The sequence below is a fragment of the Clarias gariepinus genome, chromosome 20 (genome assembly GCF_024256425.1).
Source record: "Clarias gariepinus isolate MV-2021 ecotype Netherlands chromosome 20, CGAR_prim_01v2, whole genome shotgun sequence".
Lineage (NCBI taxonomy): Eukaryota > Metazoa > Chordata > Actinopteri > Siluriformes > Clariidae > Clarias > Clarias gariepinus.
This window is the reverse complement of record NC_071119.1, coordinates 27,607,049-27,668,941: the sequence shown is the minus strand read 5'-3', so window position 1 is coordinate 27,668,941 and position 61,893 is coordinate 27,607,049. Positions and strand designations below refer to the sequence as shown.

General features: G+C 36.1%; 4 protein-coding genes across 4 annotated transcripts; 2 read left to right on the top strand and 2 right to left on the bottom strand.

Annotated features, from left to right (window-relative positions):
* The first annotated feature begins 14,751 nt into the window (after positions 1–14,751).
* Positions 14,752–18,689, top strand: LOC128508455 (asialoglycoprotein receptor 1-like). Its single transcript, XM_053479800.1, has 5 exons — positions 14,752–14,878; positions 17,175–17,543; positions 17,636–17,775; positions 17,847–17,947; positions 18,506–18,689. Exons 1-5 carry the CDS (start codon positions 14,752–14,754, stop codon positions 18,687–18,689), a joined length of 921 nt encoding a protein of 306 aa, XP_053335775.1.
* A 3,408-nt stretch (positions 18,690–22,097) lies between these two features.
* LOC128508523 (CD209 antigen-like protein A) lies at positions 22,098–24,745 on the top strand. The gene is made up of 5 exons (XM_053479863.1): positions 22,098–22,224; positions 23,470–23,754; positions 23,841–23,980; positions 24,053–24,153; positions 24,580–24,745. Exons 1-5 carry the CDS (start codon positions 22,098–22,100, stop codon positions 24,743–24,745), a joined length of 819 nt encoding a protein of 272 aa, XP_053335838.1.
* A 2,763-nt stretch (positions 24,746–27,508) lies between these two features.
* LOC128508454 (SLAM family member 7-like) lies at positions 27,509–29,847 on the bottom strand. The gene is made up of 5 exons (XM_053479799.1): positions 29,761–29,847; positions 28,832–29,137; positions 28,462–28,752; positions 27,886–28,024; positions 27,509–27,527 (listed from the first exon to the last, which is right to left on the bottom strand). Exons 1-5 carry the CDS (start codon positions 29,831–29,833, stop codon positions 27,509–27,511), a joined length of 828 nt encoding a protein of 275 aa, XP_053335774.1. The 5' UTR covers positions 29,834–29,847.
* An 18,341-nt stretch (positions 29,848–48,188) lies between these two features.
* LOC128508453 (SLAM family member 7-like) lies at positions 48,189–53,935 on the bottom strand. The gene is made up of 4 exons (XM_053479798.1): positions 53,809–53,935; positions 48,678–48,983; positions 48,304–48,588; positions 48,189–48,193 (listed from the first exon to the last, which is right to left on the bottom strand). The coding sequence occupies exons 1-4, from the start codon at positions 53,870–53,872 to the stop codon at positions 48,189–48,191; spliced, it is 660 nt and encodes a 219-aa protein (XP_053335773.1). The 5' UTR covers positions 53,873–53,935.
* Between the last annotated feature and the right edge of the window lie 7,958 nt (positions 53,936–61,893).

Sequence of the window (61,893 nt, the reverse complement as noted above, 5' to 3'; positions counted from 1 at the left end):
ATTTAATGAACTTAGGAAATAAGTAAGATGAGATAAGATATACCTTTATTTGTCCCTACAGCAGCAGAAAAACTATAAAAAATTGTGCAAATAAAAATAGGTACAGTATTTGTGCGCAATAGCACCATTGCTATTGCGCACAAATTTAAGATATTATAACAGTTTTGTAATATAATATTATTATATTTAAGATATTATATATATATAATTATTGTAAAAAAAAGTAGCTTTTTTTAATATTATGAAACAGTATACAACAGTGTGTAATATGGAGACTGGTTTAACTGGGAGCAGCTCTGATTGTACAGTCCAATAGCAGCAGGGAGAAAAGACCCTCGATATCGGTGCTTCAGACACTGAGGATGTAACAGTCTGTCACTGAAGGAGCTGCTCAGAGATGTAACTGTTTCATACAAAGGTGAGAGTCATTCTCCAGTAAGGATGCTACCATCCTCCTTTCTCCCTCCTCCTGTACTGGGAATCCCCAGGACTGATTGGCCTTCCTCACCAGCTTGTCCAGTCTTTTCCTGTCTGCAGTAGAGACACTGTTGCACCAGCAAATGACTCCATAAAAGATGAGTGAGGTCACCACACAGTCAAAAAACGTCTTCAGTAGTTCTTCCTGCACTCCAGAAGACCTTAGTCTCCTCAGCAGAAAGAGACTACTCTGTTTTTTTCTATATTTGTGTTGTCTGTCCAGTCCAGTTTGCTGTTCAGATGAACACTCAGGTATTTATCAGTGTCCACTCTCTCAATGTCCTTTCCCTGAATGTCCCCTGGTAATAGAGAAATGTGTTTGTGCCTGCGGACGTCCCACTAATGCATTTGTCTTCCTGCATTTAGCTGGAGACAGTTCCATTAGCACTAATCCACAAAGTTCTGAGTTGGTCCTCTGTACTCCCTGTCATTATCCTCCGTGATCGGGCCGACGATGGCAGAGACGCCAGAAAACTCAAATTAAATGTTGAAATCATTGTCTAATGACCTAAATTTTATTTAAATACGTAGACAAACACTGTAGCAACAGCTCCCTCTTCTGTTCTAATAGAGTATTTCTCATACATTATATTATCATTTGTAGATTTGAAGAATATATCGCATGTTTTTTACGTGTTTGTTGTATATCAAGTTTCTTCTCATGTCTGTCGAATTTGCAATTCTGCAATTACAGTTGTAGGTGTACTGTAGGCAGCGTCCCCCACCTTCCTGGGATTTAAACTTTTCACCAGCACTGTATTACCTGGGGTGAAAGAGTGAGTAGGCTTGTCTATGGGCAGAGGGAGAGAAGACATTACCGTGAACACTGTTTATTTTTTTAATGAGCGCTTGCATATAATCGCCGTCGATCACATCCAGATCACCTGTAAGGGAAACACCAGGGTTACCTTTTACCCAGGGGGGTATAATGGTGAAAGTTTGGTTGTAGAATTGGGTGTCATTCTAATTTCACAAAGTACAGATGGTAACAGGTCTTACTGTATCCATCATGGCTTTGGTCAACCTATCTTTGATTGTTCTGTTCATCCTGTCTACCACATCAGAACTTTGGGGATGGTAAAGGATGACAAATTTCAATGCTTAAAAATTTACACAATTTTTGTGTCACTTTGGAGACGAAGGGCGTGCCATTATCACTGTCAATAGATGTTGGAATACCATATCTAGGAATGATTTCTTTAGCCAGAATTTTAACTACTACAGTGGTTACTCACACGGAATGTCTATGACTGCCATGCACTCTGTCGCGGCAAACGGCAAAAGCCAAAATAAATCAGTCGCAATTCAAAGTAATTTGTGAAATGACCACCAGGTGGCGCAAGGGGCCATTTTGCAAACGGCTGCAATTAATTTTGTTTAGAAAGGCTCTATGTTTCTCTCTGACTACTGTTATTGTTATAATTAATGAAAATAGCACAAACAACAGCTCAAGGGCTTGTAAAAACATTTTATTTTTAATGGTAAAAATGTCAATTTTGGAGTCAGTGGTCCGAGATGAAAAGTGAAAGTGTGTAACAACAACACAGCACAATGCATGTGTGTATAAGCCATTTAGTGAAATATAACAAACACACATTTACAGTATACGTGTTAAAAAAGCACTGTCTTTGTGGCGCTGTGCGAAACACACGCCGATGTGAGCCGCTTTATTTCAGATGGTTGTGTATCGAGCGATTAAAAACAATACAAGGCATGTTATGATGAGGAAACTTTCTATCTCTACCATTCCAGTGATTAAAAAACTTTTTAAACAAATTTAATTCAAACAATTTTGGAATCCACAGATGCTTAGTGGTCTGAGCACAACGTAATAATCTTTGTATGATAAAATGACACGTGGCATGAATCTACACGGAGCGCTTCAGTTTCAAATAATCATTTAATAACATGATAATAATAATCAAAAGTAAAATAATATTGTCCTTTTTGCTGTTTATGTCCACCATTTGATAATTATTTAATTATCAATAATTAAAGCTGTTTACATCGCGCGCGCTTTCACTTTAAATCGTGTCGGCTCATATCGGGAGCATTTTGATCAAAGGGGGGATTAGAAGGGGAAAATACGTGTTAAATAAGCGCTGTTTTTGCGGCGCCGTGCGAAACGGACGCCGATGTGAGCCGCCGTATCTCATAATATACAAATATGTTTTAGCTGTGTAGTGGACCGCAGGCGCACAACCTCTCGCGGGCGAGCCTCTGAATACGCTGTTTTAACGGGGGTGGGGATAAGAAACACCGCACCGGCAGAACTAGACTAATGATTATGAATGCGTCAAGGAAAACAACAAGGAAACTGACTGGCCATTTTAATAATTCATTAATAAGTTGATGTCTTTTCGTTTCGGCTGTGAGTGGATGCGCTGTACTGATCCACGTTTATACGAATTACATAAGCTGATTTTTTCCCCATTAGTTTATATGAAAGCAGACATTTTGCTTTCTGTATGTATATATTTTTCACATCTGTGAGGCGAGTATACACAGAGTTTCGGTTTATTTTCTGACGCGCTCAAGTTCACAGAAACCGATACAGAATAGCACTGTATCTCTGTTTGCTTTCATTATTTTATAACATCATAACATTTTGTCGTCATTCTGCGTGCACTTAAATAAAAGTAAAGTCTTATAAAGGCTATGTAGCTTATATAGGTTTATTATATAGTTTTTGCCTATTAATCTGACAACACCTGTGACTCACCCACTTTTTCTGATACACACACTCAGTTTGAGTGACTGTATCTGAGTTTTCTGGCTACACGAGTGTTACACATGATAAAATATAAAGGCTCACTGTGTTAACATTTACTTTGCTTAAATTCGATGGAACTAAGAAACCCCTATATATATATATATATATATATATATATATAATTTATTTTCATTTATTTTAGTTAATAAATCTACTACAAATTTAAAGAACACAAAATATAAGATGACGAAAAAACATACATGCGTAGCTTTTATAATTACACATGATAAAATCCAAAGGCTCACTGTTTTAACGTTTACTTTGCTTAAATTCGATCCTAATAAGATTTAATTTAATTTAAAATCTACATTTGTACTGTTATTTTTAATACTGTGATTATGAATTTGTTTAACTCATTAATTCTTGAGAGAATGAACTGATGCCCGAGGCGTCAGTCTATAGTTATATAGCGCCACTCAGCGGTAGAAGCCAGCAAACGCACAAACCCAAATGCCGCCACCGTGAGGCGTGACGGTAAAACCAGAATACCGCATGAGTAACATCTGTATGAAGATGGTGTTTTATTAAACCAGATCAGCAGCAGCAGCGACAAATCCAACATCACACTGAATCTTCATTTAGAAATAAAGAAGACGAACAATTACAGAGAGAGAACCTTCAGCTGTGTGGCTTCCAACCCAGTCAGTAACAAGACAACCACAATCATCACACACTCCTGCTCTCTGAACACAGGTACGACACAAGACTGCAAAATATACAAAACTGTCTGTTATGAAGTCATTACATTATGTAAAACGCACACACACAGCTGTAAGATATAGTTTTTTGTTATTATTAATAGATAATAAAGTTAAAGTAACCTCCAAAAACCCAGTATCTGTTAGATCTAACTGATTCAGAACACTAATGCATGGAGAAATAAACTTCTTTCTTTAGTGGAAACTGAGTGGATGATTTGGACATTGTTAAAAATAATGATGCAAAGTTAAAATGTTATTTTAAGTATTTTAAGTATTTTAAATTTTAAGTAAAAGTTATAAAGGCCAATTCACACTGCAGTGTCTAAATAAACATGAACCCACCAGCTCAACTTATGACAAATATTATACATTCTGTTTTTGTGCATGTCAAATACAAAGTGCACATTATACAGTGTGAGGCTGGTTTTAGAAGCAAGAAAATATGTCATTTCACACACACTTGTGGTCACAGTGTTATAATAAATACACTTGTGCACAGATGTAAATTATACCAGTAAGAGACAAGCACTAAGACCCAGCAGGGGAGACGATTACCTACAATTCCGCAGCGCAAGAGATAAAAAAACCGTTGGCTCAGTTGTAATCACTTGGCGCTCGGCATCAAAAAAAGAAGCGCATGCATGATACATGATACTCTGTACTCGTAAACCAAGACTTGTTCGTTTTCCAAGTTAAAATTTATTTAAAAATCTTTGCTCGTCTTGCAGAACACTCGCAAACCGTGTTACTCGTTCCACTGTATTTATCTGATTATGAGCTTTTAGAGAGAAATAAAGCAGTGAAATTTATCTTTTCAGTTCATTTCAGGTTTTTTATTTAAGAATTTATTTATACATTTTATTGGCACTGTTAATTGTTTATTAGTGGAAAGATTAGTTAAAATATTTAGGAAAAATCCACCATGGTCTCAATAGGTGGAAAATCTAATAAATCATTAAAACGGAAGCAGGACAAAGAACAGGAAATGTTTTTCTTGTGTTTTTTGTTTGTACGCAGACCTAAGACCCATCTGAATGTCTACAAAAAATATAAAGTAACTTTTGCATAATTTGCATGAAGTTGCATTTAACTTTACTTGTTATAGGAAGCAGAAGCTGTGACTCACATTCAGTCTGTAGGGGAAAGTTTTGGACCAAAAAAAAAAAAAAAACAGAAATTGTAAAAATTGCTGATATTGTATACATTATGTAAAGATTTAAAAGTAGATTAAAGTCAATTAAAAAGTGTTTTAAATAAGTATTTTTTTTAAAGGAAATTCAAGTAAATTCATACCTTTAAAAGACTAACCTGTCACCCTCAGGTAAGAACCCAAGTTCAGATGCTGCAGTGTCACACGATCAGGACATCGCTTTACATTACTTTTCTTTCTTTTTTTTTCATTCTTTTTTGCTCTACAAAAGGCTACCCTGTCAAAAAAAAAACATATTTAAATAACATCAAAATTTTACCTTTAGCAATTATGGACTCCTTAAAATTATGCAACCACAACAGTAGTAATTATTATCTTATTTTATTTTTCTCCTGAATGGCAACTCAACCAATCAGGGCAAATGGACTTTTAGTTCTACAGTGTATTATAGTGGACTTTATTAAGTTTATTCTTACTCTCAGATAAATAAACTGATCTCTCTCTATGTTTCTCTTTCCAAACAGGAAAGCACATGAGGTTCTGTCTGTGATGACAACAGTGGTTTATCACCAGGTGTGTGTGGCGTGACTGCAGCAGGCGGTGCAAGTCTGTGAGGTTGTGAGGCCCGAGGCGAGATCATGAAAACTGGGCCCACTGGTGTAACTGTGTGTCATTTCAGCGTCTGCAATTAAGAATGTGTATAAAAATCTTTTTTGCTTAAATTAAATGCTAAAAGGAATCCCAGACATGAAAACATTTGTTTTTCTCGACCTATTTACAGTATGTTTCACACACCTATACACACAAACCATCTGTATGAGCAAACTGTACCACAGAAAAAAATCTGTCTGCAGTAACGATGAGAAACAGATTCTGCTCTGTTAAGCCATGGGCTCTCCATCTCTTAATCTGATTTATATTTTTGTAGACATTCTTTTTCATGGTGGACTAGTTGCCATCCTGAGCTGCTCACTGTACAGTTAAATCTCCCGCCGCTGTCAGCTAGCGTCCAGGTAACGTAACAACACCCAATGACAGAGAGCACTCAATCTCATAAGCGCATGCAAAGACACACACATTTAAGTTCACTCTTTAATTCAGCAAGTGAACATACTAGTGATGGGTCGTGAACGATTCGTTCTTTTTAAACGAGTCTTTAATGTGACTCAGAGGAACAAGTAGTCTCGAGAGTGATACGTTCATTTTCTACTTGGTGCGCAAAGCATCGCAGGTTATGTACAGAAAACAGAAATAAGTAGTTACCTTTGAGTCTTTTTTCATGTGACTCCCATAGACGCTATGAAGTGCAGTACACAGGAAACAGAATTAAACATCTCTTCTCAATAAGTCTTTTACTTCTAGTCATTCGTTCTTTTGTCACGTGACTCCCACAGACATTTTGCAGTCCAATAGATTTAAAAGAATAAACGACCAAAAGATATGACGGTGAGCTACTCATTCTGTTTATTATAATACTGTATGTATGTCCTTAGCTGCATTGTAATATTTTCCCTTACTGGAACCATAGCCAAAATTTGTGTAAAATTTAACATTTTATTTTATTTCTGATCAAAAGTAACACTCATGACTCAAAAAAGTTTGTTAATTTTAATGAACAAGATTCCATGAACCGAGTCACTAAAATTATTTAAACTTCTCATCACTAGTACATACAGCTACCATGCACAGACATTTACAACACATTTAGCCTGTACACCTGCACCGTGTAAAATCAGGGCCAAAACAGACCACGCTATAAGGTGCAATACACAAATCAGTTAAAGCCATATTACCATAAAGATTAAAATTTTAGGAACTTTATTTTTGACAGCACCTTTTCTGTCATGCAACTACCTAATAAACCATTAATGATTAATTAATGATGAGGGCAGACCTAAAATAGAATTTTTTTTTATAAAATTTGAGCAATTTAAACAGATATAGTGGAATCTATGTGCACAAATACTATGATCATTATGGCACACCAGTTCTCCCAGTATATTACAGGCGGTGTTATGCAAATTAGTATGTGGTGCTTCTGTGTATGTTTCAAATCTTTTATGCTTTTATTTACACTGCTGTTTTGTAGTTATTATCGTTTTCAGCAATTTGTTATATGCTGATTATACAGAGTTATTATTTTAATTTTATATGGTGTTTTTTTTTTACTCACCATCATTGTGAATTGTATCATACGTATATATGGTAGAGTGGCCAGACGGAAGCCACTCCTTAGTAAAAGGCACATGGCAGCCCGCCTGGAGTTTGCCAAAAGGCACTTGAAGGACTCCCAGACCATTATAAACAAAATTCTCTGATGAGACTCTCTTGCCACTCTACCATATAGGCCTGATTGGTGGATTGCTGCAGAGATGGTCGTCCTCCTGGAAGGTTCTGAACTTTCCACAGGGGACCCCTGGAGTTCTGTCAGAGTGACCATCGGGTTCTTGGTCACCTCCCTGACCAAGGCCCTTCTCCCCCATAGATGGCCGGCCAGCTCTAGGAAGAGTCCCGGTGGTTTGGAACTTCTTCCACTTACGGATGATGGAGGCCACTATGCTCATTGGGACCTTCAAAGCATTAGAAATTTTTCTGTAACTTTCTCCAGATTTGTGTTTCAAGACAATCCTGTCTCGGAGGTCTACAGACAATTCCTTTGACTTCATGCTTGGTGTGTACTCTGACATGAACTGTCAACTGTGGAACCTTATATAGACAGGTGTGTGTCTTTCCAAATCATGTCCAATCAACTGAATTTACCACAAGTGGACATACCACATTTAAGCTGCAGAAACATCTCAAGGATGATCAGGGGAAACAGGATGCACCTAAGCTCAATTTTGCAAATGCTGTGAATGCTTATGTACATGTGCTTAAATTAGCAAAAATCTCAAGTAAACTTTTTTTTCATGTTGTTATGGGGTGTTGTGTGTAGAATTCTGAGGAAAAAACAGAATTTAATGTGATACGCTGTGAATACTTTTCGGATGTCTAAAGTAAGAACATAAGATCATCTGTGTGAAATTACACTTTAAGTACAGTTATAATTTGAAGCACAGGAACGCTTTACCGTATTTTTCTCCATCTGCACATTAATTTGCATAACCAGTAATGTTATTTAGTTATTAATACATGAATAGCGAATAACTGTTAATTTTACTATAGTGGTTTTAAAACCAACACCTGTCCCAGGTATAGAACGAGAGCGTGGTTCATCTGAACAAATCTCAGAACAGCACCAACACATCTTCCAGACGTCGCAGGGGTCGAGCAGCTCGTGACTCTACTGATGTTTTACCATTTTCCTAAATCTGAACTGTAATATCTGTTAACAGTAAAAGTGGACTTGAGCGTTCCTAGCTGTGTGTCTCTGGTCCACTCCACCCTCAGACTGATCAGCAGTCCTGGTTTCCCCTGGGTTTTCACGTTTTTGTGCTCTATGGGACTCTGATGTTGACCTTTGATCCAGACTTCAGGATGCACTTCACCACAGTCACATGTTCTCAGTTTTACTCACCTGCACCTTGTTATGTTTGATCAGTTTGTCTATTTACAGCTTGTGTGTGCGTTAGCTCTCTGCTTTGTGTTGGACCTTTTGGATTTAGTTTCTGGTCTCTGTATGTTTTTTTGGTTTGTTTGATTGTTTGTTTGTTTTAGCTTTAGCATTCATAATATTATTAGCCTTTAGCTTATAGCCTAATGATAGTATGTTGTTGTTTTTAGTTAGTGTTTGTGTCCCTGAATAAAAATGTGATTTAAAGCTATATATATATATATATATATATATATATATATATATATATATATATATATATATATATAAAATATCTTTAATTTAATTTTAACACAAAGATTCATGTTGGAAATGTTAAGGGTTATAATGAGCTGCTTGTATGATGTCAAGTGAAACCGTGTTTTAAAGTGGCAGGTCAAATTTAAACGTTCACACTTCAGCTCTTCCTGTGTATTTCTAAGAAACCCTCAGATCTGTGTGTTTGTCCTCACACCCTTCAGCATGCGTGTGCATGCTTGCTCACATACGTAAACCGTAGTTTTGCAGGTCAGTTCACCACGTTGTAATCATCTGACCTGCATGAACATGCTGTTATTTTGTATATAACTTGTTCCCTAAAATGTCACTCATGCAAAATTATTTAAATATAAAACTGAACTCCAGAATTATTGGCACCTTTAGAAGAATTGGCAAAATATTTCTCGTACAACGTATATGACAAAATTTTAATCAACATTATATATGTATATATATATATATATATATATATATATATATACACAGTACACATACACACACACAGTGGAACCTTGGATTTTAAGCATAATTGGTTCCTGTGAGCATGCTTGTATATTAAAACACTCATATACTGTATATCAAAGCAAATTTCACCCATAAGAAATAATAGAAAATCTAACTATTTTTTCCACAATCCCCCCCCAAAAAAAAAAATTATATAAAAAGTAATTAATACAAAATATAAAGTAAAAATAAAACAAATTAACCTGCACTTTACCTTAAAAGTAAAAATAAATCCCGTCAAATAAGTGTTTCCGCTAGTGTTTGTGCTGTGCTGTGTGTGCGCGTGTGTGTGTAAAGTTAAAGAAAGATAATAGGAGGAATGACTCCCTACTCTCTTATTTGATCTTTAACAAGCAACCTCTCTAATGACACGTGCATTGCATAAAGGGATGTGTGGATGACTTTCACACACACAGAAACAGAATAAAATATGTTTTACACACACACACACGTGGTCACAGTGTTATAGTAAACAGTACACGCGTGCACGGATGTTGATTATTCCAGTGAGATACGAGCACTAAGACCCAGCAGGGATGACGGTTACCCACAATTCCGCAGTGCGAGAAAGAGAAAAACTGTTGGCTCAGTTGTGATCATGTGACGTCAATAAATTAAGGTGTAGTGTTGCGACTTTCAAACTGCAGAGGGCGCGCTCGTGCAGAAACTCAACAGAAGAAGAACAATTAACACAGATTCTCGCAGCTCTATAGGATCTATGTTTATAGGCAGATTTTTTTATCGCTGTCCTTCCAACCATTTCAGATATTTTAATTATTATAGATAATACTTATTATCTTTTACGAGTGTTGATTTTTTAAATAAAAGTTATAAACGACTTAAATAGTGATTTTAGTTTGATAAAGACTTCGTACTGTTTAAAGAGCCGTAATACGTGAAAGAGCTGCGCACACAATCAGTTAACCGTTACACTCTAGTGTTTATAATATTATGAATGAAATGTGCGTTATTTGGAAGAAAGTCAGGTGTCACTTAAAGTTTAGTTCGCTAAATTTGGAAGAGGTAAACTTGTCCTCTGTAGTGTCACCAACTCCTCAGTAATGAAAGTAGGTACTGTCCCAAACGTCTCTAAAAGAATGACGTCATCGCGTACAAAAAGTGGGTATATAAAAACACCATAAAAATACTTTTAGAACTGAACAAATGAACTTTTTTTCTGTCAAATATCCTATATCCTGCTTATAATTTTATTTATTTATAATTTTTTTATTAAATAATAAAAAAAATGATATGCAAGTGCTATAACAAGTCTTAGTTAGCTTAACACAGTGCATTTAACAAGATTATTATTATTATTATTATTATTATTATTATGTAATAAATGAAATGAAACGAGATGGAATAGAAAAAGAATTGAACAAGCTAGTGTTAGAGGCCTGTTTTACTTTTGTTAAGGAAAATAATAAAGGAAAAGAAAATAAATAGATAGAATACAAAGGAAACATAGAAGGTAGTGTTAATCATTTATTGTTAGTTTTTTTTAAGAATTTGTTGTTTTCATTTTTAATGTTACAATTCCAACCCTCCGCCTTTATCCGGGCTCGGGACCGGCTAAAGGGACCCAAAAGAGACACTTGGCGGAGTGATTTATTTATTTATTTTTATTTTTTTGTCTTTGTTTTTATACATATACATATAAAATACTGTATACAGACACATCAAAGTCTCCAAAAGTCTCCATTAACACACAAAAAGTCACTAGATTTGTCGCTAGTCACTTTTTAAAAAAGTGTCGCTAGAGGTGTCTGAATACTCGCTAAATATAGCTACAAAGTCGCTAAGTTGGCAACAGTGTTCCTCTCCGCCCCCTCCCCTGAGCCCTTCCCCTGAGCCCCCTCCCCTCCCCTCCCCTTAACACTTCTCACAGTTTCTGTACACGGCACCTTCAGCAAGCTGGCGCGTCACATGTATGATATACAATAGAAAACCACTTAGTGGGCCATGCAAATTATTATTTTTTTTTTTCTTTTCAAGTGCTTGTGTCACCCCCACGTGTCATAAAAAAATGCCGCTCTGGGTGGCTGCCCTGTTTGCCCATGTCCAAAATCACCTGTTTTCCCTGTGCTTGGTGGGTTTGCTTTGGGTAACTTTACTTAATTTTAAGTGTTGTTTAACACAGTTGTATTAAAGGGGGCCAACTGGAAAACGTATCGAATTGAGATCTGCTTTAGATGGACATTTCTTATTTTGCATTCAAAAAATGCAAATCTTATTTTGCATTCAAAAAATGTATAACTGTTACACATCTTAGGAAATGTGTATGGTTATAACATCTATCCCAAAAGTTTTGAATTCAAAGTGCTCACTGTCACTTTCTCGGATATAAAAATCTTGCTTTTCTCACACACACAGATCTCTGAGCTTCATGTTAGTGTACCGGTGACACCCGCGTGTGTGTGTGTAGGTGTGTGTGAACATGTTTGGTCAACTCATTGTTTATTAATAAAAATACCAAAATTCTTGCTTCTGCTGTGTGATAAATAAAATAAAATATAAAAAAAAAGACTGTTTTTTTTTTGTTTCCAATAATATCAATACATTTTAGAACGTCTTAATTGTACAATATAGGCCTTAATTGCCTTTTTGGTAAATGTTGACATTTTCTCTTTTTATAATTAATATCATGTAAGTATTTAAGGTCATTAACATAATGTAACACTTCCATAATATATCTAAATACATTTAAAACATAATTTTACATGCTTTTTAAACAAAGGTGAGGTCATGGTGCTAACTGCTACACCACTGTGACACCCATGTATTATTTTATACATTTCTGGGGGACAAGAAATGCCTGTCACTCACACATATATAAACACATTTAAAACATAAATGGGGTCAAACTAAAAAAATGCATGTTTTATATGATTAAAAACATCTAGAGATAGATAACAGGAAATAAAAGATAAAATTAATATACAGTGGAACCTTGGATTGCGAGTAACATGGTTTGTGAGCATTTTGCAAGATTTTAGTAAATTTGCATCTTAACCATATATACTGTTTTTACTTTCAGTAAACTTAATGTGTAAATATTTGTATGAACACTTAAAGTGTCAACACCATAAGACATAAACTAAAAATATTTCCCAATGTGTCCCTGAATGAAGGGAGGCTCAAAATCAAAAGTACCAGTCAGTATCTGGTGGCCACCAGCTGCTTGAAGTACTGCAGTGCATCTCCTCCTCATGGACTGCCTATTGCGGACAGTCTGAGCACTGATGGAGGGATTGTGTGTTCCTGGTGTGACTCGGGCAGTTGTTGTGGCCATCCTGTACCTGTCACGCAGGTGTGATATTCGGATGTACCCATCCTGTGCAGGGGTTCCCAAATTGCCCGTAGTGTGTAAGTGTATTTGTGTGTGCCCCGTGATGTGCCCTAAGTCTCCTGTCCCCTGTGACCCTGAATACAGGATAAAGTGGTAAAGAAGATGAGGAAGTGAGTGAGTTCGGCCCATTTAGCGGTTACTACCTGTTACTGCAGGCTTTATTTACTCTTAAGATTAACATGCATACAGAGATTATTCTATTTCATTAAATATATTTTTCACACTAAAAATCTAGCTTTCAATAAATTTAATAGTATTATGTTGTATTACATTGTACATTATGTTTTACAAGCTTGTCAATTTTTGTGTTACAAAAATGTTCATTTGTTCTTATATACAAGCATTTAAGCTTAAGCTGATGGATAAAACTATTCTATTTTAATTTATTATTTTTAACAGGTACAATAACCATGACATTCATAACCATGTCTTTATTGTAAACAAGCAAACAACTGTTATTTCACAGTTTCTTCTTAAGCAAAATATGTACCATATATGCTATTAAAATGCGTGGGTCGCAAATATAATGTCTTGTAAGTAAACAGGTGTGTGCTTGTGTTTTGTCTGTTTATATAAAATTAATTTACTAAGTACTAAATTTACTAAATTAATATACTAAATAAAACGTATAACACATGAAAAATAATAATTATAATATTTATTATAAGTAAAATAATGTAATGATTACATAATATTTTTAATAAATTGAAGTGTTCTAAAACAACAATTTCAAATATTTTAAATGTAAAAAAAATACGTATATACTGATATACTGTACATTACTGTAGTTAGAGTAAATCAAGCTTGCAGTAACAGGTAGTGTCCGCTAGACGGCAGTAAGTGGGAGGATTTTACCATAGATTTCTTCTGTAGACTAGACGGGCCTCGGATCCAGACGCCATATTGAAGATATCTAAAGCCGCAACGCGTCAATATTATTATTATTATTATTTTTTTTTTTTTTACAGAAATTCGTTATGGAACATTAAAGATAAAAGAAATCCGTGACTTATTTTGATCTCTTTTATCCTCCTGCATTCTGTAAGCCTATCCACTATATATTTATATTGCCTGGTGAATAAGTTTGTTACAGCTTTAGATCTCTTCAATATGGCGTCGGGATCTGACAGAAGCGCAGTGAGTCTACTCTACAGAAGATATCTAAGGTAAAATCCTCACGCCTATACTGCCGTCTAGCGGACATTACCTGTTACTGCAAGCTTCACTTGCTCTTACTGTTTTTATATTTAGTTTTAATTTTTCGTAAAGCACTTAAAATGTAGTTGTCAAATCATAAAACTATTATGAAGGTTTTGCGTTATGTTTATTAAACAAAAAAATATTAATTCAATTATAATTCATCTGTTACAAAAATGTTTCAAAATTAACTTCTTGATTCTTATACTTAGTTAATTTCATAGATAAGCATTAAATCATAAGCAGATGTTCCTGTTGGTAAATCTCTGTGGTTTAAGAGGATTTAAACACATGGAGATGTGCTGTTTTCAGTCACTACTAGATGCCCAGGCTTAATGAACAGAACATAGAAACATATTTCTACTTCTAAAAATTACTTTGCCAGCAGTCGGGGTTCATAATGAGAAAAAAAAGCATGTTTCTTTATCACAAATGAAGTTACAATCTCGGATAGGGTCATTAATGTGCTTTAAAACAATCTTAGGGTTTTAAAACCTTCTCAAAGCTGTTAAATTATCAGGGGGATAAGGTATCTATTAACCCATTTGTTGACAAATTTAAAATATGATAAGTGTCACTTCCTGCACTCTTCTGGCCGCAGCGCGAAACTAACGTGTGACTTAAAACCTGATTAGATATGACACTTCACATATTCGCTTTTTGCCTCATTTATACCTGAGAAAGAAAAAAAAACAGATGTGTTTCACATGACATAACCACAGCCAAGGACAGAGCAAAATAAAAGCCAGACAGCGTGATCGTCCATTCAGTGTCACGTTAATCTGAACCATGGATGTGATGGAGAACGATGGAGATTCTGAGAGCATTTACATGAACGTGGAGGATGCTGAGAAGATTTCCTATCAAAGTGAAATCTACAACAACATCCTGCTGAGCACAACCAATGAGAATTTAGGTGGGAAAAAAAACTCATATATATAATATTCTAATTATTTTATATATTAATATTATATATTAATTATTCTAATTTATATAAATATGTAAATCTAAACATAGAAATAGAAATCATGAAATTCTTTAATAAAACTAATACGATTTAAATAAAGAAGAGCAGAAGTCAATCAATATACTGTATAGAAAATTATATTTTATTTAAAAAATGTTGATAACAGAGAATTTATAAGTGCTTAATAGATGTTTATTAAATAGTATAAAGATACGTAATAAGATACAGTATAAATAGCAATAAGATCAGCAATGCTTATAATGCTTTATAATGTAAAAGGTAAACATAATATTTTTGTTTAAATATTTTTATACATATGATTCATTATTTTTAAGAAAAAAAACATTTTGCTAAGTAATTAAAAGTTTATTCTTTCTTGCATCCTCTTTCATGTGGTTTATCAGCTGCAGAAGTGTAATAATACACACTGGTAGACTTTCTAGGTGCAGTAGTCCAGTTTCAAAAGCATCTGAACAAGCACCCGAGTGGCCTGCGTAGAGAGAAGTGCATAAATCTTTCTAATGTTGGAAAGCAGAAATCGTGTCAGGTTAGCAGTGTGAGGGGAGAAGAACAGCTGAGCGTCCATGGTTACACCAAGGTTGTGTGCAGTGACAGAAAGGGAGATCATATAGTTGTCCAGTTAGATAAAAGAGCCTTTTGAAATGAACAGTAGTTCAGCTTTTTCTAGGATTTAGTTTCAGCTAATGAGATGTGATAAATGATGAGATGTCATCCAGAGGTGGAGATCTGAGTGGAAACATGAGCATCTGAGGAAGGGAAGGAGATGAGTAGTGAGTCATCTGCATATCAGTGGTCTGAAAACCCATGTAAGGATATGAATGACTTTAATGACAACAATATGGATATGACCTCATCCCCTTCACATCCCTTTATATGACCTTTTAGATAGGAAGTAAACTATTGCCATGATGTGCCACAGATTCCAAGACACTTGAAAATAAACAAGAGAGATGTGAGGCTGGCTGAGCTCCAGAAACTCTATCCCATGATAGCGTTACTTACAGATGGCTGTGTAAAGAAGAAAACTTTAAGAGGATTCAACACATCGAGAAGTGCTGTTATCGGTCTATAATCATACTAAATGCCCATACATGGGCTAAACTGTTAAGTCATCTGTTGTTACTTCCAGTTTGTCCCGTGACATAAACCTCATGAACAGTACATAGAAACATATTTCTACTGCACATGTAAACTATCACAAAGGTATAAACTCACAATTTGGGTAATTTACATTCTGCATATTGCATAGTTCTGGTTCAGTAAACTTCACTGTAATACTAAGTTTATTACTGTATCAGGTCCAGTTGCTGAGATACAGCCAGTTCAAGTTTGTTTTCAGGGATCGCCTCAAAATATTCTGTTTTTAGAATATTAAACTGAGGATTCAGTGAGATAATAGAAAAGAGGAAAACTTCAGTTCCATTCTGACACCAGGATTTCCCTGCTACCCTTAAAAATAACTTTGCCAGCAGTGAGGATTTATAATGAAAAAAAAAGTATATTTCCCTATCGTGGATACATTGTGCATCACATGACATAACCACAGCAAAGCAGAGAGCAAGTTGAAAGTCAGACAGCGTAAGCATCCATTCAGTGTCAGTGTCTGAACCATGGATATGATGGAGAACGACGAAAATTTTAAGAGCATTTACATGAACGTGGAGCAGAAGAGTTCTAATCAGACTGAAATCTACAGTAAAATCCTCCTGGGCACAATAAATGAGAATACAGGTAAAAAAAGAGAAAAAAAAAAAAAAATCATTTACATACACTTAAAATACACACCACAGGTCCAGCTGTTGTGTAAATCTAAACTTAGGAATAATTTTTATTTTTATTGAAAGTAAATTGATTGAAATAATGAAGGTCAATAAATTCCTTTAGAAAATCATATTTAGAAAATTGATAATATGTATCAGGTCCAATTAATAGATGTATTTAATGTTCTAAATGTTTATTTAGAATAAATCACACAGCAAAAGGCAATGCTTTATACTATCAAAAAAAAAAAACTTTAGCTGGATAATATTTTTCTATAAAATATTTACAAGTACAATTTATCATGCCTTATTTTTGAGAAACGAAAGTGCTGAAAAGTTAATTCTTTCTTCCATCCTCTTTCATGTGGTTTATCTCTGTCTGACTATCAGTCTGTCAAGATCATTAAAATATCACAGAGCTCTAGAGAAGCAGTAGTGAAAGTGTCACCATGTTCCATTTGTAGGTTCTGCAGGTGCTGGTGAGAGGAGAAAGGTGAACCTCAGTAACATGGCTGCAGTGTGTCTGGGGTTCCTGTGTGTTCTCCTGCTGGCTGTAATTACTGTGCTGTGTATAAAACACAACAACGAGATGCTTCAAATGCAGAGCAGCAATGACAACATGACCACAGAAAGAGACAGGTTATTAATTAGTAATAATATCATGACTGTAGAGAGAGACAGGTTACAGAGCAGGTATATTATTATAAACAATGAAAAAGAGCAGTTATGGAATCAAAACACTAAACTAATATCAGAGAGAAACCAGTTACAGATCAGTTACAATGCTCTGAGAGCTGAGAGGGATGCATTACAGAATAAACTTGCTAACCAAGGTGAGTTATACATGCTAAATATAACATTATTCAAAACACCTACAGTATGCACAATAGGTCTATTAATATGCTTGATCGTATTCCTGCTGAAGTTGGTTGTCCAGTTGGATGGATGAGGTTCTCCACAAGCTGTTACCTCGTCTCCTCCAGTACAAACACCTGGGAACAGAGCAGACAGAACTGCAGAAATGCAGGAGCAGATCTGGTGATCATCAACAGCAGAGAAGAACAGGTAAAGTGAGATCTGATATCAATCAGTATCTGCTTACAGATAACTCAACATCACTTATATTTTATCTCCAGGAATATGTTTCCAAACTTGGAAAGAATGTATGGATCGGACTGACTGATGATCTTGTAGAAGGACAGTGGAAGTGGGTGGATAACACACCTGTGGGAACTGGGTATGAAACAATCAAAAATCACTGCTAGTCCTATTCCTACGAATATCTATCAATAGCTTAATCATGAAACAGAGAAACTGTTTAACTGAGAAATGTTTTACATCTTTAAGGTATTCCAAACACAAAACATAGTTGTAATGATTAAATTCATGTAAAAAAAGAGTAATATAGGATAATTAAAAATTTTCATCCAAACACATTTTAATGGTTTAAAAAAAGGATGCTAGAGTAAACAATCCACTTAGTTTAGATTCAATACACCAGGGACTGTATTTGCTGTCCGCTTTCTCAATCACCCCCAATGATGTGTTACAATGAATAATTCAGTCTGAATGGAGATCAAATCTAGGGGTGTGTCACTGTGTGTAATTATATGATGTGATTGTCACTGATCAGTAGAATGAATCTACAGTAGATAAACACCAACTCTTGATGGTGCTGTTGAATTAAATTCTACAAAATAACCCACCTTACCATGTACTGTATGTGGATAGAATCTGGTGTTGTAAAGGTTTTTCTGTAATTTCATAAAGTTTACTGTCTCCTTGTGTGGTTTAGATACTGGGGGATCAACGAGCCAAATAACGGTGGCCATCGCTTTTCTAATGAGGACTGTGCTCAGGTTGTCGTCACCAATCCAGTAACATCCAACTGGAATGATATTCATTGCAACAATTATATCCATTATTTATGTGAAAAAAGAGATTCAGTGCAGCATTCAATACCATCTCCTATACATTAATTTTACTAATGTTTTTATTTCCTCTCATGCTGCTGCATGTTTCTGTGAAGGACTTTAATAATCTTCATATGTATAGCAGAAATATTACCTGTGTATCTATACACATTTGTTTAAAGATCCTATTTGTCAGGAAGATAAAACTAGAATAAGGTTACACTCTACATTTATGACATTTTGTGTGTCAGAGAATAAATCCCATTAAGTGCTGGTTGGAACTGATTGTTAGAGTAGAGAACAGAAATTGTTTGAGGCAGGTGTTTGCCTTTGATCACTTTAAAGAGAAATACATAATTTGCACAGAATAATCGAAATCTTGCACAAAAACAGAGAAAACGAATATTTAGCTGTCACTTTTATTTTTTTCTGGTGTAAATGTAGGGCTAAAAAAACACTTTAAGTATTCCAAAACAACAACGTTTAATGAAGTAATAAAAACAAATGGATTCTGTATTTTTTTCTAATTTTATTTCTTTTATTTTTTTTAAATGACCAATAAAAGCTAACTTTTCTGTTCTGATAATAATCTGATCAGCAGTATTCAGTTCCAGTCTTTTATTTTCTGCTGCTGCTGCACTCACTGCATACAAACCTGATGATAAGCTGTTATAGTAAAGACAGAACCTTGTATATGTTCCTGTTTTAAAAGAGAGAGAGAAAGTGTGATATTAATGCATTTATCTAAAAGTAAGAGTTGTCATTAGCTATCAGACTCCACTACAGTACAGTGTAGGTGTTTATAAAGCTGTGAGAGTCAGACATGGCGTGCATGAGGAAAGTACGGCTTAAATCCACTCAGACCACAGCACTCACAAGAACTTTAACCACATTGACGTCCTCACTGTTGTGAAATCCGAGAGCTTCATAAGAAAAGCTGCTGCACATGGCACTGTACTGTAGGGTTTTATTTTAATTTTAATTTTCAAGGTCATATGTTTTGCTGTTGGTCCATTATTTACTGACTTGGGTGAGGTTTTTATAATCTATCACAGAAATATACTAGATCAAGAAAATCCATCAGAATGCAACAATTATCAGAATTAGGTTTTAATGAGGAATAAAATAAAATAAAATAAAATAAAATAAAGTCACTTCTACATTGGGGGACAAAAGTACTGAGACAAAAGTGAAATTAAATGTTTTAATGACATTTTTAATTATCAAGATAGTAAGAGAAATTTCTTATTTTATGCACTGAAATTGTTTTACAACAATTAATATTTAGTATGAAGTCCTTTATTCTTCAGGACTGGGAATAGTACTCTGGTGTCACTCGCACAATCCATGAGTGTTTCATCCCTTCCTGAAGATCATGTAAAGAAATTTGCCATATAAGTTCACAATTCACTGCAGAATTCGCTTGTGAGGAGATTTGGACTTGATTTGGACACTCAGAGCTTTGAACTGTTCAAACACTCACTCTAACAGAGCGCATCTGGGCAAAAAAGAAACACTTGTCAGTTATGTGTTCCAATATTTGTGATCACTTTTTTCAGTTATGTTTTGTTATTTAAAACATCTGGATGTAAATATCAGGAAATGAAAGCAGAATCTGTTCTGTTATCTTATATTAATTTTTATATCTTAAACCCAAACATCCAGCAACAACTACAACAATGTCCTTAACCTTCCAATACTTTTGGAGGAGACTGTAAATCATGTAGTGAAAGTTAAAACTATGCTTTATTCTTCAGCAAATATGTAAACTCTGTAAAAAAAAGAGTCATAAATATGACATTGTGTGTGTGTGTGTGTGTGTGTGTGTGCTTAACTCATTGTTCATAAATAAAAATGCTGTGAGTTAAATGAAGTAAAATAAGATAATATAAAAGAGACTGTTTTTTTATTCTGCTCAAGACTTAATGTTGTAATGATGTAAATGTCTTACAATAATTGATGAATAAATTTCAGAACTTAATTGTGCAATATATTCATTAATTTCCAAAAATTTTCGAACTATAATAATTTAAGTATTTAAGGTCATAAACATAATGTAAAACGTACCATGTGGTTGTTTTTTTTTTTGCTGCTGAAAGTAAGGGGCTGTTACAGCAAACCATAAGGTCCGCACATACAAGCTTGGCACAGGTTTTACATCGGATGCCCTTCCTGACGCACAATTTTATCCGGGCTCGGATCCGGCACAGCATCCAGTGGATAGGGTTTGGGCACTGGGTGGGAATCGAAAAAGGGCCATCCGCCTGGCAGACAAAACAATATATGTGGGGCCATAGTCCTAACTACGCCACTATGCCTTCCATGTTACTTTATGCTTTTCTGGGTGACAAGAAACACCCGACACTCACATACTTATGAACACTTTTACACATGATTCAGGTCAAACAAAAGACGGCATGTTTTATGTTATTTTAAATGTTTAGATGTACATAACAGATAATGAAACATGAAATTTTAATAGATCTCATATTCCTTCTTTTAAATATTAAACTAAAAAAAACTGAATTGTCCTTGCTGTTCCAGTACTTTTGGAGGGGAGCATAACTCCTGTAGTGAATGTTAAATCAGGTTTTCTGCTTCATTCTTAAGTAAAATAGAAACCCTGTGTAAAATAACATTTACAAATGTGTGTTTACAAATCACGGGAAACATAATCATTTAAAAAGGAAAATGTAATGTAATTAACATAATGTAACATTAATAAATGCTCATAAGTACGTAATTAAATAATAGAATCCATGTATAAATATAGTGAGGTAGTAACCGCTAGTAGTCGAGATCTGACAGAAATGTAGCGAGTTCAGCCCATCTAGACTACAGAAGATATCTATGGTAAAATCCTCTCACCTACTGCCACCTAGCGGTGACAACCTATTGCTGCGAGCTTAATTTACTCTTTCTATTATACATATATTTGTTAAAGAAAACGTTAAATCACTTATTATATTAATTAACAAATATTATGTGTTAGATTATGTTCATAAAATTAAATATTTTAATTATTATGATTCCTGTGTTGCAATTTATTCCTCGTTACATTTAAACCTTGGATTGTGAGCATAATTTGTTCCAGAACCATGCTTTTAATCCAAAGCACTTGTGTATTTACAGTAAGTGAATTTCCTCCATAAGGAATAATGGAAACTCATGTTGTTACATTTAACCTATGTATGTTACAAATTGTGTAACATACTTAGATAGGGTCATTAAACAATGCTTTTAGGATTTACGGTGAGTTAGGGTATTTATCAAGGCATTGTTTGACAAATTTAAACATGTTTGACCTAATACCTGATTTGATACGACACTTCACACATTCTCTTTTTGCCTCATTTATTCCTGAGAAAGAAAAAAAAAACAGATCACATCACGTGACATAACCACAGCCAAGGACAGAGCAAAATAAAAGCCAGACAGCGTGAGTGTCCATTCAGTGTCACGTTAATCTGAACCATGGATGTGATGGAGAACGATGGAGATTCTGAGAGCATTTACATGAACGTGGAGGATGCTGAGAAGATTTCTTGTCAAAGTGAAATCTATAACAACATCCTGCTGAGCACAACCAATGGGAATTTAGGTAAAAAAGACAGAAAAATAAAAATGTATATACATACACTTAAAATAACCAACAGAGGTCCAGCTGTTATGTGAATCTAAATATTGAAATAATTTTATTTCTTATTAAAACTAAATTTATTTAAATAATAAAGGACTGAGAAGTCAATAAATTTCTTTAGAAAAATCTATTTAAAAAACATTGATAAAGGTGAATTGATAGTTCTTTATAAGTGCTTAATAGATTTATTGAAGGTTCTAAATGTTTATTTAAAATATTGCACAGACAAAAACAAGTGATAAGCAATAAAAAAATCATTCTTTCTTACATTTACATTTACATTTAGGCATTTGGCAGACGCTCTTATCCAGAGCGACTTACAAAAAGTGCTTTAATGTTTACAACATTGGATAAATACTTACACTGGGTTAACTAGGTTAATAACTAAGTACCATTAGTCCAACACATCTGAGTTTTTTTTTTTTTTTTTCGGGGGGGGGGGGTTAGTCCAAGTACTGGAGAAACAGATGCGTCTTGAGTCGTCGTTTAAAGATAGTCAAAGTCTCTGATGTACGGACATCTAGAGGAAGTTCATTCCACCACCTAGGTGCCAGAACAGAAAAGAGCCTGGATGAATGCTGCCCTCGATCCCTGAGAGATGGTGGGATGAGGCGAGCAGTGCTGGAGGATCGGAGGGAACGTGGTGCAGTGCGTGGTGTAATTAGCGCAGAGAGGTAAGTGGGTGCTGGGCCATTTTTAGCTTTGTAGGCAAGCATCAGTGTTTTGAATTTGATGCGGGCAGCTACAGGAAGCCAGTGCAGGGAGCGGAGGAGTGGGGTGGTGTGGGAGAACTTGGGAAGGTTAAAAACGAGTCGTGCTGCTGCATTCTGGATCAGTTGCAGAGGACGAATCGTGGACAAAGGCAGGCCTGCCAGGAGTGAGTTGCAGTAGTCCAGTCTTGAAATAACAAGGGACTGAACAAGCACCTGAGTAGCCTGTGAAGAAAGAAATGGGCGAATTCTTCTGATATTGTAAAGAAGAAATCGACAAGAGCGAGTAAGGTTAGCTATGTGTGGGGAAAATGACAGATGATTGTCCACGGTTACCCCAAGATTGCGGGCAGTGGTTGAGGGAGTGATTTGGTGATTTCTTCCATCCTCTTTCATGTGGTTTATCTCTGTCTGACTATCAGTCTGTCAAGATCATTAAAATATCACAGAGCTCTAGAGAAGCAGTAGTGAAAGTGTCACCATGTTCCATTTGTAGGTTCTGCAGGTGCTGGTGAGAGGAGAAAGGTGAACCTCAGTAACATGGCTGCAGTGTGTCTGGGGTTCCTGTGTGTTCTCCTGCTGGCTGTAATCACTGTGCTGTGTATAAAGCACAACAACGAGATGCTTCAAATGCAGAGCAGCAATGACAACATGACCACAGAAAGAGACAGGTTATTAAACAGTAATAATAACATGACTGTAGAGAGAGACAGGTTACAGAGCAGTTACAATGCTCTGAGATCTGAGAGGGATGCATTGCAGAATAAACTTACTACAAAAGGTGAGTTATACATGCTAAATATATAAAATTATCCCAAACAATTCACAATAGATTGATTATTATGCTTAATCGTATTTCTGCTAAAGTTTGTTGTCCTGTTGGATGGATGTGGTTCTCCACAAGCTGTTACCTCGTCTTCTCCATTACAAACACCTGGGAACAGAGCAGACAGAACTGCAGAAATGCAGGAGCAGATCTGGTGATCATCAACAGCAGAGAAGAACAGGTAAAGGGAGTTCTGATATCAATCAGTATCTGCTTACAGATAACTCAACATCACTTTTTTTTTTACCCCCAGGAATTTGTTTCTGGACTTGGAAAGAATGTATGGATTGGACTGACAGATTATTATAGAGAAGGACAGTGGACGTGGGTGGATAACACACCTGTGGGAACTGGGTATGAAACAATCAAAAGTCACTGCTAGTGATATGAGATGTGATGGTAAGATCTAATATCTATAAATAGCTGAACCATAAAACTGAGAAACGTAGATTAATTTAGTGTTTAGTTTCTCCTTCAAACACACTTGAATGTTTAAAAAAGGATATTAATTAAACAATTCATTACACCAGGGACTGTATTTGCTGTGTGCTTTCTCAGTCACTCCTGAGGATGTGTTACAAATAATATTTAGGGGTGTGTTACTTTGTGTAATTTTATAGCGTGATTGTCACTGATCGGCAGGATGAATCTACAGTAGATCAACACCAACACTTGATGGTGCTGTTGTATGGGGCAGTGGTAGCTCAGAGATCAGAATCTGGTGTTGTAAAGGTTTTTTCTGTAATTTTATAAAGTTCACTGTCTCCGTGTGTAGTTTAGATACTGGGGGACCAATGAGCCAAATAATGGCGGCCATCGCCTATCTGATGAGGACTGCGCTCAGGTTGTCATCACCAATCCAGTAACATCCATCTGGAATGATATTCATTGCAATAATTACTTTTATTATTTATGTGAAAAAGAGATTCAGTGCAGCATTCAATAACATCTTGTATACATTAATTTCACTAATGTTTTTATTTACCATTTATCATACGTATAGCAGAATAAAAATATACATTAGGCTATTGTAAAAAGCTGGCACAAAAAAATCTAATGTAATTGTTTTAGGGTCAGGTCAAATGTCAGATGTAACAAATGAATATTTGATCATGTAAATATTACATTTTACATGATTATTTTACATTTGATTATTTATTTGATTGATTGAAATTATGGTGGATTATTATCACATTTATACCAAACACTGGGTTTCCCTGAACAAACCAGGGGATGTGTTATACGTGTTAACTATTCAAAGGTTTTTATAACATAAAAAATGACTAATAGAAATTACTGAACTCCCTTCACCCAGTGACAGGATTGAATATAATGATTCTTATATGGACTTGACCCACAGTTTGTTGCAGCCATTTTATTTTTCATTCACCATAAAAACAGCACAATCTCTAGAGTAAAGTATTCGCTGGTGGTCCCTTGGTTTAACTATTTTTAAACCATCTTTAAATACCATGACATTGTTCTAGCGCTGGTCACTTAAACATATACTTTACAAAGATATTGATAAGATATTGGCTTTTTTTTTTTTTTTAAGTGGCCTCTGGATGCAGTACCTGCATGGCCCATTAGAGGGCCGCAGGCTAAACTTTGGGGAAAACTTACCCAGATGTGTTTAATTTCATCTACCATTTTATACAACCATTGGTAAATAATATTGCAAAATATACTGTATTTCAATGTTAGATTTAAACCTTTGAGTGAGCAGAGAGTGGTATTTTATGTATCAAAACATACTGTAAAAAGAAAAGATGCAGATGATCAATCAGTGATCAGATGCAGGTGGTGTGATTACCACCTGGTGTACAGTGAGAACTGAAGCTCTGACCTATTTTATACAAGGTTAGGCAACTATGTAAAGACGAAGCCACACACTGTTGTGGGTTTTCTTCAAAATGCAGAGAAAAACAGCCGTGTGAAAGTTCTGTCCAGCTCGAGTTGTTTAAAAAACTGGAACAACACTTCTTCTTTTCAGTGAGACTTCTTCTTTTAGACTAAAATCCCTTTTGGTTCATTAATTTCAAGTCTTGAGATGGTGAAATTAGCATTAAAACATTTTTGATGTTTGTACATTTCAAACATCAATAAATTCTTTTTATTTATACCTGAAGTTTATGATATTAATGGTATAAAATTGTTGATATTGCAAATAACAAAGACAGAGATATAGTGTGAATTTTAAAATCAGTTTTATAGCTGTATAACATGTAGAAAAAAAAGAGAATTTGTAAAAGGCTAAATCACAACCTACAGGTTATAATTGTTTATTTGGAAAAACAGTTATTATCTGATGCACATAGTTTTTTCTATTTATTGTTGTTGTTTTTTTTTTTTTTTTTAAGTTTTTGATGAGAAACAGAAGCATTTTCCCAGGAGCCCCAAAAATGTAAAAAATAAAACAAAACCAACACATTCATCAGAGAGAAGATCAGGTGTGTGATTTCCAGGGCATGCTTAGCTCCATGCTAGCTTCATTGGCTATTTATGTTAGCAAAGTGAATTAACAATTACATTCCTCTGAGCTTTTTTCTTTACCATAATGTCTGTATGCACATTTATTAAGAGGCCGTGTACTGTACATCAGGAAGATAAAATGAGGTTACACTCGGCATTTATGAAATTTTGTGTTGCAGAGAGTAAATCCAACTAAGTGCTGGTAGGAACTGAGTGTTAGAGTAGAGAACTGAGGAACTGTTTGAGGTTGATGACTTTAAAGTGAAATACGCAATTTGCATAGAGTGAAGAAAATCTTGCACAAATACAGAGAGGATTAATATGTGTCTCAAAACAACTTTTAATTAATTAATAAAACGATTGTTGCCTTCTTTATTTTTTTCCCCAGTTTGTTTATTTCTGAACAGTAAAAGCTAACTTTGTTGGTCTGATAATCATCTGATCAGCAGATTTCAGTTCCAGTCTTTTCTGTTCTGATGCTGGTACAGTCACTGCACACTAACCTGATAATAACCTGCTGTTGTCATTATAGACAGAACCTCATATACTGTACTTCCCTGCATGAAGAGAGAGAGAGAGAGAGAGAGAGAGAGAGAGAGAGAGATTAATGTATTTATCTAAGAGTGTGTAGATGTTTATAAAGCTGTGAGAGACATGGCGTATCTGAGTTCAGTAATGTTTAAATCCACTCACATAGCAGTCACAAGATCTTTAACCACATCGATGTGCTCAGTGTAGGGCTTTATTTTAATAACAATATTAAAAATGTAATATAATTACGTGTTTAGCAGTTTTATTTTATCAAAAAAATGTGATTATGTGTTTATGTAAAGAAAAAAGACCAACAAACTGTCTTCAGATAAAAGTTTGTCTTATTGGTCTGATTAAGATCTAATTAGCAGCTTTCAGTTCTGCTGGTTTCTATTCCGATACTCTTCCGTCACTGCACATAAACTGGATGATAAACTGCTGATGTCATCACAGATTCAACCATGTCTCCTTTCCTGTTTGGAAAAAAATGGAGAGAGAGAGAGAGAGAGAGAGAGGGATCAGTGCATTTATCTGAGAGTAAGAGTGAGACTTCTCATTAGATATCACTACACTACACTATAATGTGTACACTACACTGTAGATGTTTATAAAGCTGTGAGAGTCAGACATGGTGTACGTGAGCTCATTAACATTAGAATCATCTCAGACCACAACATTCACAAGATCTCTAACCACACTGACATCCTCAGAGCTGTGAAACCCAACTGCAACACATCACACCATACTGTAGGGTTTAATTTTAATTTATGTTGACAGTAAAATGTTTGTGAAAATGAGCTCTCACAGGACACTGTGTATTTTATTTGCCTTTCTGTTATAGATAAGCAGCAAATATATTTTATAGATTGATAATGAGAGACTGTCAGACTCACAGATCAGAAAACGATGTACAGGATGTAAGTAAGAAAGATAAGAAACAATTTAATGTAGAAATTTGAATGTTTTTTAAAGACATAAATACATTCCTAAATAGTAAGATCATTTGAAAATCATTTGCAGTAATGCAGATCTGAGCACTGTAAATCCCCCCCCAATAAATACAATTATAAACAAATATTATACCTGCTTTCTATACAGTGACTGGCTTTATTTAGTTTCCTTTTCCACAGACACACACACACGGTCATTACTGCCCCTGCTAACAGCACAGTGCATATGACACTAACAGAGACACTGCTCTGAGAAGGACCAACAACAGCTCCTGTAAAATCAGCACAATGTTACAACTGCAAAATAGTAGGAATATAAAATCATCTGTGCTTTTACAACATTATGTTGTACTATGTTTTATAAACATTGCTAAACTGGTTGTTATTCATATGCACACATACTGTAATAATAGAGAGACATTTTATGTGCCTTTAATTTCACATTGTAAAAAAAAACGTTGTTGAGTTGGGCATAAATTTATTTAGTCCAGTGTAAATTAGCCTTTTTAAAGTAGATTAAATAATGTATGAATGTATCTAAATTTAGCTAACATTGATATGATTTTTGAGACGAGTTAAAAATGTGTGTTGTATATAAGATTGATCTAACAGATATTGGGTGAACAAGTTCCTACAGTTGTGTGTAGAATACATACAGGTAATAAAAAAGTTATTTTTATTACTTATTGATCATCATGTCGTCTCGTACCTGTGTTCAGAGAGCAGTAGTGTGTGATGTTTATTGAGGTTGTCTTGTTACTGACTGGGTTGGAAGCCACACAGCTGAAGGTTCTCTCTCTGTAATTGTTCATCTTCTTTATTTCTAGATGAAGATTCAGTGTGATGTCGGATGTGTCGCTGCTGCTGGTGTGGTTTAATAAAACACCATCTTCATATAAAGACAGCTTCAGTCCTCTGACGTTCCTCACAGAACACAGGAATGAACAGAACTCTGAAGAACTGGAGGCTGAGTTCATCACCTGAGGAGCTGAAACTCTCTCTGTACAGAAACATCAGGAACAATCTGATAAGGTAAGAGTTTATTGTTTATGTCTAAAATCTGTGAAGAACAGACTCACCGTACACCTCCAACTGATAATCCTGTTTTCCCCTCTGCTCTTTAGTGCTCTCCACTGTGTAAAGTCCTGAATCATCTGTTCTCAGGTCTGAGAGAGTGAAGAACCCACTCTGACTGACCCACTGAAGACGATTCACAAACTTTTCACTCAGCTCTGAGTCACTCTGTTTATTTAACACAAATCCAACTGTGTTACCGTTATAAATTATATTACCAGAAACAGGGACACTGATGGGGAATGTAACAGAGTCTCCTACAGCACCGATCAGATCCTGAACTGAAGATTCACCAGCAGAGCTGAAGATCACTGAGAGAGGAAACAGAACTGAGAGTCTCATGTTAAGAGTCATAACAAATCACATAAAAAATTACAATGCACTCATCAAATGCTATAAATTATTTAAATATATTAAAACCACCTCTGCCCTGTTCACACACTCCTGTCTCTACTTCACTCTGTCACAGTTATACATTACAGTAACTTACTCTGTTTATAAATGATCCTGATTAACACTGTGTTTTCTAATGTAAGACAGACAAAAGTATCAACATGTTATCAGCTGCATTCCCTATTCATCAATTAAATCTTTCTTTCTTAATTATTTATTATAAAAAAATTATTTTACTTTAAAAAACTTGTTTTTTTCCAGGCATTAAACATAAGAAAAGAAGTGCGTCTTTTATACATTTAATAAACCATTTTTTTTCTTCTGTAAAATGATAATTAAGCGTAACAATGAAATATTCAGAGCAGGAATCTGTAAATGTGTTTAGAATTAAAATCTCTCAACAACTTGTATAGAAATCTAAATCACATTGTTATTTATTTTTTATTTAATTGAATCTGTTATCCTAAAATGAGGAACGCTTCCCTCTTTCATTTAGTCAGCCTGTATGCTAATAAATACCAGACATTATTAAAATGTGTACCTGATAGTAAAAGGAACAGGAGACTCAGGCTGTGATGGTGAAAGCGTGTCCTCATGCTGCTGTATGATCTCATCTTTATTTAGTCAGCAGTAATGTGACTGGTGAAGTGAAACTTAAAGACTCGAATAAAAGACAGAAAAAACCTCCTGCATAAACTCTCTCTCTCTCTCTCTCTCTCTCTCTCTATCAGGTCCATTAGACTTCTCTTTTGAACAACCATTTTAATTAAATGAAACTCCCCTTAATCATTTGTGTATCTTTACAATTTACCACTGGATTCATTAACTTTTATTAACTTTTTCCCCTTGTAATAATGAAAGGTTTTAGTATAATAAAATATAATATTTTACACTAGACACCCTTATCCAGAGCGACTTACATTTTTTAAGGGCTCAAGGGCCCAACAGGGACAATTTAGTGTTTGTGGGGTTTAAACCTGTGACCCTCTGAACCATCGGAATAATAATAATAATAATAATACTTCCAAACCATACTGTTAATAATAATAATAATAGAATATTTTCTAATAAAAGGATGCTATTCCCTTAATAATTGAAGTTTTCTGTAGTAATCACACTCTTAAAAAAAAGGGTTCCTCGAGGTTCTATATAGAACCCTGGGGTTCAGTACTTGGCCAATAGAACCTTTTACCAAAAAAAAAATGGTTCTATGTAGAACCCTTGCATAGCAAAGAACCTTTTTTATTAAAATGGTTCTATAATTCATGTTTTATGACTGAATGCCTGGATAACTCTGGTAATCACAAGAGGCACCACACCCTCCAGAAAATCGTGCATTAAGTCAGGGGGAAAGTTAAGATTATACAACACATTCACAAAGCTTTTTGAGTCAAGACCCATGAGAATGACTTCTGTCAAAAACAAGAGAAAACAAATATTAATGAGCTGTACATTAGCATGAAACTTAAATTTCCTTAAATTAAATTAATTTCCTTTATTTTGTATACCATATTGTAATGGTTTTAATCTTTCGAAGGGAACATTAAAAACAAATAATCGTAAAAATGCTCCCTGGTGGCGTACATGCGTTGCGTCATCTTTGAATTCCTATTGGTGGATTGGCGAAGATGAACCTCGAGACAAGTGACAGTTAATTTTTCAAACTGAAGAGTCCCGAGTCCGCCATTTCTACCCGTTCAAACCCTGAGGTAAGTTAAGTTTTTACATTTTTGAAATGATTTTGCTGAAATATTTAGTATTGCAGTTAATATTTGTATTGGTTAGAGTAGCCCTAGTGTTAAATACTGATACTAGAAGCACACTTTACCTCAGTTAGCTGTCGTGTAACGTTAGTACTGACGGGCTCCGTCGGTTTAGAAAGCCCTGTTAAATTGATTTTTCTCCGGTTTTTAAATGAATTAAGATACAGTATCCGTTTATTTCCTTGTTAATGTTAATGAAATTGTCAACTACAATAAGATAGCTGTGTTATAAGGAGACGAGCTTCGAGTCGGAAGCGTGAATTTTAATTTCAATGAAGCGCGCGCTCGTTGTTCAAATAAACGGCGCCGATTCAAATAAAAGTGAACCCGATGGAAGACGGAGGTGAATGATATGTGAATGTGTGTCGCAGTTTCACACATACTCAGTTTGCGGTGAGTATTTTTCCCAGGCCTATGTTAAAAGGTTTAGAAGTTCTTAACTTTGGCACGCGAGATCTATTTTCGTGCAGTTTTTAGCTCCAACCCAGAACAGACGAAGATAATGATTAGCTTGTTCAGGTGTGTTTTTATAAGGGTTGGAGCTAAACGCAGCAGGAAAGTGGACATTGCTACAGTTAAGAACTTCCGGCCGGTCTGCATTGAAAACTCAACTGTGCGTGTGCACAGTTGCAGTGCAGCGTTCGTCTGTTTACTTTGACGCATGCGCTGGATTAAAGTGATGATAGCACATGGTTTAATTTAGCATTCCAATGTTCTGAAGCCAAAACATGTTTAGGTGTGTTTAATGCATAGTTGGTTTGTGAAGTGTTATTTATGCTGTTTTCTTTTATCCCCAGATAACCATGGTTGATAAATGGTCAGTAGATGACACATGCCACTGGCTTCAAACTATAAACCTCATTGATGCAAAAGAAAGTTTTAGAGGTACAAATGAAAATTTATAAATGTTCATTTAGTGATGTTGTGAAGTTTCAACTCACAAAGTTTCTAACTCACCTGCAAGTGCAACATAACCACCAAGCAGATTTTAGTCTTACCTGTGACATTGAGGGATGTTTTAGAAGATATAAAACTGTTGCAAGTTACAGAAACCATATCTATCGAAAGCACAGACAAGCTTTGCAACATCCCCTATTTAAAAAGGCTACTGTAGTTGAAGAAGACAATGAAAGTGAAGAGGAGCTTCCTGAAGATGATCTGCTAGAGAACCACCAAAATTCTTTGCCTGGAATTGATTTAGAAACTGTGTTATTGGGGCTAAGACAGCATGTAGCCCTCTTTATATTAAATCTTCAAGAAAAACATTTACTTCCTAAAGCAACTCAGGATACCATTGTTTCCAGCTTGGAGTTCATCTTGAAATTTTTCCAACAAAATTATTTTGAAATCATAAAATTCCACTTGACCAAATCTGGATTTAGGCTAGAGGAACAGGAAGACTTGGATAACTTGCTAAATAATCAGACACTTATTGAAAGTGTGTTTGCCTATGTTCAGTCAGATTATCAACTTTTCAAATATTGCAAAGAACATCTACATTTAGTGGAGCCAGTTAAACACATTCTTGGAACCAATAGCCAGGGGAAGGAGGACACATTTCAGTATGTGCCTATCATTGATGTTCTGAAGACTCAGTTGGAGAAACATGACATATTTGAATCATATCGAAGAACCTGTGAACAAGTCCCAAGTACAGATTTTTTAAGCAGTTACACAGGTGGAGAATTCTTTCATGAGAGCCCCTTTTTTGGAGATCCTAATATTGTAAGATTACATCTGTACACTGATGAATATGAAGTGGTAAACCCCTTGGGGTCTAAAAGATTAGTTCACAAATTAGCAGCTTTCTATTTTATGATTGGCAATCTTGAATCTAACTGTAAATCACAATTGAGGCATATACATTTGTGCTTACTTGTAAAAAATCAATTTATAAAGAAGTATTCATACAGCGACATCTTGCTGCCCCTGATTAATGACCTGAAACTGTTGTACACTGAAGGACTGCAGGTCAGTGTAAATGGTCAGAACATCAATTTGAAATGCGCTCTTGCCACTATTTCAGCTGACAACTTGTCTGCTCACAGCCTGGCAGGTTTCACCTGCTGTTTTAGCAGTGGACGGATCTGTCGCTTTTGTATGATCAGCTACAAAGACCTAAGGTCTCACGTTAACGAAGATGAAAGGGTATCCCAAGGAACACATACTGATAAATGTATAGATTGAACACAATGCAAGTCCCTTTAGATAAAAGCGTCTGCCAAATATGAAGTATTTTTCATTACTTTATCACACCCACTATTTTTCTTATTGAACTTATTATTCTGTCCTGGAAAAACATCACTATATGGTAATCAGTTGCAACCTCCAGTTCATGCTGACTTTAAGGTACTTGTTTGGCTGAAAGTGTGTAATTTGGATATAAGCACCTGAAGTAATTGTACTGGTTTGTATTTAAGATGCTGCATGAAATGACAATGAGGTTTGGAACAGACTTGGCAAAGAACATGGAAACATCTCTGAATGAAATGGCCCCAAACATCATCAGGAGTGCAAAAGAAGGAAGTAAAAAAAAACTCTAATCTCATTGGACCAGCAGAGGAAATCACAGAAGGTAACAACACCATATATTTTTCCCCATCCAACCTATCTGTTCCATAGGGAGCCCAGGAAGTCACCTGTGTGAAAAATAAAACAACAATAATCCATGGTTTTGCAATCTGTCCGCTCAGTTTATAAACCGTACTCACGAATTCTCAAACTGTTCCCCACAGTTTAACAAATCGTGCCCACGGCAGGGTTTCCGCGGAGTCTTAAAAAGTCTTAAAAAGTCAAAATTTTAAAAAACGATTTTTTAGGCCTTAAAAAGTCTTAAATTCGCTGTTCAAAACCAGCATTGTTCGGTTACCAACATTCTTCAAAATATATTTTTTTGTGTTATGCTGAAGAAGGAAAACCATATAGGTTTAAAATGACAAGAGTGAGTTAATGATGACAGAATTTTCATTTTTGGGGAAACTATCCCTTTAATTGATTTCTGTACCTAATATACAATAATTTGTATCTGTTTGTAGGTCTCGTTAGGAATGCTGCACTCATTTTATTGCCAGCACTTTTTAAAGAAAACGCCAGCTTCCTCTACTGTGTAGATAGTGTAAGTATAGTCTTCTGTAGTTTCATTAACATTTGATGCACTTGACTTGAATTAAAGGAACTGTTCATGCAAATATAAAAATATTAGTCAGTTTACTCACCCTTATGCCAAATTTGTAAAAAATAAATAAATAAATAAATAAATGTACCCTATAATTTACTCACTCTTCCTTAGTCATAAGCTTTGTACTGTTTACACTGCTTTGTAATGTTATTGAATAGCACCCCAATTTAAATCATAAAAGAAATCTGTACAACTCCAGGTGTAAGGGCCATATTTCATTCTTGTGATTTGTTGTTATGTTTATCTTATTTCAGTTTATTAGTTAAGCATTAAGTATCATACATATAATTTGTATTGTGACATCATTTCATGGGTTGTTCTGTGACATCATCCCACAGTTATGCAGTTCCATGTCTATCACGCACGTTAGTGGTAGTTATTGTTAAGACACGGAAGGATACAGAAAGGTGTGGAGCACACAAGCTTTTGACCGTGATAACGTGAGACAGTAAGCTAAAAGGAATACAGTAAAATAAGTTGTTGTAACTGTAATCTATCGAAGCTACAGAACACAGCAAGCGACTTGTCGTGACTACAGTGGATTTATGCAAGAAACTGTAACAACCGTTGTTTTTGATGTTGAAAATAAACAAGAGACAAAGAAATCAACGAAACGTCTGATGTCGTCAGTGACACTGTGTAACTAAAGACACGCGTCAGAACTTGTGAATAACATGCACCTACACCAGGGGTTAATACTTGTCTTCTAAAGCAAAATCGTAGGTACAAATGGTACGTTAGTGAGATAAAAAGATTAAATTTGCCAAGATAGGTTGCTATAGTTAGACTATGTATAGATAAAGGAATAACATCCAATGGGGTGGCACATCAGCTCCACATTAATAATTATGAGGCTTGTTGGTTCTTGTGTGTCTCGTGCTTAGCTGTCATATCTGTGTTGTGTCATGAACGATTCAGTTACAAGAACAAAAGAACCAATGAGATTCAAAGTAATCAAAGTGGAGCTGACGTGGTAGCATGTTGAATGTTCTTCAGTCATCTTTAATGTTGACATTCAAACACATTACAAAGTTTTTTATTATTAAATATATCTCAGATTGTGTTAAACTGAAGAAACAAAGTCATACACATTGTTTGGCTTGTTGGTGAGTATATTATGGGGTAATTTTAAGTCTATTTGATGACTTCAGTTAATAGGTGAAAAGCACTCAAAAGGTGAAATGTTTGTTTTACAGAAACCCAAAGGTCCTACACCAACCATTGTGTTCAACGGCTCTCCTGATCCCTTCAAGGCTGAAAGCGTCAGCATTATAATGGACAATGTGAACATCATAAGAGAGGCAGACATCGACATGACACAGGCTGTGGAATGCCTGTTTGCAATCTATTTTCTTTTCAATGTGCAATACCCGGTTGACATCAAGCACACAATGACTTTTATTCAAAAATATATGCTTAAACTAAGACAAGAGCATGACACAAGAACACCAATACCTGTACTCAAAATGTACAGTCAACTTGTGTGAATTGTAGTGCCATTTAATAGATGTTTTAATTGTTCATATGTTGATTTTATCTGCATTGTCAAATATCAAAAATGATTTGTTGTAAAAGTGAAGTACTGTAAATGGACATAAACAAGCTTATGTATGTTTATTGCAAAGTGAAAATGCTTAAATTAAATATTCTAACTAAATTGTTAAATGTAAATGGTTAAATGTAATTAAACATCTTAAATGTAAATGTGAAATTTGCTGTCTAATACAGAAGTATACAGAGGTGTAATTTTAAATATGACTAATATTTTTGTAGAATCAATTGAATAAATGTAAACTTTTTGAATTTTCTGGATTGTTTATATTTTCTTATTTAATAATAACTCGTTTAATAATAAAGAACCCTTAAATGGTTCTATATAGAACCATTTTGGAGTTTCATATATGAAGCGGGTAATAGAACCATTTCTGGTTCTAAATAGAACCATTTCTTTTAAGAGTGCAGTTCCTCATGTGCTTCATCAGCAGTATGCTTTTATAAACCCGTGTTAATGGTGTAAATGTGCCACATACAATTTGACAGAATATTTTTAAGTGTACTTTAGGTGTTGCTAATGATAACCCAGTGATCAGTGCACAGTATAAACTCTTGCTCCAACTGACTTACACACAGTTTTATGTGACTATTTAAGAAGAAAACCACAAACTGTTGTGGGTTTCCTTTAAACTGTACAGGAAGAGCCGATGTGTGCGAACCTTCTGTCCAGCTCGAGCTGTTTATAAAAACAACTTCATGTTGCTGTATGCTCTCGACTTCATTTGATCAGCAGTGATGTGACTGGTGTAGGACAAGTGAACCTGAAACTTAAGGCGTCGTTTATCTTCCCCTCGCATGATTCACACACTGCTGTCAGAATAAACCTAAACAGAACTCTTTCAGTCAGATCCGTCAGACTTCTCTGGTAATAAAATATAAACAACAGTGTAAAAGGATATTAAACTAGAACTGTGAGACAATGACTGAAGACATTAATGAAAAAAATGAGAAACAAATAGAATTATACCGTTCTTAAAGGAGATTATTTATTTATTTGTTTGTTTATTTTTACAGTATATTGACAACTAAAAATTAATTATTTATTTTAAATGTTACAAAAAAATCATCAGGAAAACATCACACACACACACACACACACACACACGGTTGAACATTTTACCAAATTACTTTTTTTCAGCTCTCATGAGGATTGGAGGTGCAGTATCAAACTTTGACACCAGGTGGCAGTAGGTTAGATGCTTTGAATGACATTCTAACCAGAGCAATGAGATTTCTTTTAAAGCAGTCCAACATACACACATGGTTGAACATTTTACCAAATGAATTTCTTCAGCTCAATGAGAAATTAGTTTTTTTTAAAGCAGTGTTAATGACTAACGACTAAGCCACCATGCTGCCATATTCCTGATGTGTGCTTTCTTATGTTGCTTCACTACAATTTGTGCTTAATTCATATACTTCAACTAAAATCTCTGAAATACCTGAATGATTTATTTACAAACTGATCAAAACCACCAGCATGACTAATGATAATTTTACTATACAAATATATAATCTCATATATATTCACTGAATCAAGGGATGATTACTTAAATTATATTCATTCTTGTGTGGTGCCACAGTGTTCCCAAATAAAAAAAAATATTCTGCAAAATATTCTTTTTAAAAAGCAGATTTAATGGATTTACTCATTTCAGTAATGTATATTTTGGTGCGTACCCTATAAGCAACGATTTAAAATAAATTTTTGATTTTGAATTGTTGGTGGAATGAATGGGGGTGAAACAGAAAAAAAATGTTTTAAATGTTTATAAATAAAAACAAGTGAAGAGTGGAAAGGCTGTTGGTCCTGATGACATACCTGTGGAGGTATGGAAGTGCTTAGGAGAGGTGGCAGTAGAGTTTTTGACAAGTTTGTTTAACAAGATCTTGGAGAGTGAGAGAATTCCAGAAAGGTGTAAAGCTAATGAGCCAGACAATGAAGCTGTGGGAAAGAGTAGTGGAAGCTAGGTTAAGGGCAGAGGTGAGCATTTGTGAGCAGCAATATGGTTTTATGCCTAGAAAGAGTACATCAGATGCAGTATTTGCTTTGAGGATGCTGGCGGAGAAGTACAGAGAAGGTAACAGGGAGTTGCATTGTGTCTTTTTAGATTTAGAAAAAGCGTATGACAGGGTGCCAAGAGAGGAGCTGTGGTATTGTATGAGGAAGTCTGGAGTGGCAGAGAAGTATGTTAGAGTGGTGCAGGACATGTATGAGAGCTGTAAGACAGTGGTAAGATGTGCTGTAGGTGTGACAGAAGAGTTTAAGGTGGAGGTGGGTCTGCATCAAGGATCGGCTCTAAGCCCCTTTTTGTTTGCTCTGGTGATGGACAGGATGACAGATGAGGTAAGACAGGAGTCCCCATGGACTATGATGTTTGCAGATGACATTGTGCTCTGTAGCGAGAGCAGGGAACAGGTGGAGGAAAATTTGGAGAGGTGGAGGTATGCTCTGGAAAGCAGAGGAATGAAGGTTAGCCGCAGCAAGACAGAATACATGTGTGTAAATGAGAGGGACCCAGGAGGATCGGTGAGGCTACAGGGAGCAGAGGTAAAGAAGGTGCAGGATTTTAAGTACTTAGGGTCAACGGTCCAGAGCAACGGAGAGTGTGAAAAAGAGGTGAAGAGGCGGGTACAGGCAGGTTGAAATGGGTGGAGAAAAGTGTCAGGTGTGTTGTGCGATAAAAGAGTATCAGCGAGAATGAAAGGAAAGGTGTACAGGACAGTGGTGAGACCAGCGATGCTCTACGGCTTAGAGACAGTGGCGCTGAAGAAAAGACAGGAGGCAGAGTTGGAGGTAGCAGAGCTGAAGATGTTGAGGTTCTCTTTGGGAGTGACAAGGATGGATAGGATTAAGAATGAGTTCATCAGAGGGACAACCCACGTTAGATGTTTTGGAGATAAAGTCAGAGAGGCCAGATTGAGGTGGTTTGGCCATGTTCAGAGGAGAGATTGTGAATATATCGGTAGAAGGATGCTGAGGTTGGAACTGCCAGGCAGGAGGTCTAGAGGAAGACCAAAGAGGAGATTTATGGATGCAGTGAGAGAGGACATGAAGTTAGTTGGTGTGAGAGAAGATGATGCAGAGGATAGGGTTAGATGGAGGCAGATGATTCGCTGTGGCGACCCCTGAAAGGGAACAGCCGAAAGACAAAGAAGAAGATAAATAAAAACAAGCACATGAGACCTAAGACTCTGGGTAGTCTACAAGCTTATACTATCATAAATGCTAAATATAACAAAATCCAGTCACAGGTATGTTATGTGGTGTAACCACCACGAGATGTAATACCATTTATAAAAGCCCTAACAAGCCCTGCTTGGAGAGCCCTAGTACATATGCAGCCATAAGCGCTGCCTCATTCCACCCTGAACTTGCGACTCCGGAATCAATTCATGACCAGATGGAAACACGAAAGTGGCTTGTGCCTCAATCTGCCCAAATCTCAAGATTAATCCCATGCATCTCCGAAATTAAAATGGTTAGGGCTCTCGCTTGTCCCTCAACTATCTCATACACCCTCTCCCAGCTAGGGGGCTCTTCTGGTGGTGTGATCATCTGTAACCTGGTGTAGCTCTCCAACTGGCACCATATAACAGAATGATCACACTGGACTACGTTCAGTAGTCCTACGGTTCAGAAGATCCCAGGTTCAAACCCCACAACCACCAATATGCCACTGTTGGGCCCTTGAGCGCGGCCCTTAACCCTCAACTGCTCAGATGTGTGATGAGATAAAAATGTAAGTCGCTCTGGATAAGAGCGTCTGCCAAATGCCTTAATGTAAATGTAAATCACACAACCAAAAGAGATGTAAAAAAAAAAAAAAAAAAAACTGGACACGATAGCACAAAACAAACAGATCTTCGCTGTCTGTGGGAGAAAAGACAGGACTCTTAAAAAATTTAAAATACTAATGATCATCTTGGGGCCTATTTCCTTACTGAGGATTTATATGAGGAAATTTTGTAATTTTGTACTTTGTAGGAGACCGCACGTTTAAGGGATAGCATGCTGCTTTCTCTTTCTCTCTCTTGCCAGTGTCACGGGGCGGTGCGAAGCGAGATGGATCCAAACGCGTAAAGATGATGACAGGTGCGGAAAAAAGATGATGACAGATGACAAAAAAATATGGCAGACAGGGCGTGAATTATGACAGCCAGTGACTTAAGAAAACAGGGGCTGGGTCTTTGCCTTTGTTTTAAACCTTATACGCTCTTTGTCTTTGCACCTCATTCCTTAGCGTGTACCTCAGTGTATATTTAATGATAAACTATTTTAAAATATTTTTTGTGATCAAAGAATGTTTTCTCCCATGTAATTTCTTCTAATGCTCCTGTTTTGCTAACCATAAATTACAAAATGCGTTAAAGAGTCAAAAAGTAGCTAAATAGTTTTATTTTTCATTCAGTATTAAATCAGCACAAAGAATTTCCGCACTAAAGCGTCTGTTGTTCGCTCGCTCTAATACAACTGTGTTAAACAACACTTTAAATTGAATTAAATTATCCTTTAAGATTGGTATGATATATCTTTTTATGATTTTATGATATATCAACAGACTCATTTGCAATGTTCATGTTTAGTACAATAATTTAATAAGCTTTCTTCTGTATTAATAAGCTTTCTTCTGCTTATCCTGTCCCAGGAGACTTGGGGCATGAGGCGGGTTACACCATGGACAGGTTGCCAATCAATCACCGGGCACAAACATACACACACTTATTCACACACTACAGGCAATTTGGGAAAGCCACTTAGCCTAATCTGCAAGTCTTTGTAATGTGGGAGGAACCCAGAGGACCTGGAGTAAACCCACCAAGCACGGGGAGAACATTCATAGCCCATGCACACACAGACCCTGAGGAGGAAATCCAACCCAACCCCTTAAGAAGCAAGGTGACAGAGCTGATTTCTACACTACCGTGCCACCATGTTCCAGTTGTGAGCTTCTTTGTGGCTGCACTACACTTCCTCACGCATGTGCTCGATTCAGATACACCAACTAAAATTCTTTCAACACTTTTGGATTAGAAAGTCATGCCTTGTTTAAGTGAATTTATATAAGGTGATATATTTGTGTAGTAGTGAAGCAACTGAAAGACTAAAAACAACAACTCAAATTATGTACAGTGATGATTTGTGTGATTTGTCAGGTGCAGTACACCAGATGGACACCAGGCAGCAGGACATACTAGATTTTAAAATAATACTACAAAATTTGTTTGTAAAGCAGATTTGATGGATTTATTAATTTATTAATTGTAGGTTTAATGCTTTTGTCTTTTTTAAAAATTTTTTGTAAAATATCTCTGCGTAACCTGGTGTGTAGTTTGGAAACTGAACTCAATAGAAAGATAATGTATCATTAAAGAAGGAACATGTTTGCAGAAGCTTCCTGACACAACACAAGAACACAATTCCTCATTAGCAAATATGCATATTATTGCATGTTATTATGACAATGAAATGATAATGTTTTATAAAGTTTTTTTTTTTTTTTTTAAATGAAATATTTGGTGCTTTAAATTTTGTCACATGCATTGTATCAGGGTAAAGGGTGCCAATAATTCTGGAGTTCAGTTTGATATTTAAATAATTTTGCATGAGTGACATTTTTAGTGACGGTTTATAAAAAAATAGCAGCATGTACATGCAGATCAAATGATTGTCATGTGGTGTGCAGTGTGAACTGACTTGCGAGACTATGGTTTACACACCTGCACATGCATGCACACACTTAGCCGAAGTGTGTGAGGACAAAACCACATGCTTGGGGGTTTCTTTGAAATACACAGGAAGAGCTGAAGATTTTAAATTTGACCTGCTGCTTTAAAACCCAGTTTCACTCGACATTCTTCAAACAGCTCGTTATAACCCTTAACATTTCCAACATGCAACCTTGTGTTAAAATCATACGGTTTCAGAGCACATTATCATTTTCTATTTATAAAACATAAACGCTAAATGGAAACAAAACATAAGAACTACGGCTATTATTAGGCTATAAGCTAAAGGCTAAATGAATTATGAATGCTAAAGCTAAAACAAACAAACAAAAAAATACAGAGAGCAGAAACTAAATACAAAAGGTCCAACACAAAGCAGAGAGCTAACGCACACACAAGCTGTTAATAGACAAACTGATCAAACATAACAAGGTGCCGGTGAGTAAAACTGAGAACATGTGACTGTGGTGAAGTGCATCCTGAAGTCTGGATCAAAGGTCAACATCAGAGTCCCATAGAGCACAAAAACGAGAAAACCCAGGGGAAACCAGGACTGCTGATCAGTCTGAGGGTGGAGTGGACCAGAGACACGCAGCTAGGAACGCTCAAGTCCCCTTTTACTGTTAACACATATTATAGTTCAGATTAAGGAAAATGGTAAAAATCAGTAGAGTCACGAGCTGCTCGACCCCTGCGACGTCTGGAAGATGTGTTGGTCCACTGAGACTTTCAGCTACTTCTATTTTACATTTCCATACTAGTTATTTTTCTTCCTATTGTCTCTGTACACATTAACTGGAAGTTCAATGTATTCAGAATTTTTGTAAAACAGCTAATAGAAACTAACAGCAGGCAGGAACTAAACTTGTAATTGAGGAACTGAAGATATATCGGTCTACACTTAACCAAAGGCTGGTGTGAGGAATCGTTTCAGGGTTTAGATTTATATCTCTACAGCATCGTACTTATTAGCATAGAAACAGCTGCTGCCCAGTTCAGTTGCTGCTGAAGTCACACACACGCACACACACGCACACACACACATGCAGGGAACAGTCACCTAACTACAGGATTTTAGGGGAAACACTTTAAACAATAAAAGCATTACAAGTGTTAACTTATAAACACACAATACTAAAATATTATTACACAAATATTATGGGATTAAAGACTACCCGAGGTAATACTGGTTATGCAAATTAATATGTAAATGGAGCAACGGAAAACAGGGAAAAGACAAATAACATGTTCCTAGGCCACAACTGAAAACTGCACTTAAAGTGTAACTTCACACAGATGATCTTATGATCTTTCTTTAGACATTTTTACAAGTCGTACAGCAGTAAATGTATCAGGCTGGACGGTGATAAACTAGTAAATAATTGGGTTTATCAGACTGTCAGCGTGTGAGCTGGTAAAGTTTAGGTTATAAATCAGACACAGGGTTATAACTATAATTCATGTCCAACTTCTGCTGCATGTCTGTGTGTCAGATTAATGTGAATTCTCCCATAATTTCCCTCATTAACTTACAGAATTCACCTGGACTCATTCCTACTCCACCAGACAGGAACTAAACACAGCTGCATCCTACATCTTTTATGACACATCAGATAAAGTAACTGACAGAACAGCTGCACACTGAACTGAAAGTTGTGTTGACATTGGCAGAGAACTGATTAACATGAAAACGCAGGACGTTAAACATAACAATAGCTCAAAGACATTTTGTACAGGAGATGAAGAGCTTTATTGAAATAAATAACCTTCATTATGAAATGTAAAAGATGTTCATTTAAACTTCTGCCTGGGGGTTTGACCTGAAAAAAAAAAGCCCTTCAAACATACCTTTGGTAAATACAAGAAAAAAAGGTTAGGAAAACTTTCTAGTTTGTGAAACCTTTTTAAGCACGTGTAATGAACTGGTTGGATGAAATGTCTGGAATCGTGTTGTCCATTTGAGCTGAACAATAACATAAACACACTTCATTTCTGGTTTATTCTGTCCTGATGTTGCTGTAGTCTGATGTTCTCTCCGGTCGAATTTGGTCATAAACCGTTGTTAGTTGGCATGCTTCTTCAGGGACACGTTCTGATATATTTGGCTGTTTAAATGAGAGAGAGAGAGAGAGAGAGAGAGAGAGAGAGATCAGTGCATTTATCTGAGAGTACGCGTGAGACTTGTTATGATTATCAGACTCATCTACACTACACTGTAGACATTTATAAAGCTGTGAGAGTCAGACATGGTTTATTAAAGAATGCCAGGGTCACCTTATTTCCAGGCACAGGCAAACAGAAACTAGTCGGATGCAGCTAGAAGCAAATAGTGTGGGTGCGAGGGAAACAATAACGTCTCATACTCTTCCATTGTAAAACTGAGACATGCTTAAATATGCACAACTGTATGGTTTGTCTTTACCAACCAATAAGACTACAAGATCGCATCTAATTCTCAGTCAGAGTTTGAACTACAGATATATATGTGCGGTACGGTTATCGCACGCGCCGACCGAAACGACAGCTCATAAACGCTGAGACACAGTAACGGTTTGTACAGTATATGCCGTTATTGAGATACTCAGACAGGATGGAGTTCTATAACTCTCTTATAGACCAAATTATTAATAAATCTGTACACATTCGCGACATAAAATTAATTTCAAAGTTCAGCCAAGAAAACTTGGCCAGGCGGAAGAATCTAGAAGAGGGGTGTGTTGTGGAGGACAGGACAGGGGGTAGGGACAGGGGTAGCTTAGTGGTTAAGGCATTGGACTACGGTTTGGAAGATCCCAGGTTCAAACCCCACAACCACCAAGTTGCCACTGTTGGGCCCTTGAGCAAGGCCCTTAACCCTCAACTGCTCAGATGTATAATGAGATAAAAAAAAAAAAAAAGTAAGTCGCTCTGGATAAGAGCATCTGCCAAATGCCTAAATGTAAATGTAATGTAATGGAGGAGGAACACAGCCGATCCTGAGCGATGGCCCCGTCACATCATTCAGTTAAGAGGTGAGTGGGACCTTAAGTAACTTTTATTATTTAACTTTTATTTTACTTTTTATTAGTCAGTCTTAAACCTGTTTGTCTTCATGTGTGAGAAAGACGTCAAGAGGTGGACATCACTCTGTGGAACAAAGGTGTGGTTGGATTTTACTTGATAAAATATTACAGGATTATCTAAAATCTCACACAGTCTACCAATGGTCCACTTTCTTTTTATGAACCCACTGGTGCTTGTTTGGACAACAGAACACTTCCCTGAGTTTTCTTCTGGATAAGCATTTGTTGTCTTTTGTCAATAGAATTCGCAAAGCCTCAAACTCTGCACGTGACACTAAGGGGACCCTCCCAGCCCAACAAACAGCAGCTGTTATAGGTGAGTAAATTAAGTTAGTGAGTTAGTGAGTTAATATTTTAATAATATTTGGTCATTCCAGATATAATCAACCAGAAGTTCCAGGCCACTGCCTCAGAAAAAAAAGGTTCAAAATAAACTTAGGGAGAAATCACAAATATTAGTCTGAATTTCTAAACCAATGCCCAATTCCAGAGTCAAATTCACATTACATTCCGAAATCTTAATTAATTAACAGGGATGCTTTCAAAAACAACAAACTCAAGCCATTATTTAGCAATAGTTTAGGACATAATGACAGAAACAGATCGTTTCTCAGTAAAACATGTAATATTGAGTATATATGGAATGATTCCTTTTTAATTATTCAAATGTGTTTTCTACACAAATCTTACTGGATATTTGTCTTGCTGTTTGCTTTTCAAGAATGCCTTTAAAGTGAAAGAAGGGGAGGTGAAAGTGTTCATTCAAACAAAGTTGAAGAATGAGGCGGCGTGAGACCTGTTCAGGCTTCCAGCTGCAGACCTCAAGCCTTGTAATATATTCACATACTCCACCAGTCATACACTGTCTCCTAGCAGCAGCACTGTTGAACAGTAATATTGCTAAGTGTAAAACTGCTTTCATGGTCTGTTTTTTTAGTTGTTTTTAGTGTTTTAAGTGTGTTGCTTTATTGATTTTTAAAGATTAATTAATAAAATAAATTTCAATAATTTTTTGTTGTAATGTAGTTGGATTACACCACATCACACATGTAGATTATAGAAATACTGTACAGTAAGTATTTTTTCAGCTTAATTTAAATTGCGTATACCCGTATATTTTATTTGCAGTTTATATCGCACTATATTAACTGCAGTAGCTGTTTAAAATTAACTGTAGTATTGCAGTATTACGGCAGTATGACTGCATTATATTGCAGAATTACTGTGATATTAATGCAATAAAATATACAAAATGCAGTGTTTTCGTGTCCAAATCACTGTGTTTCCTGCATACAGTATGTACTGCATATGTGTGGAAAACTGCAGTTATTTTTTGTAAGGAAGGTTTAAATCCACCACAGCATTCACAAGAGCTTTAACACACTAACGTCCTCCATGCTGTGAAACTCGAGAGCTCTGTGAGAAACACTGTACTGTGAGAGTTTATTTTTTACTTTTAATTATAGCAAAATGTATGTCAGTGTCTGTCAGTCCATCAGTTACTGACCTGAGTGTGTTTTTTATGATTTATCTCAGAATACTGAACTTCTTCTTCTCTCAGTCCTTCACTTGCAGATGGGTCTGCAAAGATAAAAAAATAAAAAAATAAATATTATATATATATATATATACGGTCAGTAAAAATTATTTATTGGTCGATAATGACAGACTCACAGACACTGATTCACAGATTGGAAAAATAATCAGAATGTAAATTTGACTTTTTATGATGTGATGTGTGAACACATGCTTTTGCATCTCTTTGTTAGAATTGAAATTTAAAATAAAAAGTAAATTTCTAATTAAACATGATTTGCGAGGTTTTTAATAAATTTTGACTTGGAAAACGTACAAGTCTTGGTTTACGAGTACCGAGTATCATGTATCACACATGCGCTTCTTGTTTTGACGCCGTGCGTCACGTGATCACAACTGAGCCAACGGTTTTTCTCTCTCTTGTGCAGCGGAATCGTCTCTCCTGCTGGGTCTTAGTGCTCGTCTTACTGGTATAATCACCATATGTGCACAAGTGTACTGTTTACTATAACACTGTGACCATGTGTGTGTGCGTAAAACATATCTTATTCTGTGTTTGTATGCGTGTGTGTACTGCGCGCGTGTACTGTTTATTATAACACACGTGTGTGTATGTGCATGTAAAGCAAAAAAAGTCTCATTAGAGAAGTTAAAGCTCCCTTTTCTCTCTCCCTTTCTGTATCAGCCTGCATTTTGTACAGACATGCCCCTTCACACACACACACACACACACACACACACACACACACACACCACACCACACACACACACACACACACACACACACACACACACACAATCTCCCTCTCTCTTTAAAGGTAAAGTGCAGGTTATTTTTACTTTACAGCAGTGATTCTGTTAGTATGTCAGTCATGTGAGTGTTACAGTATAAGTGACGTTCCTTGTAAATTTTTTCGATAAAAGTCTTTCCTTTATTTGTGTGTGTGTGTGTGTTTGTCTAAAAAAACTCATATAAAAGCGTAAGACAAGAAGAGCGTAAGACAAGAAGAGGGAGAGGAGCTGATTCCTCCTCTCCCTCTTACTTTATCCTTACACACAAACGCACACGCGCGCGCACGCATGCACGCACGCACGCACACACACACACACACACACACACACACACACACAGGAAGTGCCTGCACGCATAAACAGAAACATTTATGTGTCAGGATTTATTTTTACTTTTTTTTAGATACAGTTTAATTTGGTTATTTTGTAACCAATTTAATTTGTTTTATTTTCACTTTATATTTTGTATAAATTATTTTTATGTATTAATTTTTTGGGGCTGTGGAACGAATAATTTGAGTTTCTATTATTTCTTATGGCGAAATTCAATTTGATTTACAAATCTTGTGAAATAAGAGCCGCTTCCGGAACTAATTATGTTCGTAGTTCAAGGTTCCACTGTAGTTTTTTTTAAGGATATGGATAATTTCTCATTAGCAAAACAGGAATCATTGGCATTATTAATATTAGGTTAACTAAGAACTGAGTTGAGATAAAGTGTTAAATTTCACTTCGTTTTTTTTATCCTTTTAAAAGCTCATAAAGATAAATACCTGCCTTCTCTACGACGACGGGATTCATTTTGTTTCTTTTTCCACATGCACACACCCATCACGATTACTGGCACTAATAACAGCACAGTGATTATGACAGCAATGGGCACACGGTTCAGAGGAGGATCGACATCATCAGCACCTGTAAAAAATAACAAACAAATTAAAAAACAATAATAAAACAGAATTGTTATTTAAATTACAAACAAACAACCACAAGAAAACAAGTATTGTTGGTGCTGCTCAAGTGTCTTTTTTAATTAAATTACATTATCTACTCTGCTGTACTACAGTATGTATGTGGATAAAATAGAAAAAGTTAAGTGTGTTTTAAAAAATGTTTTATGAACAGATATTAATCATTCAGGACAGAAAACACTCTCCTCACATCATGTCAGAGTTTGAGTTATAGTAATTATTAAGTTACATGTAACAGATGTTCTTTAGAAATATATAAATATTAATTGATAAGAGTTTAACTTTATGTATTTACACCAAGCTTCTGCTAAATTCTGATTAGGCAGAAGGAGATGATACATTTTCAGTAAAGTGCATCTAATCAAATCTTTATATTCATCGCCTCATTCTAAGACATAACACATTACAATTATTATTTTATAGAAAAAGCTCAATACTGTGTACCATTTATCCATCACATTAATGACTTCATAACAGACAGTCTTGTGCATTTTGTACCTGTGTTCAGAGAGCAGTAGCGTGTGATGTTTATTGAGGTTGTCTTGTTACTGACTGGGTTGGAAGCCACACAGTTAAAGGTGCGATTGTTCGTCTTCTTTATTTCTAAATGAAGATTCAGTGTGATGTCGGATGTGTTGCTGTTGCTGCTGGTGTGGTTTAATAAAACATTGTCTTCATATAAAGACAGCTTCAGTCCTCTGACGTTCTTCACAGAACACAGGAATGAACAGAACTCTAAAGAACTGGAGGCTGAGTTCATCACCTGAGGAGCTGAAACTCTCTCTGTACAGAAACATCAGGAACAATCTGATAAGTGAAGAGTTTAAGGTTCTTTATTGTTTATGTCTAAAATCTGTGAAGAACAGACTCACCGTACACCTCCAACTGATAATCCTGTTTTCCCTTCTGCTCTTTAGTGCTCTCCACTGTGTAAAGTCCTGAATCATCTGTTCTCAGGTCTGAGAGAGTGAAGAACCCACTCTGACTGACCCACTGAAGACGATTCACAAACTTCTCACTCAGCTCTGTGTCAGTCTGTTTATTCAACACCTGTCCAACTGTAATTGCTTTATACATTATACTGCCAGAAACCGGGACACTGATGGGGTATGTAACAGAGTCTCCTACAGCACCGATCAGATCCTGAACTGAAGATTCACCAGCAGAGCTGAAGATCTCTGAGAGAGGAAACAGAACTGAGAGTGAGTTTTATGTGGCAGTCATAAGAAATCACATGAAAGTTTTTTTTATTGTAATATAATAAATAATTCAAATGTACTAAAACCACTCCTCTGTCTATAACCTTTGCCATAACCTGCAGTTTCTCTGTAAATTAGACATTAATATTTAATGTTTTACCACAAAGCCTTGACCATCCTACATGATATAGTTTATAATCTAGGATCATTGTAACATTTTAACATTATATTCAATGTGTATATTTATGTAAGGGTTTGCTGTTTATCTTTGTATTTGCATGCTCTACTGCATGTCATTATTTTGCTTTCAGTTTTGCTTTCAGAGGACCTGGTGGTTAGAGACAGATGGAGAAATTGTCCATTTGTTGATTTTTATTACTTAAACTCATGGGAAATAGAAAATACCAATGTTTTATTTATTTCAACCTAAGTACCAGTTGTGTTTAATATATGGAAACCTGTTGTCATCTGAAATTATTTGTCTGTTGTTACTAAATAACAAACAAACTTTGAGGGAGATTGTAATTTCTTTTTGTTTTTCATGACTGCTTTTTCTTACAGAATATATCTTCTTCCATGAGCATACTACAGAGTCGTGCTGATGTGGAAAGGCCAATGACACTGTTTATTAGTTATACACTGACTGTAGAATATAGTGATCACACCCTGCACTGCTCATTACTGAGGAGAAGGAGTTCAGCGAGGTAGCAGCATCGTAGCTAATAAGAGAGGCATCGTAGCAAAACTACTTCTGCTCTAGTCTACCACTACAAAAAGGAAGTGTCATAGTATGGATGTATTTGGTTTTACAGTGTAGCCACAACACTAAACTTCCAACTATTAGAGTAAAAATGTAGAGTAGAGTACGTTTGATCGTGTTAGGTTAAAATGTGGTGTGCGGACATGGCGGCTGTCATTGGCCTGGTGACCTTCAATGCCTTTACTTTCACACGGGAAACACTGCTTTATTGTGTTTGATGTTCAGATGCTGACAGTTAATGATCCATATAAGAGTGAGTGATGTGGCTGTGGGAAGCTCTGATTTATGGCTGTAGCAATGTGTGTGTCTTTTACCGCAGTAAAGTTTAATAATCAAATGATCAGTGGTCCAATGGATGTGGATATAAGAAAACATTTTTGAGAAATGAGAAAAAAATGTTTTCATTTTGTTCTCAATGTGAAAATCAAATGATCAGTGGTCCAATGGATGTGGACATAAGAAAACATTCAAACATGCAACAGAACATGTCGAACATGCAAACACTATGCACACAGACCCGAGGTGGGAATCTAATGCTCTAATGCTCGGGCCCCAGTCCAAGGGACATTGACAGTCATCATTAGCCTCTTCCATTTTTTGCCAATTGCTCCAACAGTTTTTTTTCTTTTTTCACCAAGCTGCTTGGCAATTGCCCTGTAGCCCTTTCCAGCTTTGTAAAGATCTACAATTTTGTCTCATGTGTCTTTTGACAGCTCTTTGGTTTTGCCCATGTTGCTACTTAGACTTTGGCTGATTGTGGGGTGCACAGGTGTCTTTATGACAGCTAACAACCTCAAACAGGTGCTACTAATTAAGAATCATGAGCAGAGTGTAGCTGGACTATTTAAAAGCAAAATAACAGGTCTGTGAGGGTCAGAAATCTGGCTGATAAGCAAGTGATCGAATACTTATTTGACACAGTAATTCATACAATGTGATTTCCGGTCTCTCACAGTGGAAATGCACGTATGCTGAAAACTGTAGACCCTCCATGATTTCTAAGTAAGAGAACTTACAAAATCACAGAGTGATCAAATACTTACTGACCTCACTGTATATATAGGAAATCCCCATACCAAACAAACAAACAAACAAAAATCTTTAAATCGTTCTCATTATTTAAATGAATACAGCTGAAGTGCAGTTCAGTTATTAACAGATGTATTAAGTTCATCAATAGTGGGTGACTCTGTGTGTGTTTAAAATAAAATTCTGTATAGAGAATGTTTTGTAAATAATGTGAAATTTTAAAAGAAAGTGCAAATTTCCCCATGTGTTTGGAGATTCTGCTATTCAACCAGAGCATAGCAGCTTTCCTTTTCTCTAGTTAAAGAAGTTATAAACTCATATCATGGTGTATGTTAAGGGCCACAACAGTTATTTAATCTCAGTTATACCCAGCACCCTCTGCATTCACTCTAACTCATATTCTTTAAATGTAAAGCTGCTATAAGCTTTAAAACAAAGACAAAAATGAAAAAAAAAAAAATTTCTCCAGCTGTCAGTTTCTCATCCTGCTTCCGTGCATTGTTTTAATGCATCAATGCACAGAGCTAAAGCTTTATGCACAAAGCGCTCGACTTCTTAGTGGTTAACCGTCTAAAATCCCACCATGATGCTTACTCGGCCCCCAGACTTTCCACTCATCATGAAACACTGAAAACTACACAAGCTACAATAGATTACTGTTTATCAGTGAAAGAGAATATCTGTTTATCTGTATAAGCTTAAACTGTAAATAAATAAGTGGGCTTTTTATTGTCGCTTAAACCACGTACAGTTAGTACACAGTGAAACAAAACAACATTCCTCCAGGACCAAGGTGCTACATACAACATAAATTAACAGAAACTAACTAGCTAACCAAGAAACCTAATTAGCTGACTAGCTGAGACAAGACACCTTGACATTTTAAGTTAACAGAAAACTATTTAAGTTTTATACAAATAGACTATGATTTTAAAGAATTGTTTATACTATATTTTACTTCTTCATAAACCTCATTTAGCCTAAAAAAAAAAAAAAAAAAACTAAACCAAAAAACCCACATTTAGTGTTATTTGTGGGACTGAAAAATAGCAGTACACACATGTTTGTAGTAAAAAACTATGTTTTCTTAGGCATTTCCTTTCCATTCTTTATCTGAATCTAAACACAGCTTCCTCAGACAGTTTACATGTATAAATGTGTTTCCTGTAACTGTATTTTTTAAAAAATGTAATTAAAAATAAATAAATAAATTATATGCAACACTCTCTTTCTTCCTGTAAGTTATTGTGTAATGTGTTAAAGGAACAAAGATGTTGCACACAGTATTATTTTAGTGTCTTTTGTCTTGTTAACATCAAAAAAGGAAAACATGTTTGGTGATGAAACTGTACTGTTCCCAAATTGTTGTGGTATAAGTGGAATAAAAGACGTTATATTAAGGAAGTTATGTTACAGAGAAAGAGACATATTTGCTTGACAGTACTGTTGGTTATTTTCTTCTGTTTCTTCTTTTCTTCTGTTTTATTCCTTACATACTGTATACAATGAGACACATAGTCTAGATTTATAGGCATTTGTCCTTATATCAAATTAGTTATTTGTCTTTTTATTTTCACACCCAAAATAGACCTGAAACGAATAATAGAGATACAGAACCAGACCTAACATCACTTTTTTAAATTTGAGCTGATCTAAAGTCAGTAGTCTATCGGATTCAGCCCAGAACAATCGTTGCATTAAAGGAGAAGATTATCTTTAATGGATCATCAGGAAAATGCCCTAAATTAACCACATGACTCCTTACATAACTGTAAACGTGTACAGGTTATTTTTCCAAAAACAATGAGGTATGTTGTGGTAATATTCAGAGTTTTACCAAGGACACAACATGTTTACTGTCCACGCTTCATACCAGGAAATGACCTCATCTAATCTGTTCATATCAGAATTTCCTTTTCCATTATCCAGTACTTCCCAACTGTTATATCTCAGTATTCACCCTTCCTGTTATTTAGTTGTATTTTGCTATTGGATTAAAATTATCTGCTGAATCAAATTCATTATGATATTACATGTATAATAGCTACAGTAGCTGTGCTTATAGCACCTTTACTTTTTTCCAGTTAAAGTTAGATTCATGCCATGGTGTGTATAAAGGGTCTCAGCAACGGTTGAGGATCAGGTTCACTCCAACACTTAAAAACTGAAATAATACACTAGCAGTGTATTATCTTATACTAGAGTTCTGTTTAATGTTTTTAACAATGGACAATGTAACAAAGCAGTTTTACAACAGTGTTGTGTAATGTATACAAAAGCTGCAAAAACTCAAACTTGAGGAAATCTCTTTTAGATAAAGACCAAGAATGAGTAAGACTTAACTGCACATCAGCTCACCATCATCAGGAAGAATATTTTTTATAGATGTGTAAACTGTGAAGTATGATTTAACACTGTAAAGACTTATTATGTATTCTCACATCACATACACTGCACACACATTTAAATATAACTTCCCAAAGCCCCCTTTATTCTAGTTAACAATAAGAGAGGATTCACGTTAGTAAGCAAACAGATAGAGTAAACAAAACCATCCTACAGTATAAATATTATCTCCCCGGATCCGATTACAGACCTGTTCTGTTTCCACGCAACAGCACAATTTGAAAGTCAAATAACCAAACCGCCCAGAGCCAGAGGGATCCTACTTTTTATCAATGTTTTAAAATGAAAGTACACTTTATTATTTATTTATGAGAATTCATGTGTGTGTTTTCTTTCATACTGTAATTTAAAACCTCATTGTCACTTCCTTAAAGGGGTTTTTGCTCTAAATTAAAATTAATATAATATAATTGAAAATTAAGTTGAAGTAATATAACCTGGTGCTTTAATATAATGTTTAAGACACAATAATAAGCCGGATAACCACAGAGTGTGTACTGAGTGTGTACTGAGTGTGTACAAGCTGATGGTTGTGTCTGTAGATAATCATCCCTCTCTCTCTGTTACTGTTATAATAAAGAACATCATCAGTCACATTCTAACACTTACCTGATAGGAACAGGAACAGCAGGACCAGGTGGTGACGGGGAACACGGGAAACACATCTCCCCATTTCTATAAAAATTCTTCACCTCATTTTATCCACATGACTTTCGGAGGATACATTACACACGAGAATGAGTCGCTTTCTAAATGAATCTTTTTTTTCCCACTAAAGAGTGATTCAAATGATTCATCTAGAACGATTCATTGATTCATGTTTTAGATACAGTATATGATTCACACACACACACACACACACACACGTGTGTCAAATTGTCTCAGTTCAAGTGCAAGACAAAAACACTATTTCATATTAATGATGTTTTGCTATATGGACCAGACTGCTTTATTAGGAATAGCTACTTTAGGGATCAGTATATATATTCTAAACACCGGCCAAAGCCAAGAAGGGAATCAGTGATGAAAAGAGTCGAATCATTAGTGCTGGGAGGAGCTGGAGGAGGAGGAGGAGGAGAGAGAGAGAGAGAGAGAGAGAGAGAGAGAGAGAGATACAGTATTGGGGCTAAACTGATACTTTTATTTATTCATTCATTTATTTATTTATTTATTTATTTATTTGTTTGTTTGTTTGTAGCATTATCTCTGGTTGCATCCGTAGCAGCCATAATGAAACTGTTTTATGTTGGAGATTCTCTTTAGTTATTAACAGTGGTGTTTGGAAGTTATATTTTCCAGCAGGGCTTCGCTTTAATTTCTGTGGAAGATGAAGAGAGAGAGTAAGGAAATGAGTGTTTACAGTGGAGTGAGCAGGACCATCTGTAAATCACTAACTACAGGGGAGGGGTGACATTAGGAGCCATGGAGACCAACAGGGATACTTATCCAACAGGGAGCTCATTAGAGAAGTCTGTCTGGTTCTTATTACTAAGACAACACACACACACACACACACACACACACACACACACACACACACACTGCACTAAACAGTTTTATGGGCCTGAACAGTAGAGTGTAACAACAGAGATAACACAGAGACAGATAAAGTTAAAATGATGTTAAAAAACAAACAACAACAAAAACTTTAGGATTATACTAACATAAAATGTTAATAAAGTTTTTTTTTTCCTGATTCTAATCTTCCTTGTTTCTCTAATAAATGTGGACCAAACGCAATTACAGCACTGATAAAATTATTATTAAATGAACTAAAGAAATAATTAAGATAATATAAGATAAGATAAGATATACCTTTATTCATCCAACAACGTGGGGATTTTTTTTTTGCTACAACAGCAAAAAAATAAAAATAAAATTGTGCAAATAAAAATAGGGACAGCACAGTGTATATAATGTACTTTCAAACAAATTGCACTCATCCAACAATTTGAATTAAGATAATATTACACAGTTTAAAATGGTGTTATTGCACCGCACCATTGCTAATGCACAAAAATCTAGGATATTATAACGGTATTGCAATAGAATATTATTATTATTATTTGAGATATTGCAACTATATAACTATTGTAACATTATATAACGATATACAACAGCGTGTAATATGGAAACTGGTTTAACTGGGAGCAGCTCTGATTGTACAGTCCAATAGCAGCAGGGAGAAAAGACCCTCGATATCGGTGCTTCAGACACTGAGGATGTAACAGTCTGTCACTGAAGGAGCTGCTCAGAGATGTAACTGTTTCCTACAAAGGTGAGAGTCATTCTCCAGTAATGATGCTACCATCCTCCTTTCTCCCTCCTCCTGTACTGGGAATCCCCAGGACTGATTGGCCTTCCTCACCAGCTTGTCCAGTCTTTTCCTGTCTGCAGTAGAGACACTGCTGCACCAGCAAACGACTCCATAAAAGATGAGTGAGGTCACCACACAGTCAAAAAACGTCTTCAGTAGTTCTCCCTGCACTCCAGAAGACCTTAGTCTCCTCAGCAGAAAGAGACTGCTCTGTTTTTTTTCTATATTTGTGTTGTCTGTCCAGTCCAGTTTGCTGTTCAGATGAACACTCAGGTATTTATCAGTGTCCACTCTCTCAATGTCCTTTCCCTGAATGTTCACTGGTGATAGAGAAATGTGTTTGTGCCTGCGGACGTCCCACTAATTCATTGTCTTCCTGCATTTAGCTGGAGACAGTTCCATTAGCACTAATCCACAAAGTTCTGAGTCAGTCCTCTGTACTCCCTGTCATTATCCTCCGTGATCAGGCCGACGATGGCAGAGACGCCAGAAAACTTTGTGAATTATTGAATGTTAAAATCATTGTCTAATGACCTAGATTTAATTTAAATACGTAGATAAACACTGTAGCAACAGCTCCCTCTTCTGTTCTAACAGAGTATTTCTCATACATTATTTTATAATTTGTAGATTTAAAGAATATATCGCATGTTTTTTACCTGTTTGTTTGTTCGTTTGTTTGTTTGTTGTATGTCAAGGTTCTTCTCATGTCTGTCGAATTTGACTGACTCAGTTTTAACACACTGTTTTGTTTATTGTTGAACTATAATTAACTTTTCATTTGATTTAATTCAAAACTTCATTGCCACAAAAGTACTGTTGGTCTTGTCTTTAGTTACTGCACTGATATACTTTAGAACTTTACACTTTACACACAGACATGTATTTTGCCTGAGGGTCCAAAATTCCTTCTCCTCAAATGTCCAGCTTTAAAGTACAACAAGACTAGAGTGTCAGGAACACACACACACACACACACACACACACACACACACACACACACACACACACACAGATATCACCTCAAACACATTTTGTAGATTTTTAAGCAACCTGAGTATTTTGCCTTATATTTTTTGAAAACATTTTGTATATAATAAAAATTTATTGACCTGGAGAGACGTGACGGTTTTGTGTGGTGATGTCTGGAAGATCATGTGAAGCGAGGGTTTCTGCCCATGGCAAACGATCCTTTGTGGTGTGTAAACTGGAAACACAACGTCTTTGTACCACTGATTCATTTTTCACATCATCACAGAATTCCCCTTCTAATCTGGGGAATATATCTACATGATCACAAGAGTCCACAGTCCTCATTACCCTGGGGATACCAACTCATCAGATCTTTTATTCATCATTATATCAAATAACTGACTTAATAACTGTGGTTTGCTGAGCCGAGGACTGAGTTCTCATGTGTTACTTTGTATAGTGGTGTGTTGTTCCCAGTATGCTTTGAACCATAATGTCCTCTATTATTTTTTGATTATTTGTGGTCTATCATGATAATAATCAGTGCCACAGTATAAAGTTTTCCTTTGGTCATGAGTTTGGGTTTTGGTTTCGGGACTTGGCTTTAAGCTTGTGTTCTTCACGTTAGAGCTGCTCCATAATGACCTCCAAGAACAGCACGATGGTTTGATCATTATGGAACAGTGTGTAATCTACAGGTATTTACCTAAACCTGTATTGACATGACAACAAATTATAACTCAACATGTTGTACTTTATAATTATGTTTAAATGTAATCCTTATTGACCAATAATAATGATGTATTACTGAATGATTATAGTACTTACACTGCTTTAATTACACACCGCTGACCACTGACTAAAGAACTCAGCGTAACTGGTATAACACAATGTGTAACACTGACTTAATGTGCATTTCAGTATTCAGGCTGTGAGTGTAAATTATTCTATTGAATTGTCAAATAGATTTAAACTTTACATTTCTAATGGTTAACGGGAAATGATCAGTATTTTATTCAATTTATAATATTAAGTGAACATTTTAAGATGAGTCAAAAAATCTTGAAGGGTTGAGTTAACATCAGAACCAATTTACTTAAGAAAGCATTGTGGTGTCATATAACTGAGTCAGTGTAACAGGAAACAATGTCAGATAACACTATCTATAAACAGAGAGAGAAAACTAGAGGATGCAAAGGAAATTGACCACAAAGATCACCTTGGAAACGGCTTTAAGTCCAACTGTTAAATCAATCCTGGGTTGAGGACAGATGAAACATAATGGGTGTACATGAGGACAACAACAGCAACAGTGTTCTCTGGTTTTATAATAATTTATACTTAATGCAGTAAACGTAAGGATTATATGTTAACCTATATGTTAATCTGTTTACTTATTTGTGACATGTCTTGCACATGTTCTGTTGCTTAGTTACACTGCTAATTGTTAAGCTTTACATTTCATTTTAATTTAAGTGTGTTTTATACTGTTTTGTTTTATTTTTGTTTTATTGACCCAATAATCATGTGACATAATCATGTGAGAATATGCCTAACAGAATTTTCTTTCCTAATAATTTATATATAAGGACTGAATTATTCATTCTGTACATAAAGTACAGACCATTCACAAGACCCTATTAACTTCACTTTAAGGTTTAGGGTTTAACAATAAAAGATTATAGTTTAACTCGTCTCTCAGCTCTGTGTACATCAGATTAATACTGGCAAAAATAACATTTGTTAAAAAAATAATAATGCAGATTTATATAAATGCCACTAGATGTCACTGTGTGTGTACTGTATAGCTTTTTAGCGTGTAAATCATCTGGGTTTCTGCAGCTTTCACTGCAAACTACTTTTATTTAGAGAATTATTAAGCAGAATTTGGGTGTTTCCTATGTTTCTTCAGTTAGTTATACACATTATTATAAATACCCTCCTGTGCTGAGTTCTCTGTTGTTTAGCGCTCAGCACTATTGTGTAGTTCCCAGCATGTTTTGTGCCATTGTGACTTTTGTCAGTTTGGTGTTTATTTGTGGCGTGGTAACGTGTTTCTTTAGTTATGTATTTCCTTTTCTGTTAAAGAATATGGCTTTAAGTTTGTGTTTCTCACATTAAAGACTCTCCAAATGACCTCCAACAGCATCATGATGTTTTAATAATTAGAGGATATCAGTGTTTGATCTACAGGGATTTACCTGGGGATTTTAACATATAAATATAAAAATATAGAAGAGGGGGAAAAAAACATTATTTTAAAAGGTATGTGTATGTGCAAGTAAGCTAAGATAATTTAGTATTTACATATAACAGTGCAAGATGCAATTAAGTATTTTGAATATATATTTAAAGTGGCATTGTATAAAGTGACACTGTTAAGAGTCCAGTGGTTGTGGTGAGTGTATATTGGTGTGTGCAGAATGTCAGCAGTTCAGAAGCCTGATGGCTTGTGGATAGAAACTATCTCTGTATCTGCTGGTACAGGTTTTGATGCTCCTGTACCGCCTGCCCGACAGCAGGAGCGTGAAAAATCTGTGGCTGGGGTGGCTGGGGTCAGAGAGGATCCGCTGCGTCTTCCTCCTACAGCGCTGTCTGTAAAGGTCCTGCATGGCTGGCAATTCAGTCCTGGTAATGCGCTGTGCTGATCTCACCACCCTCTGCAGAGCTTTGCGATCTAAAGCATTACAGCTGCCATACCAGGTGGTGATACAGCCAGACAGAATACTCTCGATGGTGCATCGATAGAAGTTTGTGAGTATATGGGGTCCAATGCCGATCCTTTTCAGGCGCCGCAGGAAGAAGAGCTTCATGCCACTTTAACTCAGATCCTCGCTGATATTGATCCCAGGAATCTGAAACAGCTGACTCTCTCCACCTCTGCTCCCTCGCTGTGAATGGGGTGTGGCTTCCTCCCTGTAGTCTTCTTTAGTCCACGATGAGCTCCTTAGTCTTGCTGACATTGAGCAGCAGGTTGTTGTCCTGGCACCATGATGTCAGGGCTCTCACCTCTGCCCTGTAGGCCCCGTCATCTCCAACAGAAATGCAGCCGATGATGATGGTGTCGTCTGCAAATTTGATGATGGTGTTGGAGCTATATGTTGCTGTACAGTCGTGGGTGAACAGGGTGTACAGTAGGGGGCTAAGCACACATCCCTCAGGGACACCGGTGCTGAGTGTTCGTAAGGATAAGGTGATGTTGCCGATCCGAACCACCTGAGGTCTGTTTGTCAGGAAGTCTAGCATCCAGCTGCACAGGGAGGAACTGATGCTCAGGTCGCGGAGTTTCATGACCAGTCTGGATGATATGATAGTGTTGAAAACGGAGCTATAATCGATGAACAGCATCCGCACGTATGTGTTCCTCTGGTCCAGGTGGGACAGGGCAGTGTGAAGTGCAATTGCTATTGCATCATCAGTAGATCTATTTGGCCTGTAGGCAAACTGGAGCAGATTGAGTGAAGCAGGGAGTAAGGATGTGATGTGACCTTTGACTATGCGCTCAAAGCACTTCATGGCAATGGAGGTAAGTGCTACAGGGCGATAGTCATTTAGGCAGCTCACATTTATTTTCTTAGGGACAGGGATGATGGTGGCCCTTTTAAAACATGATGGGACAGCAGACTGGTGCAGGGAAAGGTTAAAAATGTCTGTGAAGACATCCGCTAGCTCGCGGGCGCATGCTTTGAAGACACGACCTGGAATATTGTCTGGTCTTGGAGCTTTGTGTGTGTACTTTCTTGAAGTATTTACACACGTCTGCCTGAGATATCTGAAGAGGGCAGCGGTCCGCTTCCAGTAAAAGCTCCTGAGGTAGGTGGTTATCAAAGTGTGCATAGAAGGTGTTCAGCTCATCAGGTAGAGAAGCAGTTTCCTCCCCCACTCTGCAGCTCTTCCTTTGACCACATGCTCCTGATGTTAGAGTTGCTATAGCAGGAGGGATGTGCATCTCTGTGCCAATCATACTAATAATAAAGCCTCTGGCTAGCTGTATGTACAGGGCAGTACGCTGGAGTGCATCAATGCTTTTTGCTGAAACAAAATTCAGTTTGAAAATGTATTTGGTGTTTTACTGAACAAACCATTGGGGCGAAAACACTCGGAGGAAAAAAAATCTATGTTAGCACAAATAAGCAAAACTACCACAAGCAGCATAAAACAACCTCCATACAATAATTCATTTTTTATTTTCAATGATTGTTAAAGACAATACATGTAATATTTGGTGTTATTTTATAACAAAACAAACAGTCAGTAATTTTACACCATTAACAGCTTGACCTAAACATGGACAAACAGTAACAGTGGAACATTGTATGTGCTTTATATGAAGTTGCCATAACAACCACCCCTATGCATCACTTTGGCTCCTGCAACAAGGTTTTAGATTAATATTTAACACAAAGCTAACAATGGAAAATAGCATATATTGACTTGTTTGCTAACAAAAAACAGTTATGTGATAAGTAAATAAAGACCAGCTGCTATTCAATTTAAACACAAGTGTTTAAGGTGTACTAAACATGTAACTAAAGCTCAAAGGAGAAGTTGGAGCAGCGATCTGCAAAACATGTGATGTACATGTGGATAAATTTAAATCAATTATGTAATTTATTAAAAAAATAATGACTTCAGCTCTACATTATAGGTTTTGTCACGATTGGAGTGTATTGGCGGATGTTGATCGCCGTGAGCGGAGAGAGCAGGCATAAAGGCAGAGGGGTAGTTTAACAAAGTATTTTAAAAATGCTTGTCACTAAAATAAACAAAGGAACAAACAAACTCAAACAATACTTAATGACATGGGATTAAACTTGGACTCTCTGGCATGACACAGACGAAGGGACACCAACAGGCTCTAATACCTGTTACACTACATTTAAGTTTGGTAGCGAAACATAGGCTGAAGGGTGCCTAACACACGTGATATGGCGAAACACAGGCAGAAGGATGCCTAACACACGTCCTGTGGCGAAACACGTGACAGGACACACAAACTACGCAGGGAGCTGAAACAGGACACATGACAAGACTAGATCCAAGACGAGACGGGAGGACCAGGCCAGGGGACCCTCAAAGGCTAGGCCAGGGGACCCTCAAAGGCTAGGCTCAGTGGGAAACTAAGGAGGCAGGAAACACAGAATGGCTAGAGACACAAAGGGGCTATGGCTAAAAGCATGATAGTTAGTTCAACATAGATTTTAGCTAAACACACTCCTAGCCAAACACACACCTATCTACTTACCTGCTTTAGCTAAACACACAAGAAAACAGGGGGACAAGAACCACAATACTCACATACCACACATGACCTGACTGAATCAGCTCCACCAACATAAACACACAGCATATACAGAAAACATTGCCAATATGAAAGCCAAGTCAACAGAACTCAACTCAAAACA

Coding starts and splice junctions, on each gene's coding strand:
- LOC128508453 (XM_053479798.1), bottom strand. CDS start 53,872: ATGGGGAGATGTGTTTCCCGTGTTCCCCGTCACCACCTGGTCCTGCTG. Junction 48,984..53,808: donor GCTGTTCCTGTTCCTATCAG/GTAAGTGTTAGA, acceptor TTCCTCTCTCAG/AGATCTTCAGCTCTGCTGGT. Junction 48,589..48,677: donor TTATCAGTTGGAGGTGTACG/GTGAGTCTGTTC, acceptor GTTTCTGTACAG/AGAGAGTTTCAGCTCCTCAG.
- LOC128508523 (XM_053479863.1), top strand. CDS start 22,098: ATGGATGTGATGGAGAACGATGGAGATTCTGAGAGCATTTACATGAAC. Junction 22,225..23,469: donor CACAACCAATGGGAATTTAG/GTAAAAAAGACA, acceptor TTCCATTTGTAG/GTTCTGCAGGTGCTGGTGAG. Junction 23,981..24,052: donor TCAACAGCAGAGAAGAACAG/GTAAAGGGAGTT, acceptor TTTTACCCCCAG/GAATTTGTTTCTGGACTTGG.
- LOC128508455 (XM_053479800.1), top strand. CDS start 14,752: ATGGATGTGATGGAGAACGATGGAGATTCTGAGAGCATTTACATGAAC. Junction 17,776..17,846: donor TCAACAGCAGAGAAGAACAG/GTAAAGTGAGAT, acceptor TTTTATCTCCAG/GAATATGTTTCCAAACTTGG. Junction 17,948..18,505: donor AACACACCTGTGGGAACTGG/GTATGAAACAAT, acceptor TGTGTGGTTTAG/ATACTGGGGGATCAACGAGC.
- LOC128508454 (XM_053479799.1), bottom strand. CDS start 29,833: ATGAGATCATACAGCAGCATGAGGACACGCTTTCACCATCACAGCCTG. Junction 29,138..29,760: donor CCTGTTCCTTTTACTATCAG/GTACACATTTTA, acceptor TTCCTCTCTCAG/TGATCTTCAGCTCTGCTGGT. Junction 28,753..28,831: donor TTATCAGTTGGAGGTGTACG/GTGAGTCTGTTC, acceptor GTTTCTGTACAG/AGAGAGTTTCAGCTCCTCAG.